We start from the raw sequence: 71,819 nt of genomic DNA, 5'->3' as shown, positions 1-71,819 counted from the left end.
CCGATGGGGATAGGGTTCACTCAGAAGAGAATGTGGGCAAATAGGCATGGGGAAATGACGTGGTTAGCATCACAGCCTATAGTGGTTTTCCCCTGAGCAACTTTAGACACTTAAAAAAAAAATTTTTTTTTTCATTTTGGGTGGACATAATACCTTTATTTTTGTTTTTATGGGGTGCTGAGGATTGAACCCAGGGCCTCACGCATACTAGGCAAGTGCAGTGCCACTGAGCCACAACCCCAGCCCAACTTTAGACACTTTTACAACATTTCTAGGGTACTAGGGTTTACCCTCCCAGGCAGTGAGAGGTAGAGGGTTTATGAGTTCAAGGCTGCCCAGCAAGCTGGTATAAGGAGCTGATATATATTCTGGTTTGGCTTCCAATCTCCCAGATTGCTTCCATCCTGAGGTCAATTCTTCTTTATCTTTAACTCTTCCTTTATTCTCTTTGCCCAGTCAGGTACCAACACCTGCCAATTCTCCCAGATGATTATTATTACCTGAGAGGCTGTTCACGGAAAGGTTTGACCAAGTTTTCTTCATTGGGATTGAAGGTAGGGACTATATAATTTTTGTGTTTGCAGCAACTAAACACATGTTTAAGTTGAACTTATAATAGTGATAATTTATTCAGAGCCTCCTGTGAACCAGTTACTTACTGATCAAGTTTAATCCTCCCCAAGCTGCTGCTTTTATCTGTATTTAACAGACTGGGAAAGGTGTGATTCAAATGGGGTCATAGGGCTAGGAAATGGCTAAATGACAAACTAGTAAGTAGTATGGACTTCTCTCTTGGACTCTAGACCTGATGTCCAACTGCCTGTTTGACTTTCTTTTTCCCCTTCAGTACTGGGGATTGAACCCAGGTGCTTTACCATCACTGAACTATCCCCCCCCACCCTTTTTGTTGTTTATTTTGAGACATGTTTACAAAGTCCAATTTATCTATTTTTTTCTGTTGTTTCTGCTTTGGGTGTCATATCAGAGAAACTATTGCCTAATCCAATGCAATGAAGATTTACCCCTATGTTTTCTTCTAAGAGTTTTATGGTTTGAAAGTTCTTACATTTAGGCCTAAAATACATTTTTGAATTGTGTATATGGTGTGAATAGGGGCCCGATTTCATTCTTTTGTTTGTGGGTATTCAATTATCTTTAATTCTTGTTGAAAATTAATTGAGTATAACCAGGCATGGTGGTGTGTGACTGTGATCTCAACAACTCAGGAGATTGAAGCAATAGAATTGCAAATTCCAGTTCAGCCTGGGCAATTTAGTGAGATGATGTCTCAAAATAAAAAGTTAAAAGGGGTTGGGGTTACAGTTCAGTGGTAGAGTGCTTCTGGGTTCAATCCCTAGTATTGCCAATATAAATAAATGGATTGATTTAATTGACCATAAATGTAAGGGTTTACTTCTAGACTCTCATTTCTATTTCATTAATCCATATGTTTATTTTTATGTCAGTACCACACTACCTTTATTACTTTATATAATAAGTTTTGAAATAGGGAAATGAATCCTAAAACTATTTTTTCAAGATTATTTCTGTTGTTCTGTGTCCTCTGCATTTGCATATGAATTTTAGATCAACCTGTTAATTTCTACAAAACAAAATCCAGCTGAATTTTTCCCCAGTCCTGGGAATCAAACCTGGAGCCTTATGCATGCTAAGTGGGCACTTTACTACTAAGCTACACCCCCAAACCCAGCTAGTTGAAATTTGTATAGGGGAGCTGGGGGTGTGGCTCAGTGGTAGAGTGCTTGCCTAGCATGTGTGAGGCACTGGGTTTGATTCTCGGCACCACATATAAATAATAAAAGTCCATCAACATCTAAAAAAATATTTAAGAAAAAAAATTTGTATAGGCATTGTGTGGAAAATGTAGATCAGTTTGGGGAGTCTTGCCATCTTACTCCCCAGAATGCCATCTGTTCATTCCTATTCATGAACATGGGATGTCTTCTCATTTATTTAGGTCTTGTTTCATTTTTTCAACAATGTTTTGTAGTTTTCAGTGTATAAGTCTTGTAATCCTATGGTAAATTCACTTACTATATTTTTCATCTTGATGTTATTGTCATAAAAGCATTTTCTCAATTTCATTTTCAGATGGTTCATTTTCAGTGTTTAGAAATTCAACTGATTTTTTTGGTATTGATATTGTATACTGAACCTTACTGAACTAACTTATTAGGTCAAATAGGCTTTTTTGTGAATTCCTTAGGGTTTTCTATATTCAAGATCATGTCATCTATAAATAGAGATAGTTTTGCTTCTTTCTCTCCAATCTGGATACTATAATCATCAGTTCTTCTCCTGTCTTTCATTTCTTCTCACACACAGTCTTTAGACTAATTTTCCTTTTGTTCTTCTTTCAGTTTTCTGAAATTTATGTTCAAGCTAACTTTGGTGATAATCCTTTCCTGTTTCTTCAGGTACAAAATTCTCTGAAGAAATGATACACTAAAATGAGACAGTAGGTTAGAGATGTAACTCAGAGTGCTTGCCTAGTATGCACAAGGCCCTGGGTTCAATCCCCAGTACTGCAAACAAATAAGTAAGTAAATAAATAAGTACATTTAACACTACAAGATGCTATATAGTGAAGGTAGGTCTGTGTGTGTGTGTGTGTGTGTGCGTGTGTACTGGGGATTGAACCCAGGGCACTTTACAACTGAGCTACATTCCCAGTACTTTTTATTTTTTATTTTGATACAGGTTCTTGCTAAGTTGCTGAGGATCTCGCTAAGTTGCTGAGGATCTCTCTAAGTTGCTGAGGATCTCTCTAAGTTGTTGAGGCTGGCCTCAAACTTGCAATCCTCCTGCCTTGGCTTTCTGAGTATGGGATCACAGGCCCCGTGCCACCATGCCTGGCAGAGACATTATTATTAGTTTCTGATATTTCCTTCCAATAAATTCTATGCATATTGAAATACATATATCTACAGTTACATAAATCCATATGTAAAAAATGCACTTAGTAGCTGTTATACATCTTGCTTTTTGTTTTATCTTAACAATGAGTTTTGGAGGTTATTCCACAGCAACACATCTGAGTCTACTTCATTTTCATTAGCAGTTGTGTATACTCTTCTATTTTAGTGAAACAATCTCCTATTGAGGGTTATTAAGGGTATTTCACCTTTTGCTGTTACTAACAATTCTGCAGCAAACATCCTTGTATGTTTATTTGTACATGTCAAGTTGCCTTGGGAAATACTCTGAAAAGTTAAAAGAGGCATATAAGGGCAAGAGTTTTTGTGATTAGAATGATTGCAGTTGTCTTCCTGCAACCCTGCTTTCTGCCATCTCCAGGTCCAGTCTTGACCATCAGTGCTCTCTAGCGGGCAGGAGAGCTCTCCATCATTCTACTCTAGCTGCTGGAAAAGGGCATCTTTTGGGAACCTCTAGCTTGGAATAGACAGCATTGGCCAGATGGGTTTGCAATCATTAGGCTCAGCCTGGCTAAGCCCGGGTCAATGGCCGGGTCAATCACCTACTGATGCTGGTGTGCAGCACACTGTCTGCGGGGCTAACCAGAAGTCAGCCTATGGGGATGACCTTGGCTGTCAGGATGCACTGAGCAAGCTGTTTAGCTAGATCCGGCGCTGACCTGTTCTGACCACGAGAGAGCAGTAGTGAGCTGCTTAGCATTTCTGCCAGGCTAGTTGAAGGCTCTTCCCTCTACAAGGAGCTCCTGTGTGGAGCAGCTTCCCAGAAGACAGGGCAGCCAGATAAATTATATTCCTGAAGAAGGGTGCATTAGAGCAAATCTAGTTGGAACATGATGTAAGGACACTATAGGAGAAAGAAAAATCAAAGTGGACCACCTCTCATGAAAATAGCTTTCATTATATATTTTTCCCATAAATATAGTACATGCACATTACAAAAACTTCTAATAACAAATAAAAGTACAAAAGAGAAAAGAAAGATCACCTGAAGGCTCATGGCCTGAGATGACCACTGTTCACTTTTTTTGGCAATGTTTTTTTAACCTGCCTTTTTTTTAGCCCAGAAAATGTGGTTATCTATCCTTGTCAATATCTTTAATGTTAGAGGCCTCAGGACTTGTACTTACGTAAATGCTTCATAAATTTTTCTTCCCTAGTAACCCCAAAGGCAGAGAAGATGAATGCTTTGCCAGGCAGGTAGTGTGGGAGACAGTGTGTGGAACTGGAATGTAACAGAACAAGAGAAACTTCTCTGAAATTTGGGCTTTTACCTTAAAAGTTCAGATGAATTTTGCATTATACCCCATAACATTTTGCATTCTCCTTCACGTTTGTTTTTCTTTAAATACTGTTCCTTTTCTCTTCACCTTTATAACATCTCATTGTTTGTATACACCATCATCTAATAAGCCAAACAGTGCTGGACATTTAAGTCATTTACAGTGTTTTTAAATAATATAAACACTATTGCAGTGAGCATCCTTTTGTCTAGTAGTTTCTCTTGTCTGATTATATCATTAGAATAGATTTCCAGAATGAACACTTTTTTAAAAAATGAAGATATTCCTTGCTCCTCAGTATTTTTTGAAAAATTTGGTACAAGTGAGATGAAAAGGTACTGATGGAGAGAAGGGCTGTTCCTTTATGCTTCTTGTTCAGGTCCTGGCTGGGACCTACCAGTAGACTGGCTCTAGGCTTTGACCCTGCCCTTTCTCTGCATTCACACACATGGTAACATGACTTCCCTGTGCCCAGCACTGTGCCAGGCTCTTATTTCCACCTTTTCTCATACAGTCTTCCTAATAACCCAGTAATATAGGCGTGATTATTCTCATTTTGCAGAGGAGGAAGCCAGTCCTGTGAATCCAGGTGTTTTGGCCAAGGTTATACAGAAAGTAGTTCGATGTCTGGGTATCTTGATTCAGGGATCCAGGGTCATTGTCAGTTTAGGGGAACAGGACAGATTAGCTGTAGACTTATTTCTAGGATAGCCACCTGAAAACCTTTGAATAACTAGGTGAGGTGGTACATAGCTATAATCCCAGCCACTCAGGAGGATGAGGCAGGAGGATCCCAAGTTCAAGGCCAGTCTCAGCAACTAGCCAAACCCTGTCTCAAAATAAAATAAAAATAACTAAAAGGGTTGGGGGTGTGGCTCAGTGGTAGCGCACTTCTCTATCATGCAAGAGACCCTGATCCCCAGCACCACAAAAAAACAAAACAGAACAAAAAAATCCCTTCAGTTACAAGTAAAAACAAAAACTAAAACAACACTAGAGCTATTTTAAGTTTTTTTTTTTTTTTTTAAAGGAGGAATAATCATGGGGGAGGGAATTGCAAGAACACAGAGAAGTCTCAAGGAGCTCAAGAGGAAAAGTAATTAGTCTCATGAGGAATGAGGAAGCACCGCTCTCTCTGTTTCTCTTTCTGTGGGAAATCATGGCCTCCAGCCTCTGCTTCTGTAAGTGCTTCTACCTCATTCTTCTTCAGCAGATCAGGTTCTCTGTCTTGCCATGAATTTGACCTTCTCCCAGCTTCCAATTTTACATCCGCTCAGTTTAGGCCTGCAGCCTAGACTGAGCTGGGATCTCTTATTCTAAACCCAAATCCCAGGAGAGAGAATCTGATCTGATTACCCTGTGACATGTGTTCACTTCTGGTCCAAACAGTGGTGGCCTTTGGGGGTAGGACTAGGTAGTATCACACATGGCTGTCAGCAGGGGGCAGTTCTTAAAGGACAGGAAATCATCACTGGCTGGCAGATTCTTATAAAGGGGTATGAATGTGTCTACTTTGTCTCCCTGTCTATATAAAACCCCAATATTAATCAGCCCTTTTTTGGACGTAAGTGATGGAAACCCAACTCAAGTTTACTTAAAATAAAAAGGGAACTTTTTTATCTCTAACAGAAAAGTCAAGGGCTTGGTTTCAGGCACAGCTGGATCCACTTGCTTAAAAACATTGCCAGGAACCATCCCTCTCTTTTCATCTCTCAGTTTGACCTTCTTCTGTGTGTACTTCATTCCCAGGGAAGCTTGTTCCTCATGGTGATAATATGGCCAGGAGCAGCTCTATCTCATGACTTAGTTTTCTCAGGGGGAAGCAAATTTCCCCTTTCCAATAGTTTCAGTTCTGATTGTCTTTGAGCCATAGCCTATTCTGAACCAGTCCCTGTGACCAGGAGACAGCTATCTCTGATTGGCTAGACCTGGGTTACATGACCATTCCAGAGCTGAGGTGGGACTGTTCCCCCAAAGAAAAATGGGATGTTATTAACAAAGATTTCAAGGCTAGGGTGCAGCTCAGTGGTAAAGCACATGCCTAGCATGCATGAGGCCCTGGGTTTGATCTCCAGCATCTCAAAAGAGGAAAAAAAAAAAAAAAAAAAAAGAGATTCTGGAACCTATTTTTAGAAACAGAGGATTGAGATTTGTATCAATAACATCCTAGGCTATGTTAAAAAATGCTGGAGGAGAGTAATGGAAATCCTTTCATTCTCTTACTTTGTGTTTATTATTATTATTATTTGCAGTACTGGGGATTGAACCCAAGGGCACTTTACCACTGAGCTACATCCCTAGTGCTTTTGGTTTTTAAAATTTATTTATTTAATAGTTGTAGATGGACACAATACTTTTATTTATTTACTTGTACGTAGTGCTGAGGATCGAACCCAGCACCTCACACATACTAGGCAAGTGCTCTACCACTGAGCCACAACCCCAGTGGTTTTTTAAATTTTGAGACAGGGTCTCACTAAGTTCCCCAGGATAGCCTCAAACTTGCCATCCTCCTGTATCAGCCTCCCAAGTCACCAGAATTACAGATGTTTGCCACTGTTCCCAGCCATTCTTTTATTAAATATACATTTATTGAAGGTTCTATATGTCTTCAGCTCTGTGATCAGGGGATATAAGAGTGAATCAGAGCCAACTGTGGTTGGTGGCTCATGCCTATAATCCCAGTGACTTCCAGGAGGCTGAGCATGCCAATCACAAGTTTGAAGCCAGCCTGGGCAACTTAGTGAGACTATCTCAAAAAAAAAAAAAAAAAAAGCGGGGGTGGGGGGGGACTGAAGGTATAGTTCAGGGGTTAAGTGCCCTGAGTTCAATCCCCAGTACCAAAAAAATTTAAAAATAAAATTAAAAAAGAGAGCTTGCTTTTTCTACTTTTCTATCTATATGGCAGGAAGTGGCCGTCTTCAGCTTTGGGTCCAGTGCCTAAACCTGACTCCTTGGCACTAATTGCAAAGTGACAGCCCTGTAGGACAAATGTGATGCAAAAATATGCTTAGCATTTAGAAGAATGAATTAGTGCCCAAAATTCAAAAATTAGGAAACTTCAAATAAAAATCTAGAAAATCAGAATATTTGACAACTCTGGGCTTGTATTCCCATGGCAACCATCTGCTAGAACAGAGTAGCAGCTGCTACCTGGAGCCCAGGCACACACTCTCCATTGCCTTGATTGCTGCCGTTCCCATTGTCCTTCGTTGGGTGTTTTACTCCTTTTCATTACTGTTGTGATCCTTGGGGGCATTTGAACTGGAGTCACTTTGTCCTGGTTTCAGAGTCCCTGGAGACAAAATTCAGTCCAGATTGGGTCAAATGTGGATCTCTGGTTCCAAGTAGTGTGGCCATAGCAGGGCAGCTGCCTCAGTGAGGTCAACATGGTACCCAGGGCACCTCTTCAGCAAGGCCTGTGGGCAATGATGGGTTCTCAGAAAAAGAACAAGTTAGGCAGACCCTCCAAGAGGAGCCTAGTACAAACGAGAGGAAGTTAAGGCCCAGTGCCCGCTTACTACACAAGACGTGCAATAAAGGCCTCTACTGAAACAGACATAGTGGACAGAGAGAGAAGGGAGATTAATCTATAAGATGTAAAGAACATGAAGCTGGCTCTCAGTGACTTGGGAGGCTGAGGCAGGAAGATCTCAAGTCAAAGTCAGCCTCAGCAACTTAGCGAGACCCTGTCTTAAAATAAAATATAAAAAGGGCTGTGAATTTAACTCAGGGCTAAGCACCCCTGAGTTCAATTCCCAGAGTCAAAAAAAAAAAAAAAAGGTGTGTTGGTGTTGTGGGCTGGGATGAGGCAAGCCCCTCTGACTTAGGTAACAGGGTAAAAGGTGGTGTCCTTCATCAAAATGAGAACACCAAGAGAAGGGTTGTGGGAAGATAAAGAGTTCCCTTTCAAAAAAAAAAAGAGTTCCTTTTCTGTTTTGTTGAGCTTGCTGTGCTGTGCCTGGGGTCATGCTGGTAGGGCTGCTTGGTAGCAGATGTCCTTTGGGGGAAGATGTGGATTTGAGACATGCACTTAGACACTGGCCAAGAGAGAGAAGGCAAAAAGACAGGGGCACAGGTGTGGGAGCAGGCCTGAGGGGTGGAAGGGCAGGGGGCTAACCAGCAGAACCATGAGGAGCACCGCCAAAAGCACAGGGAGCGGCCAGAAATGCTGGTTGCAGGAGGAGAATCAGGGGTGGTAGCCTCACAGAGGCCCAAGAGGTCTGTTCATTTAAAGAGAAGAGTGATCAGCAGCACCACACATTTAGAGGAAGTAAGGCCTGGAGACGACTTTTTGGATTTGGCAATGAAGAGTTCATCAATGAATGTGATGAGAGTGTCATGGAGTGGTTTCGCAGAAACCAGGAAACCCGGGCTGGGAAACGAGTGGGTAGTGAGGATGGGAGACCAGGTGGCCACTCTCGAGCACTGGGGTGTGGAGGGAAGGAGAGAGTTAGTCCAAAGGCAGAGTTTGTGTCCAACAAGACTCCAGGGGAAGGCCTGGCTGCTGGGTAGGGACCTAGGTGTAACCAATGCCCTCATCTGGGGATGGGAGGGCCTGAGAAGGACTTAGCTGCCAGGTGCCGTCTTGTTTGTGGAGGCCAAGAGAAAGCTCGTCAGAGAGGCCCGAAGAGGGAGCTGCCCTCAGAGGAGGCCTCGGCTTTGTGGCTGGGGTTTTCCCACTCTGCATCTAGTTTCCTTGATCCACTGATTATCTTGGGCCGGTTTTGCTGAATGACTCAGGAGCTTGAGCAAGCTTTGCCACTCAGTTTCACAGCTTGGGGGGAGGGGAAGCCCAATTCTTTTCTGATAACTGGGGACAGTCATTAGATAGTGGCAGAAGCAGGACAGTTAGACCCCAGCTTCAGAGAAAAGGCTCTCCAAGTTTTTATTCTTAATAAAATAACATCTAACAGTTGTTGAGAGCTCTTACCTTTGCTGAGCAATGTTCTGTGGGCCTCCAGGCTTATCTGTGAGGTGACTGATTATCCTCCTTTGCTGGGAGGAAGTTGAGAGTCAGGTGAAATGACTTGCCTGGAGCATCCAGCCAGGCACTGGAATTGCTGGGAATTGGAGGCCAAAAGCCCATGCCTTTAACCGTAATGGACTCTGCACTTCTGGTGATGTCTCCAGGTCACCCAGCAAGGTCTGTGGAACTGAGGAGGGGCCTCTCAAATGAGGGTCCTGGGCAAATGACTGGAAAACAAGGACCTTCTAAGAAGCTTCTCTTCAGGTAGGATTTCTGCTGTGAAGGAAAGGATGAGATCTTCTGAGCTTGTTCTGAGGCGCCCGTTACCTGAGACCCCTTTCTGCAGCCCCCACCCTTCAGCTTAGACAAAGGGCCTATTCATCAGCCGCCCTAGAGCTGGGTCTGGAAGCCTGGCAGAAGTTTGTCCTCAGCCATGTCTCCCTCCTCTGGCCTGCCTTCCTGTCTCTCCCTCTGGACTTGACACCTGGTATCTCTTTCCGGTGTTTGTGGGTGTTTGTGAGGTCCAGTGGGCACAGTATCACTTTCTTCCTAAACTGTCCCTGAAGCAGGAAGAATTTTGCATGCTGCCTGTCCCCTGTTGTCAATACACACTTCCAAAGGTTCCTGTGAAATTCATTCTCCAGTAAACACCCAAAGAGGAGGAAATGGGCCAAATAATGAGCCTGCAATTGCATCAGAATTGACGCACTCCATGCCTTTTCCCCCACCTCAGTCTCCAGAGGAGCCCAATGGGGCCAGGCCCTACCCTCTCCCCTCTCCCCTTCATTTGGCCTAGGAGAGAGGCTAAAGCTGGGGGGCAAAGGCTACGCTGGGAAGGGGACATAGACTCCAGCTATACCCTCCTTGATATGGAAGGGAACTTGTCCACACATCTGAAAACTAGAAAAAAATACAAAGATGGGGTGGCCTGAGGAAAGGGTCCAAAAGCATTGAGCATCATTTTGGCGTATCAGCCAGGTGTCTGGCTCTTTACACGTGAAACAATAATAACAGTAATGATATCTGACCCACAGGATACTTGATCTATGATCAAAAGTTGCTTCCATTTTCTTTTTTTTTGGTACTGGGGATTTAACCTAGGGGCACTTTACCTCTAAGCCATATCCCCAGCACTTTTTATTTTGAGAGAGTCTTACTAAGTTGCTTACGGTATCACTAAGTTGCTGAGGCTGGTCTCGAACTTGTGATTCTCCTGGCTCAGCCTCCAGAGTCGCTAGATTTATAGGCATGCTCCACTGTGCCTGGCAGCAGCTGCCATTCTATTGTACGATGACCCTATGTGGTTTACATGCATTATCCTATTGAATTCGAGCAACACCCTTACAAGTTAGCAAGATTACAATTATTCTTTTATGAGTGAAGAAAAGAGAGGGTTTAAAGTTCAGAATTATACCAGGTTACTCAGCTGGGCATTGGAGAGTCTGGGTTTGGAACCACGTCTGTCTGTTCTTTGCTTCATTCTATGTGTTAATTATGTGATTTTTCTCAAGAAAGTAAATTGTTATTATTGCTTTGGCTTACAGATGGGCAAACTGTGGTCTCAAGCAAGTTAATTCACTTTCCTGAGTAGAAGTCTCAGCACTTCTCACCCTTAATTTTATTGATGTCCTCATGCTGAACTCTGGTGGGCCCAAGAGTACTCCTGAGTATAGGAGTCCTCTGAAAGTCCCTCTCAACACAGTTTGGGTGGCTCCCCTCCCCAGAAGGTGATAGACCCAGCACCTGCTTAGGTGCTGATCACACTGGCTTTGATCATCTGCCTACTCAGCTTTGCCCCTGGACTGCCAGTTCTCTGTGGGCCCCTCTGGCCATTCTGTTAGCTCTGTGTATCTGGTAGGGCCTAGCCCAGAGGACAGGTTGTTTGAATTGGGGGGCAGAAAAGTGAATCCCTTGAGGAGCTGCGATTTGATCCTAGATCTGTTGGCTCCAAGAGTCATTTCTACTCCCTCCCTCTGCCATAGGCCCCCCTTGCCTGGTGAGGCTTAGGTACACAAGCTGAAGAGCAAGGAGTCAAGGCAGCAGGTCAGATGGTTTAGAATCTTTCCCTCCCTTCCCCTTTCCTTGTCCAGAAGCTGAGGAGAAATATGAAAATGAAACCGCCCTGTACCAGTCTCAGCCCCCAAGTTAAGAAATGTGAAAGGTGAGGAGTTGCTATGGCAACAGCAGTACCAGGTGTGTTGGTGAGAACTTAGCTTGTGCAGCATCACAGGAAGGCCTGCCCGGGGCCTGTCTGAGGGTTTATGTTTTCTGGCTGCAGGGCAGCAGCATTTCATTTGTTCTTCTTAATGGGACATTATGGGACACTTTTGCTTTCCATTGCCTCCATTTTCTTATAAGTGGAGGTAGAGGAAAAAATCATGTTTCTTCCCTTTCCAGCCACTTAGAAAAGTGCCAGAAAACACCAGTCTTCCCTTCAGAGGCTCTGCTGCTGCTGGTCATGAAACCCCATCATCACTTAAATCGCTCCATTTTAAAGGTTTGTGAAAACTGCACTAAATTGATTTTTCCCATATCACTTCTATCTGTTAGTCTGTGGTCTCTCGTTGGTGCTGCATTTTCTCAGAGCAGGGAAGCAAGTCTGTAAGGAAGGTCTTTCATAGTTTGGGAGCCAAAAAAATAGAGAAGATTTTAGAAAGTACCAAATTCTTGTCTTTCTTTTACTTACTCATGCACTTCTATATTTATTTTTACCCTGGGTCTGTTGAAAAGGATTTGGCTCACAGATTCTAAACTCAATTTAGCTTCAGGCCTTAATCACTGTGGAGCAGAGAATCCTATAATCACAGGGATGGAAAGAATCTTAGAAGTCATCTGGTTCAGAGGCCCTCTGACTTTTAGATATTATCAATAGTTAAAAGTTTAAAAAATAAGAAGGGAGACAGAGATACAGTTGCTAGCTCTTGGTCTGGAGAAACAAGAACATTAAAGAACTGCAACTATTTTGTTTCACATTTTATTTATTTATTTTAGCATTGAAGATTGAACCCAGGGGTGCTTAACCACTGAGCTACATCCCTAGCCCTTTTTATTTTTTATTTTGAGGCAGTATCTCCCTAAGTTGTTTAGGGCTTCACTAAGTATCTAAGGTTGGCCTCCAACTTGCAATCCTCCTGCCTCAGTCTCCCAAGTCCCTGGTATTAGAGGTGTGGGCCACCACACCCAGATTGTTTCACATTTTAATATCAAAAGGTAGGAAGGGTATATGCTTTCACAATACAATACTGTTCCTTAAACCACATAAATTTAGCGCATAAAAATTCACCTCTTAATCATATCCTTAGCGTACTTTTTCCGTGCACTAGTATCAGTCTGAGGGTGGACATTTGGGAAATACTGGTCTATTTTACTGTTCTTACCATTATTTCTTGGGGATGGTGTCTTGGTCTCTGCTTGGATACTTCTGGTAGCTAGGGTGCTAATTACTTTTCCTCTTTGATTGATTCAAGCTGTTATTTACTCGTGTGTGTATGTGGGGGGGGGGGTACCAGGGATGGAACCTAGGGTCTTGCACATGCTAGGCAAGCACTCTATCTCTGAGCTACAGCTTCACTGTTACTTACAACTCTTAGCCCTTCCCTTGTCTACCCTTCTTCAGGCAGTTAGGGTGTCCCTCAGCTGTCTTTCCTCATCTCTTCTGCAGTTACCACTTTTGTGTATTCATCTCAGGGCGTTGTAATTCCCAGCTGACACATCATCAACATCAGCTTCTTGAGGGCAAGGTCTATGGCTGTTTACTATTGAATACTGGGACCCATCACATGCAGCAGTTCATCAATGATTGTTTACCAAAGGAATGAATATTCATGTACTGGACTAATGATATCATGACCATGAAAATAACAAGCATTTGTTTCATGTGTACTGTATGCTAAGCATTTTATGTGATTTTGATCTGGAACAGGATTTTATGTCAGGGCATTTGGAATAAGATGAGGCATGTTTTAGTTTGATATTTCCACAATCATACTGTGCTGGGGACTTGAACCTGGGCCTCAAGCATGCGAGGCAGGCACTCAGTGTGATGGGCTATATCGCCAGCAGGAGGCATGTTTTAAAAGGAAGGTTCTCTGGGAATTTATCCTATAGAATGCCCTTCAAAGTGCTCTAAGATGTATGTGCAAAAATGTCTACTGCATTACTGCTTCTAATAGCAAAAAATTGGAAATAACCCAAATATTTATCAATAGGGAATTTGTTAAGTAAATTATAGTTCAGCCAGATCATGTAGGCAGCCTTTAATAGATCTAAATATACTGATATGAAAAGCTGCCCAAGAAATATCGTTAAGGAAAACAACCCTACTTCTGTTAAACACACTGTTATGGTTTAGATGTGGTGTCCCCCCAAAACTTACATGTGAGAAAATGCAGGAAGGTTCAAAGGAGAGATGATTGGGTTGTGAGAGTCTTAACCCAATCAGTGAACTAATCCCCTGATGGGATTAACTGAGTGGTAACCGAAGTGGTAGGGTGTGGCTGGAGGGCATGGGAATAAGGGGCGTGGCTTTGGAGTATGTTTGTATCTGATGAGTGGAGTCTCTCTCTCTGCTTCCTGATCACCAGGTAAGTTGCTTCCCTCTGCCACACTCTTCAGCCATGATGTTCTGCCTCACTTCCAGCCCTGAGGAATGGAGCCAGCCTTCTATGGACTAAGACCTCTGAAACCGTGAGCCTTCAAATAAACTTTTCCTCCTCTACAGTTGTACTGATAGGGTCTTTTAGTTGCAGCCGCAAAAAAGCTGACTAAAACACACCCCACCCCCAATATACAGAAAAAAATATGAATAAACAGAAAAAAAAATCTGGAGAGGAAATATAATCCAAATCATTAATAGTGGTTCTTTCTCTGTGTAGATTTGCAAGGACTCTTACTTTATTAACTATTCATTTCTAATTAAAAAATCATGTAGGTACGATGGTGCCTGCCTATAATCCCGGTGTTTTGGGAGGCTGAGGCAGGAGGATCGAAAGTTCAAAGTCAGCCTCATCAACTTAGCAAGGCCCTGAGCAACTTAGCAAGACCCTGTCTCAAAATAAATAAATAAAAAGGGCTGGGGATGTCAGTGGTTAAGCGTCGCTGGGTTCCATTACTGGTACCAATAAATAAATAAATTAAATAAATAAAAATAAAAAACATAATTATACTTAAAAAATAGCTTTATTAGAGTATAATTTACACACCATAAGATGCATATATCATTTTTCAGTGGCAGGGTGGGGAAGATTTTTTAAAAACATGAATAGAAGTCTTATGACACTGAGGTTAACCTAATCTCTTGTCTCTTTGCCCATCCTTCTGTTTCCCTCCCCACACTGGGGCCCTTCCCAGGCCCTTTGTATCTCACAGTGAGATAGAAAACACTTCTTCTTTACCTGGGCCTTTAAAAGGAGGTCTTACCTGGTTGACTCCTGAGGTTCTTTCAGATATGAATTCAGGTGAGTCGGCAGTACTGATCTTTATCCTGCAGAAATTTGTTTTTAGGGAGGAGAATCTGGTAATATTATTCTCAATACCCAAAAATGGCTAATGGAGCCCAGTTTATTTTTCTCTCTTGTGATGTTTGCATTTTAATAAAAGATGAACTGCCAGTTTAGCCTTAAACCAGGAAGGAAAAACTCCAATTGTGCATTTTCTACACACATAAACTTGAGGACAGAATAGGGAATGTGATTGGGGGAAGGCAGGGCAATCTTTTCAGCATTCTTGAAAATATAGCAGTAGTCAAATTAGGATCATTGATGTGGTTGGTGATGGGTCCTGGAAGTTACCACTAAATGAATGGGGAGCCATTGTTGGGAAGAAAGTCAAGCTTCTGACCATAGCACCTGACAGAATTAAGAAAGCTCTGCACCATGGGGGAAGGAGTCTTCTCAAATTCACAATGTGACCTTGATTGTCCCACTTAACCTGGTGCTTTGAGGTCTCAGTGTGTAGAAACATTATCTGGTCAGAGAGCATATATTAAACATTTATAAAGGCCCAGATAATAAGTCACTCAGAAAGAAGTTGCTATAATGAAGTTTACACTCTTAAACCAACATCTAGAACCCAAGCAGTTGGTAACCACATTCTCATTAGATGCCAACACACAGTGGTTGAGGGTATGCGGTCTTGGAAAAACTCTTTGGGTCTGAATTCTCCTGGAAAAATATCTGTTGACTTTAAATCCTCCTGGCTTTATCATATACTAGCTTGGTGACCTTGGTCATACGGATTTGCTGTTACTGTTTCCCTACAGAATAGGGATAACAGAATAAGAATAGGGATAATAATGTAAAACAGGGATAATATTACCTTCTGGAATTGTGAAAATTAGTTAATATAAAGTGATCAGAACAGTACCTGGTTCATAGTAAGTGCTTAATAAATGTTAACTGTAAGCATCAGTACTTCCTAATCCCTTGTTGTAAGGGAATTTGCTGCCTCACTTCCAACAGGTCCAGCTTCAGTTATCAATAAATTCTTTGATATTTTCCTGCCGCCAAATGGGGAAACTAAGTCAGTCGCAAGGTATCAGGAAATGCTGTGAACCAAACCAAAGAAGCAGAACAGTACCAAAGGTTCAGAGCCGGTCTGGATTGACTGTTGATTCTTGATTTCCAATTTTTTTTTTTTTTTTGGTACTGGGGATCATGCTTGCAAGGCAAGCACTTTACCGACTGAGCTATCTCCCCAGCTGACTGTCCATTCTTGATACTGCCTTGGGCAGATCCCCGCCCCCTCCGGCCTCAGTTGCCCCATCTGTAAGACAGAAGGAGGCTGAGCCGCGTTTCTCAACTTTTCCCTCTTCCAGTCCTTGCCAGTTCCTGAAGTTTTTTTTTTTTTTTCCTTTGGCCGCAATCCAGTTTCACCTGATGGTGGTGGAGATGGGGATCCTGATGGCTTGCCCATGGCCCCTGGGAAGGATCTAGAAGTTGGCCACAGCCTTCTAGTCCTCTCAGGCCCACGCCCTGCTTCAGCCGAAGCTTTCCAGTTCCAGCTGGCACCGGGGGAGGGCACGCTCCGCTGGCCCGGAGACCCCCGCCCGCCCCGAGCCTTCGCGTCTCCCGGAATTCACAGCTCCTTCACCTCCAGGCTGGGCTCCCGGAAACCGCGGCGCGCAGGGCAGTCTCGGGGGTCTGGGAGGCAGCTGAGAGCACGCTGCCCGCGGTCTGCGTCCGGCTCCCAGAGGCTTCCTGCGCAGGCTGATGGGCAGGGCGGGGAGTAGTGGGTGAGGAGGGCTCTGCAGCGGCTGGACCCGGCGCCCTGCCCCCTCTGCCCTGGTCCCTGTAGAAGAGGACTGTAAAATTCCGGAAGAGCAATTAGAGGCAGGGGATGGGTGGGGCGGTGAATCAGTACATTCCTTCTCCCCGCGCCCCTCCGCCTCGGTTATCACTCTTGGGAGGGTTGGGCCCTCTCATGGCCTCCTGACCGATGCATTGGCAGGGGCCAGATGAGCTAAGTAGTGGTAGGCGGGAGCCTCCCATGCTCAGCTGAACTTTGTAGAGCCTGGATCGTTTATTTTGCAGTGTATGACCCCATTTGGTTTTAGTTGTTGCTTCCAACTGAGGCTTTTTGTTTGTTTGCTTTTTGGTGTTTTGTTTTTGTTTTTGGTAGTACTGGGGATTGAACCCAGGGCCCTTCACCACTGAGCTCCAGCCTGTCAAAATTTAACCTTGAAGCTGGGCACCGTGGTGCATGCCTGTAATCACAGCTGTTTGAGAGGCTGAGGCAGAAGGATTACAATTCAATGTCAGCCTCACCAATGTAATGAGGCCTTAAACAAGTTAGCGATGACACCCTGTCTTCAAAATAAAAAATATAAAGGGCTGGGGACTTAGCTCAGTGGTAAAGCTCCCCTGTTTAACCCCAGTGCAAAATTTTTTGAGACGAGATTTTGCCAAGTTGCTGAGGCTGGCCTCAGATTTGCTAAACTCCTGCCTCAGACCCGCACGACCCACTGGGCCCAACTGAGTCCATTTCACAAGAGTACTTCCTAAGTGTATGTGTATTCCTTAGTAGCTCTGGCTTATTGGGCAGTTCCATACTATGAAGCAGAGTCAATTGCTCTTCTCTTCCTAAAAACTTTATTTAGTATTAGAGGCAAGGAATCAGAAAGCCCAGAGGGGATAGGTAAGTTTCCCAAGGTCACCAAGTGGCAGAGCCAGAAATAACCCCAGCTCTGTTGGTTGCACACATTTCCCACCACACCCTGTCATTTCCTTTACTTAGGTCATTGAAAGGCAAGACTTGTTTGTTAGGGGGTAGGGAAGTAACTTTTATGGACCACCTCCCACTGTGCCAACTACTCTAAATATACTTTTTTTTGAGGGGGGTGGTCTTGGGAATAGAACCCAGAAACACATTACCACTGAACTACCTCCCCATGTTGGTTTCCCTAAATTGTTAAAGCTGGTCTCAAACTTGAGATGAGGCTGGCCTCCAACTTTTGATCCTCTGGCTCAGCCTCCAGAGTTGCTGGGATTACAGGGCTGTACCACCATGCCTGGACCACACCCATATTTCTTTTCATCCCCCCCCGACCCCCCCCACGCCCCCCCACCCCCCAGTATTGGGGATTGCTTCTATCATTGAGCCACATTCCCAGCTCCCCTTTTAAAAATTATTGATCTATTTTGCAGTGCTGGGGATCAAACTCAGGGCCTCATGTGTGCCTGGCAAATGCTCTACCACTGAGCCACATCTCCAGCCCCTATTTTTTGGGACAGGGTCTCACTAATTTGTGAGGCTGGCTTGAACTTGCAATTGTCCTGCTTCAGCCTCTGGAGTATTGCGATTATAGGCATGTACCATCACGCCCAGCAATCTCTAATAGTCTTCACAGTGCTTGTCAGTTTACAAATAACTTTCAAGCTCATCATGTCAGAGCTATCATCCCATATCATAGAGGGGGACAGAGTTTTATTCATGAAGACATCTGTGCAAGTCACAAAACTAATAGTAAGTAGAGTCTATAGCTTTATTTACTTATGTATTTATTTATTTATAGAGATGAGGTCTTGCTATGTTTCTCAGGCTGGCCTTGAACTCCTGGGCTCAAGTGATCCTCCTACCTCAACCTCTTGAATAGCTGGGACTGCAGGCACAGGCCACTGTGAGCAGGCTAGAACCTGTAATTTTAAAATGAACTCAACCGAGTCAGTGATATCAAAGCTCATTCCATGTATTCACTCTCTACAGTGCCAAGTACCATTCTAGTAATTTTAATATTTAGCTAATATTTATTAACACTTAACATGTGTCCAGCACAGTGCTGCATGAATCTGTACTCAAAAAAAAATCCTTCAGTGCTCAAAAAAAATCGTACGAGGTAAGTAGCGTTAACATTTCCATTTTATAGATGGGGAAATTGAGACTCAGAGAGATGAATTAACATTCTAAGATTACACAGCAACTACATGGCAATGCAAGGATGTCAGATAAAACAGCATGGAGGCCCAAGGGGAACTAGGCACTTGGCTTGTGTCCCAACTTCAGGGCCTGGTTTTCTTTGCCATATCACCATTACTTCTTTCTCCAACCCCATGTGTGTGGCAGGCCCACACAGCTCCTGCTCTCAAGGAGCTAACACTCTATAATATAATCAGCCAAGAGTGCTGCCAGTTTCACCTCACAGGGGCACTGGGAGGATTAATAAGCAAATGGCACTTGGAATGCTTCAGCAAAAGCCCTGATAAACTCAGGGCACTTATGTATGAAACTCATTGCCAAGGGTGGTGCATGATTTAATAAGGTGTCCGCAGCTCAGTCCCTGAACTGTTTGAGGTGTGGAGGAAGTAAAGCCTTGTTACAGCCTTCTTTGGGAAACCATCTGTCAGAGGCTACGGCATCTTCTCAGCCCGACTGGGGATAAGGGAAGGTCGTAGTATCACCGTGGTGTCAGGCCTTTCATTCTTAGAGGTGTCTTTCCAACATCTCAAAAAGTTTCCAGCTTACTCTGATTATTGACATAAGTCATGAATTAACACCATGATTATTTGGGCTCCAGAAGCGGACAAACCTGGGCCGAATCCTGCTTCTGTTATTTCGTCTCTGAGTCTCCATTCCCTTTTAAAATGGTATAATAATACCTTCCTCATAGGGTTATTTTGAAGCATAAACTTGGTAATATACTTAAAAACACCTTGCTCAGGGCTTGGAATAGAGTGAATGCTTAATAAATGGCCATTATCATAGCCATTATTGTTATCGTTCTGTTATAGCATTTACTGATATTTTAGGGCCAGGCTAAGAGCCAGATGGAGGGAAGATTCATTCATTTGTTCAACTATCTAGTAGACTGCCCTAAGTAGATGAGTCTAAGCAGGGAAGAATCATGAAGATAGGCATTTACAATAGAATATTATAAATGCTATGGTGGGGGATTGCATAAGGTGTTTTGAGACTAAGAATCACTAACCAGGAGATACAGCAAAAGTTTTGGAGAGAAGGTAGTTCTCCATTTCCAGTCTTATTCCAGGAAGTGGAAAAGGCTGCCTGCTGGAGGCAGGTAGAATGCATGCACTAGCTGAGCCTCTGCTCCTTCACCACAGAGCCTTGCTTCTGATTGGTAGTCCATCTCGCTCCTCAAGGACTTTCAACTCCCACACAGCCCTACCGGCCAGCCTTGCCCTAGAATACCCCCTCCTGGGCCACCTGCTGGTGGTAAACATTCCAAGTTCTGATGCCACTGAGTCATAAGGCCTTTCCTTTTAGTCCTAAGCGTTAATGGAAGCCTTCTGGTTAGGAGCAATGCCATAGGTCCACCTCGTGGAGAAGAACTAATGATGACTGACCACTGCTTTTCCCCATAGGGCAGGATGAACAAGTGTGTGTTAGTAAGGTGGGAGAGAAGACAGCCCAAGGGACAACTTCACTTCCTTCTGGAAAGGTGCTAGTTCTGGGCAATTGAGATTTCCAGGGTGGATAGAACTTTCCCCCCCACAACTACCTTAGGGGAGTCTCCCCTCTTCCTCCCAAGCCAGCCTCCTGGGCCTTTCCTGGCTGCCAAGATGGCCCAAACCAGTCTCTCAACTCATTGGTGACCACATTTTCCACACCAAAACTCAGGACGCATGATCTGGCAAAGAATTTCTGGCCAGCTTCCAAATGCAAGAGGTTGAAAACTTTCCACTGGAGAATCTCTAGAGTAATCCACGTCATTAAATGGGGGCATTAGTTAGGTCGGAAACCTTGAAATTCCGGGTCTTTTCTTCATCGGGTACTTTTTTATACATTACGTTATTAATACGTGAAGAGCCCAGTGAGCTGGCTGATCATTATTTCCATGAGAACACTTAGGAAATCACTTGGCCAAGTTCCTTCATCCTGGAGTCTGAATTTTGTTCAGGAAGAGTTCTTCTGTCTGTGCAAGGGTCTTGCTGGAGAAGGTGGGGGCGGGGAGCGGCGCAGACTATCCTTCGAGAAGACGCGCACGCCATTTGAGGCCTCCAGGAAGGGCAGTCAAGAACTCAGCTGCCCCGGTTCCCACTTCTGAGTTGGAAATCCCCGAGTACAGGACTCGGTTGCCGCCCCGTCCCAACAACATCTGGCTCCAGGCTGAACGCCCGCGAGTGGAAATCAGCCTACGACCTTGCGGGACACCCGGCAGTCCTGGGCCCTTGACCCAGCCCAGGTGCGGATGGGCGGGCCGCAGGCTGGGCGGGCGACTCTCGGGTCACGTTCGGCCCCCCCTTCCCGGTCACATGGACGCGCCTTCCGTCGCCAGGAGTGCGGAGCGGAACGAACCACGAGGAGGAGGAGCGGGGGAGGCGCTGAGGGCAGTGGGTCAGCACCCCGCGGGGTAGGTGGGCGGGCCCAACCGCCCTGCGAGCCAGACGCCAGCCAGTCAGTAGCTCGGAGGGCGGGCCAGCGGCCGCGCGCGCCGCGCCCCGCAGCGCCCCCTGAGGGGCGGCGGCAGGAGCTGGTTCCGGCTGCGCGCGCAGCGGTGGTGGCGGCGGCGCGATCGGCCGGGCTGTAACCGTCGTCTGTCCGGGAGCGGCTGAAGCGGCAGCGGCGGTCGGGCACGGCGCGAGGCGACGCCACAGGGCAGCGGCGGCAGCGGCGGCAGCAGGAGACGCATCGGCGGCCGCAGCAGCAGCAGCAAGACGGACTCGTGGACACGCGCCGCCGCCGCCGCCGGGCCGGGCCGGGTGTCGCGCGCCGAGGCTGGGGGGGAGTCGTCGCCGCCGCCGCCACCGCTACCGCCGCCGCCGCCGCCGCCGAGGTGACTGAGGAGAGAGGCGCCTCCTCGCTCCCGCCCCCGCCGGACTTCAATGCCCAGTCCCCAGCTCGCCAGCGTGAGTGCGCCCCTCCCGGGCGGCCCCGCGCCGGGGCCTCGGGGAAGGGGAGGGCGGGAGGCGCCGCTGCCATTAGTACAGGCCCGAGACACGTCCCCGGAAGGAGGGCCGGCCCGGGGGCGGGGAGCGCGGCCGGCAGCGTGGAGCGCGAGGGTGGGTGAGCGAGCGGATCGTGTGTGTGGAAGAATGTGGGGCGTGTGTGCGCGCGGGGAGGGCGCGTGTAGGGCGAGTGTGAGTGTCCTTGTAGGAGCGCCGGGAGGGGAGAGTGGGTGGGGGGAGAAAGTACGGGGCGAGTGAGCGTGGGGGAGCCTAGGGAGGCTGGGGGACGAGGGGAGCGTGGGGGCACCGTGGGGGAGCGTGAGCGCGCCGTAGGGGAAAAGGTGAGTGGCAGATGGGGGAGTGTGTAAGGGTGTGCCTGCATTTGTCCAGCGTGTGAGCAGGCATCCTGGACGCCCTTTCCCTTGGTCTTTGTGTGTGGTGGTAGTGAACCTTGGTGTCTTGGGTTGGGGGCAGTTCTTTCCAGGAGCATCTTGTCCCAAGGTCCTTGAGTTCTAGTAAAGAGGATAGGGTTGGGGACTTCTCCCAGTGACGCTATGATTCTCTCTCTTTTTTTCTTCTTAGAAAGAATGTAGCCTTTTATTTTCTATCTATACTTTTTTCACCCATGTTTAGTGATATTAGCATACATTTCTGGATTTTCAAGGATGTGGTTGCCATTCCCTTCTTAGTCTGGGGGCTCAGACGTAGCCAACACAGACTTCACTCTTGCCCTAGAGCCTACACTCTTGTCTCTATTCAGAAACATGAACTTTTTTTTCTTCGTAAAGTTCTGATTTTTCAGGTGAAAGGTATTGTATTGTTAGGTAAATTGAAACAGTATCTTTTGGGTTGTGACTCCTGTTCTACTGGAGAAAAGTTCCTAAGAAATGACAGCAGTATAACATTGATGATGAAGAACTATAGGTTAGTTTATATTTCCTGTAAGTTGTCAAGATATGTAAAGTGACTAGTTATAGAATCACCGTAAGCATTCAGCATATGCTTGACAATTTAGAGTCACCAGCCCACAACTGCTACTGGATTAGTACTTAGCACTTACTTGTTGCCATGCTGTATGTATTATGGAGTAATTTCCGGCAGGAAGTGAATGAAGTTATGCCTTGTTAAGTGTGCAAAAGGAAAGGAAGGACACAGAAGGACACATTATCAGGGTTTCAGAATCACTTGGTGGCATACCACTATATTAGTGAAGATGCTAAGTTGTTTGCCAGGATTCTGATCTTGACGTTTTTGAAGTTGAATGTTGAATGGACTAAATCATTGTCGTGGACTTTTCCCATCTGGTGTTTTAGAAATAGGGATTAATAGGGATTCTGTTTTTGTTTTTTTGTTATTGGGGTTTGAATCCACTGGCATTTTACCACTAAGCTACATTCCCAGTCCTTTTTAAAAAAATTTTTAAAAATTTTGATATAGGGTTTTGCTAAGTTACTAAGGCTGGCCTCTAACTTGAGACTTTCCTGCCTCAGCCTCCTGAGGACTGCGTTTACAGGCATATACCACGACAACAGGCAAATATAGGAATTCTTTTTTTTTTTTTTTTTTAATTAATGAGGAGTGCCTTGATAGGGATTTCATACCTTGATGAAGCAGTCTTAGAAGATAATGCTATCTTTAGAAGTTGGCAGTCTCAGTATGACAAGCAGAGTAAGGTGGTTCTTTTGATAGTAGACATAATAGAATTATAGGTAAAATCACTGGTAACTAGAAGTTATAAATTTCATTAGTGTTCTTTTTCTCAATCACTAGCATTCTCTGCTTTCAGAAATGGTAATGTCATTCTTCAGGGATTAATTAGTATTAAGTGCCTACTATGCACAGGTGTTCTTTATGAGCTCTAATTTAATTCTCAGTCACAATAAAGGTGTTAGTTAACCTTCATTTGCATTCATTCAATGTATTTTGAGTTGCTCCTATTTGCCAAGCTCTAGGAATTTGGTGATGAACTCCCATAGATTTATAGTGATGAGATGAAGAGTACAGAGCCTTACAATGAAAAGTAATTTGTCCCAGGTCACACAGATCATAAGTATGGGAGCTGGTTTAAAAATTGAGATCTTGCAGTGCTGGCCGTATAGCTCCTCTCGTACAGTGCCTGACTCTCATGCTGGAGACCCAGGTTCGAGTCCCCGGCCCTCTCTGCTTGAGCAAATACGAAAAATTGAGATCTTTCTGACTCTAAAGCCCTGATATTTCTCTACACCATACTACCCTCTCAATAGATGGTCTCACTTTGAGATTCTCATTCACACAGTGACCTAGCAGCGTGTAAACATGAGAGCTATAGAAGTTAGTGGAGAAAAGGCTGGAGGCACAGGGGTGGTTTTGGGAGATGCTGACTTCAGGCTCTTTGGGGCCTAAGCTGAGCTTTTATGTGGGAGGCAAATTTGCCTAGAAACTGTTGGGGCCCCAGGGTGTGTGCTTTGAGACAGTTTTTATGAGGCACCTGGGATAAGTCTGGGAGAGGTAAGTGTGATTAAAGAAATGCAGCAGCCTTTTATGTTTTTTGGTTCTTTTGTGGGGGGTAGGTTTTGGGGGCTGAGTCAACTGGAAGTTGCCACTTTGTGAAAGTTTCTCTTTTGAGATGTGTGGGATACTTAAATCTGGATATTGTAAAGATCTTGTGAGAAAATACATGTGAAAGCACTTTGTTAATTATAAATTAAAATACAGATGCAAAATATTTCCACTAAGTCTTTACTAAGGCAAAAGTTTGTTACATTTAGTAGCTAGAAAAGGCTGGCATTTTGAACACCTTTACAAATGAAAAATAGTCTAGAACTGCTGAATCTGTTTTTTTCTGACTCAGAACAGGGAGTCAGACCACTCCTTCCATGAGTCAGTGAAGTAATATTTAATTTTGAATGAAACAAATTTATAGGCAGAAACTGTTTACAAAATCATTGAACTTTGGTGGCACTAAAGAATAAATGTTTGAATACTTTTGCTTATATAACATTTTTAAAAAATCTGGAAGTCCTCTCTATTAGTATATGTATGTACATATATATAGTTTAGTGGAAAAAAAATTGTGAACAAGTTAGGGTCTTGCTCTATCACTGAGCTACATCCCTGAACTCCTTTCTTAAACTTTTTATTTTGTCCTTTAAAGGTAGTATTTCCTTATGCAGTAATTATAGACTACTTTATAATTGAGACACAAAGTTGAAATTCAGTAGGGATTTAGTTTGCAGAGTTTGTACTTGTTCCTTTTTGTTGGAATGTGGGTTGGTAATCAGTGAAGCCTCTAGAAAAAGCATTTAAAAATAAGATTTAGAGGAACATAAGTTTTTAGCTGTCGCTCTTGGAAGAGTGAAACTTGTTAAAGGGAAATCTAAGGTTGTTTTTTTTTTCCTTCCTTCAGGTATTCCATTAGTTATAGAACTTGTTGAATAGAAGATTAGGATATTTGAAAATTTTGAGTAACTGGAAATCAGAATCCATAGTTTTAACATGATGTGGACTAAGTTATGTTTCATGAACAGGGTAGTAGTGGAGATCTGGTGGTCTTGGGATATTTGTAAAGTCCAACATTAAACTTTAGGGCTTTGGGTTTCAACATTTCCTTCTTGAGAATCTTTTTTTGTGGTATTCTTTCCATTTCACATGTTTAAGAAAATTGGTTTATAGATTGCTGAATCCCAAGTTTTGGAATCTAGGTTAAAGGCTATTTGTAAGTAGATGACAGCAGGTAAAAATATTTTTTCCTCTTGAAGCTTAAAGTACTTAAATTGCTGTAGTTAACCGTGGGTGCCACCAATTATAGTTGCTTTGAGAAATGGTAATTTGAATCTGTTAATCTGGAATATTAGAGTTTTGTCTTCATTTTTCAACTTCAGAACTGTTATGTATAGAAGTGTTTGATAACTTTCTCCAGTTAATTGTTTTTATCAATTGAAACACATTCTCTAGTTCAGTTGACTTCTTGGTCACTCTTTTGGGACTTGGTGTCTTATAGGAATGCTTGGTGTAGAGCTAAAGTGGATGTTGCCTGTAAATCTTTTATTTCTTGGAGTTACAGAAGTCTAGGCTGAACTAGAAAATGTCATCGTCCTGACATCTTCATGAAAGAAGCTACATAATACTCCAGGCTCTGTCCACTTTTCATAGGTCCCCATGGTGAAGTTACCAGGGCTCAGGTGAGAAAATGATCCTTCTGTATGTCCTAAGTTAGTTTCCCCTGTACTGTAGTTGGCAGATACACACACACACACACACATATTATGGAGGTATTAGGGATTGAACCTAGAGGCACTTTCTCTCTGAGCTATATCCCCAGTTCTTTTTTCTTTTTCTTTCCTTTTTTTTTTCCTTTGGGTACCAGGGATTGAACCCAGGGGTGATTAACCACTGAGCTACATCCACAGCCCTTTTTTGTATTTTATTTAGCAACAGGGTCTCACTTATTTGCTTAGGGCCTTGCTAAGTTTCTGAGGCTGACTTTGAACTTGTGATCCTCCTGCCTCAGCCTCCTAAGCTGCTAGAATTACAGGTGTGTGCCACTGTACCCATCCTCAGTCCTTTTCACTTTTTACTTTGAGATAGTCTCAATTGCTGAGGCTGGCCTGGAACCTGGAATCCTTCTGCCTCATCCTCTTGTCATTGGGATTATAGGTGTACACCACTATGCCGGGCTGCCTATATTTATTACGCAACTTGAATACCTGTGTTTTTTGTTTATATGCACTGATTTTTCTCATGGATACTCTCTGTTAACAGCATCTACTCCAATTTAAGTGGCCTAGAAACTAAATTTCATTATTTGAGTATAAATTTATGCTGTATTGTGCTAGCTTTTTAAACTATACAGAATTTCCAGATGAGGATTTTCTGTGATTCTTTGCTAGTTGAACTTGGTTTGAAAAAATATTTTGAGCATTAGAACAGTCTTTACCTTTAGAGAAGTGGTGTATTTAATTCCTTTCATAGTATTTTTGGGTTGAAATTTCATTCTTCTCAGAAAATGTTAATTCTTTTGGCATAAAATGCACACATGATATATTTGTTTTAGCAGATCACATAAATTACTTTATATTTTTATTTCTGCAGTGGTCAAAAATGTTGGCTCTTAGCTAATGTATCATTTGACATGAATTCAAACTCAATCAAGTCTGCTTTCTTTCATTATTCTGGAAAGTTAAGATCCGAGCATCTTTTTCCACTGTTTACTGGAAGCACTAGGGTGAACTACCACTGTATTTGTAAAGTGGGTGTATGTACATATTTGTTTTTAGTAGCAAAGCAAATTGATGTGTTTTCTACTTTCCATTATCGGTGAAAAGCCTATGGTGAGGGAAAAGAGTGCCTGGTTAGTACAGAAGGATATGAGTCATCAGTAGGATTTGTCAGCAAATTGAGAAGGATGTGATAGAGAAACAATATAGTGACATTTTTCATTCCAGATGTGTGGTCACAAACTTCCTTTTGGTTATTAGTTTGAATTATGTAAATATGAATCTTTCTTAGTGAAAAGCATGTCAAATATAAGTTTATAGACTATTCACCTTTGTTTTTCTACCAAGAGGTTATCAGCCAGTAGAATTTAGTTAAACTTACTCATCTGTTCATTAGGAAAAATAATGCACCTATCACATAGGATATATTAAGTTGAGAGAATGTTTTTGTTCTGCTTTTTGGTAATTATGGGGCATCTCAAATCCAAAGAGGCAATACTACTACAGCAATATTTCCTCTCTTTTTTCTTGACTGCTATTCTACTTTAAATTTTTTAGAGCTTTTAGAGCATTTTAATTGATATGAAATTCTTTGTATGGTCAAGTCTCCCCAAAATTATCTAACCAAAGGCCATACTCCTTTCTCAAGTCATACTACATTATGGCCTTTCACTGTTCTTACTGGTTTCTGTCAAAATTTTGCCTTTCCTCAGAAGACTTAATCCTGTTTCATTCTTTTTTGCTTGCTTTGTCTCTTCAAAGTATGTAGCATTAATGTGAGAACTGAAATTCTAACAAATATTTTTTTACTCACATTGACTTCTAGGAGTTTGATCCTGGGTAGTGTTTGTATGGTGTGTACATAGAACTGTGCAAATGCCTGTTCAAAGATCAGATCTGCTCCTGAGTGTGGTGGCATAGCCTTTAATTCCAGCTACTACTCGGAAGGCTGAGGCAGAAGACTTGCAAGTTCAAGGCCAGTCTGGGCAGCTTAGTGAGACCCTGTCTCAAAATTAAAAAATGAAAAGGGCAGGCTCAGTGGTAGAGTGCCCCTAACTTCATTCAGTCTTCAATATGCAAAATTAAAAAAAAAAAAAAATTTTTTTGGCTGCATTTTTGCATCTTTTCAAAATTTTGTATCTTTTTGCAGAAAAGAGGACAAGACATTGACTTTTGCATTATTTAGTTGGAAAGAGAAGGCAGGTGAACCCATGTTGAATTAAGCTAGTGAAAAAATAATAGTAACCTCTTGACATGATGGATGTATTTCACCATTTTTTTTTTTTTTTTTACTGAAATTCATGTATAACTTGCAGCATTTTCTTTGTGTGGTTTTTAGAGGTTGTGAATGTTAGTTACTATGTTTTGTGAAAATAAACATTGTGTAATTATCTATAGTTAGTGAATGGACAGTATATTTAAAAGGCCACCAGCAACATACACAGAAAGATAGCTGTGAAATATGTGAATCAAGCAAGCGTAGGAGAGGAAGTGAAATGTAATTAACTTGGTTTTAGGGGAAATTTAGATCAAAATGCCCTAACAAGCAGAAAAACGAGCTCAAACAAAAGAATTTATGCTGACAAGATGTAGTTGGAATGTTTTATCCTATATCCTGTACATGAAAGCTGAGCTTCCTTCTCCCCTGGACAAAATGTATTTTGTCAGTACATTGGACAATATGGGAAATGAGAGAGTTAAGCTAATCCATAAACTGCTAAATTCTGAAGCTTGGTGTTTTTAAAATAATGCTAACAATAGCATGGAAGTTTTTGCTTTGCATGCTGCTTCTGTGCTCTAGGTTATTTTGAAAGGTAATTCAAATAACCTTTCCCAAGTATCTATTTTGCAACCTCAGGGAACTTGCAGCTGTTATAGTCATTCTAACTGTCCTGATACAGCCCAGAAAACATTTCACAGTGTTGTTGATGGTGTCCTTTTTGATTTTTATTACTGAATTTGCTTTATTACAATTGAAATTCAAAATTTTAAATATGTTTCTTTAGTAATGAAATCAATTCAGTGAGTACTTCTTAGTTTAATGTATGTATAGAGATGTGGAAACAATGAAAATGATTAAGACTTAAAATGTTCTCCAGGAAAATTGCTAAGCCTTTTGATTAAACAGAGGATGGAGGGAAGAGGGAAAACAAGTGTTAGGATTTAATTTTGTGGGAAAGCAACTTAATTGGAGGTGTGGTTCTTATTGTATAAGAAGTATACCACATTTATTTAGAAAAAGAATGTGCTTAACTTTATAATAAAGAGACTTGGGAATCTTAAAATGCTTATTAAAGTTGTTTTAAACATAAAGTCCGTAGAAAAGATAACCACAATACCTTTGCCTACAAATGAAAAGTATGGATGAATAGAATCAATTTAATGTAATATTAAGAGAGTAACTGAAAAGTTAGATTAATGCCCAATTATGATTATGATGTTAGGATTTTAATGTTTTAACCAGTATAATTAAAAAAAAATTAGAAAAAGTGAAAATTGATAGTAGTGCCTTTAGTCCCTTTAAGTTTTATTTTTGAAAGGAAAAATGACATTTTTGGACAGGAGATTCATCTGGAGAATTGCTAATCTTTAGAGGAAAAATGAAGTACAAAATTGAAAAGTAAATATTTTCAAATGTGGCATAAAATACTTAATATTTTTATTTTATAGTTATTGAGATAGAAATTGCTAGAAAAGGACAGCTGCTAATCATCAGGGTACATGCACATTTGAAAACCACTCCCTCTTCATTTGGGTGGGAACAAAGCCACACAGGACTTCAGTAAATAACTGTCACTGTTTTCAGAAGCAGGTGTGATTGTTGGTTAATTGCTTTTCTTTCCCAGTGGCCGGACGTATATCTTCTGCTGATACTGAAATATTGAGATATTTTCCTACCATCAAGGTCAAATTTCTTTTTATGGAACTGATTATTGATTTCTGTACTGGAACTTGATTCTCAAGTTCCCTTCTTCAATGAGGAAGTAGAAAAGTGGGAATAACCAAGAGAGTAACTATGAAACTTTTTTTCTTTTTTAGCAGTAAAAAAAGCATCATGTTATTTTTAGCTTATTTACAGATACTTTCAGTCCTAAATTGTATAGAATTTGATGGATACCTTTTCATCAACTCCCTAGGTCTGTAGTTGGTGGGCTTAGGAAAACATTAATTTGAATCTTCCAAGTTTCTGGAAGCCAGATATATTCATTTTGCTTTGATAAATGCAATAGTAAAGGTTTGAACAAAGGTAACACAAAGCAGTTGTTTTTGTTAGGACCCTGATGAGTTGGGAGTAAGTCATGAAAGGAGAAAATTTTCATGTTGAGACTAATTAACCAGAAGATAAGTGCTTAATTAGTAAATGTGAGTTCTCCTTAGTTTCCAAGTCTTAATAAACTTTCTCAGATGGTCAAAATGCAGAATAGTACTTCACTAAAAAAATTCCTTACTTTTTTTTTTTTTTTTTTGTACCAAGGATTGAACCCAGGAATTCTTAACCACTGAGCCATAGCTCCCCTAGCTCTTTCCTTTTTTTGAGACAGGGTCTCATTAAGTTGCTTAGAACCTCACTAAGTTGCTGAGGCTGGCTTTGATCTGAAGATCCTCCTGCCTCAGCCTCCTAAATTGCTGGGATTACAGGCATGCGCCTCTGAGCCTGGCAAGAATTTCCTTACTTTGATGGTTGAGAAGATTTTATGGTTTATTGTTTGACGAGTTTCTGAGTATTAAGATAAGCTTCTCTGAATGTTTACAGTTATTCAGTTACTTGACATTTTCCTGCAAACTCCATGTCCAAGTTGTGGACAAATCCTTTTGGGTTCTACCTCAGAGTGTATCATGAAATTTACCCCTTCTCATCCCCCTTAGTACTGCAATTTAGATCCAGGGTACCCTTATCTCTCCTGGGTTATAGCAATAGGCTCCTAATCCATCTCTCTGCTTCCATCCTTACCACCCATATAATGCTTTACAAATAGCAGTTACATATTTTTAAAACTTTTTTTTTTCTTTTTTTAGTACTGTGAATTGAATCCAGGGACACTTTGCCACTGAACTTTTTATTTTTTATTTTGAAACCGGGTCTAAGTTGCTGAGCTTGACCTTGAATTTGTAATCTTCCTGTTTCAGCCTACCTAGTCATTGGAATTATAGGTGTGTGCCACCATGCCTGGCAAATTGTTCTTGAATGAAAGACTTTACTGAATTCTGAATAAAAGTCTTTCTTATAGCTCCTATAAGATTCATTTACTTCTCTGACCCTGTTTATTCCTTTGTCCTCTCTGTTCCAGTAGCACTGGCCCCCTCTGTTCCTAGAATAAACCAAGCATGAAGCATGTCTCTACCCCATAATCTTTGCTACAGCTAATCTCTTTGCTTGAAATGCTCTTCAAGTATCTATTTGGCTCACACCCCCAGGTCTTAGATAAAATGTTACTCTTTTCAGCAAGACTTACTGGATAGGCTTATTTACAATTGGAATCCCCTACTCCTTTTGTCTGCTAATTCCTGCTTTGCACTTTTCTCCATAGCAGTGATATCCTCCCCTAAATTAGAAGATCCATTCTGGTAGAACTTTTTGTTTACTGTTCTTGCTTCCCCTGTAAGAGTATGTGGCACATAGTATCTGTCCAATAAATATTTGAACTAACAAATTATGAATTAATAAATTATTTTGTTCCTGGGGATTGAATCCAGCGACACTTGACTACTGAGCCACATCCCAACCCTATTTTGTATTTTATTTAGAGACAGGGTCTCACTGAGTTGCTTAACACCTCACTTTTGCTGAGGCTGGCTTTGAACTTCCGATCCTCCTGCCTCTGCCTCCCAAGCAGCTGGGATCATAGGCAAGCGCCACTGTGCCCAGCCCTTTTTATTTTGACACACGGTCTCACTAAATTGCTGTGGGCCTTGCTGAGTTGCTGATGCTGGCCTCAACTTGTGGTGCTCTTGTCTCAGCCTCCCAAGTTGCTGGGGTTATAGGTGTATGCCACCACGCTGGCAGTTAATTAAAAAAAATTTTTTTTGTACCAGAAATTGAACCTAGGGTCGCTTAACTGAGCCACATCCCAGCCCTTTTAAATATTTCATTTAAAGATGGGGCCTCGCTGAATTGCTGAGTTTGGCTTTGAACTCGATCTTCCTGCCTCGGCCTCCCTAGCTGCTGGGATTACAGGCGTGTGCCACTGTGCCTAGCTCATAAATTCTTAAGTAGACATTTGCAAAGAAAACACATAGCTTTTCATTTGGTGCTTTTTTGGCAGTTCTGGAGGTTAAACCCATGGCCTCTTGCCTGGTAGGCCAGCCCTCTAGCTCTTCTTTGGGGTAAATTCTTTACTACTGAAAGAGTAGATTTTTTTGTACTTATTTTAATGGGAAGTGCAGGGTTTTTTTTTGTTTTTTGATATGAGATGAATTTGTTTTAGGAAAACATTGCAGGCATATAAGTCTTTTTTTTTTTTGGTACTAGGAATTGATCTTAGGTACACTTTGCCGCTGAACTATATCACTAGTCCTCCCTAAGTTTGAGGAGATCCCTAAATTGCTAAAACTGGCCTTGAACTTGCAATCCTCCTGCCTCAGCCTCCCTGGTTGCCTGGGTTACAGGCGTTGGCCACAGTGCCCAGCTTGTTTGTATTGTGCTTGATTATAGAAACTAAGCTGACTCAAATTTGCATGACTTCCTGTAGAATTTCTGGTAAGAAAGGTAGCATAGTAAACATCCTTGCTTATTCTTCAGATCTTTGCCTTTAGGTTTTATTTCCACTTACTTAGGTTTTTTTTTTTTTTTTTGCACAGTTATATTATAATGTGCTCTTTTAATTTAGTGAGTACTGGCATAGGCCATCAAATCAGAGGATTTAATTTATCATTTACTTTGGAGCTACAAGGTTGTGTGTGTGTGTGTGTGTGTGTGTGTGTGTGTGTGTGTGTAAAGCTAGGGTGGGAATGGATTGATAGAATTTTTAAAAGAATGCACAGTAAAATTTGGTTAAATGGGGCTGCTTTTATAAAATTCCTTCTTTGAATTTGTTATATTTATATTTGAACTTAGAATTGTAGTTGGTAGGCAGGACATGAATTTTGCTTATTTATTGTTTTTAACAAGAAAAATGCCTTCCCAGAGTTGTGTAGTTTACAGGCCTGCCTGGGCCAGAGGGACTAGCCCTTTGGAGACTTTTTCTAATCCTATGATTATAGCACTGTTAAGAACATAGTTACAAATCATTATGGGGTTCTTTATCCTAGAATTCTTAAAAAATGTATATACATGGAAAAAATGAAAACGGTTCAAATGGTATATGTTAAGATAAATTATGGTCCTGACCTCCAACCTCTAGTCCTGCCCTCCCCAGCCTCAGGAAGCCACTGTTTTACCCTCTTATCTTTGTAACCTTTCAAATAGTCCTTGGGTATGAAAGCATACGCAGTACTCAAGGAAAATTTCTAAACATACTGTTAATTCTGTCATGCACCTTGGTCTTTTTACTTAGTCTTTTAGCTGTCTTTCCTTAACATTTCATTATAGATCTTTTATTTTTAACTTCTGTGTAGTTTTCTAAGAATGTGCTTTTAGATGGTGAATATTGTATTTCCTGCAGTTTGGTTTTAATTCTCATCTAGGTAAATATTAACAGTATACTATTGACCTTGGACATTTAAACTCTAACACACTTTTCTTCAAAGTTTTAAGTCATCTCTTTTATGCCTATGGCAGTGCACTGTCTCAGCTTATGACTCTGCTTGTTCCTCTACCAGCTCCCTTTCCTCATTCTTTTCTTTATCCCTTCCCTCAGTCATTCCTCTTAATTTGAAATGATTTCTGTCACAGAACATCCTTTTTAGCCTTTCCAGTGAAGTTATGTTCTTTTGTTGAAGATTGAAATATTGCCTAGGAAGTAGAAGTGTCTCAAATTAATATTTTGAAAGTAAGACTCTTTAAAAGATAAAAGGTGGAGATAATCTTTGGGTGCATATTTGAATTTAACTGCTGTTATTTGTCAAGCTTAGCATGTAACATCACCTGGTAAAACAATCAATTTTGGGGGTGGGAGAGTGGCATTGGCGATCTAACCCATTGCTTTGGGTGTACCAACTGAGCTACATTCCCGATCCAGTAACCAATTTTTACTTAGGTAGAGCAGACTTAATGCCAGAGAGAGAACTTTAGAAGAAAGTTTTCCTGCATGGCATGCAGGTGCAGAATTTATGCTAAAATACAGGGTGCTGCAACTTCTGAGTACTTTACAGCTGTGATAGATTATTTTTAAAGGCTGTTTTCTTTGCATTCTTGTGTGTCACCAGAGTTAACATTAGTTTAGCCGAATTAACAGGTGCAAAATTTTTACTGTTGATGTGTATGTAGTTGAACTTTTGGAGAGGGAGGGAATAGAAACTTGCTCTTATTGTGTATTTCTTTCTTTCTTTTTTTTGGGGGGGGGGGGGGTACTGGGAATTGAACCCAGGAGTGCTTAACCACACATTCCAACCCTTTTATTTCTTTTATTTTGAGACAGGTACTCACTAAGTTTGCTGCAGCTGGTCTCGAACTTTGATCCTCCTGCTTCAGCCTCCCAAGTTACTGGAATTACAGGCGTTAGCCACCACTCCCAGCTTTATCATGTATTAACATTGATAGAACACACTTGTTACTTTTGGCAGCAGTTCTTGTGTTGGGACTTCCTATGTATTTTATTTCATTAGGCAAAGCTCTACCACTAAACTATATCATAGTTCATACATAGGAGCTCTTAGTATTAAGAATCGAAAATCTAATGATGAATTATCATTATCCTTGGAGGTGGTTCTTCCAAACTGAGTTTGGAGGGATAAAATGGGATAAAGCTTGTTCTGTTTGCTGAGCAAACACTGAAGACTAGGTAGAAAACTTAATGCTAAGAGCTATAACCTTTTAAGCCTAGCTGCCACTACAATGCTGGTCTTTCAGTTCTTTGCTCAGCTGACACACGTTTACTGTGATAACATTGAATCAAAAGGATTTCAGAGGTTAGAATTTCATGTGTTTTGCTCTGTATTGCATGCAAACCATTGTTCTTTGAGTAGTGCTTTAATTATCTTCCCTTCTTATAGGGTCACAGTTGCAGATACTTGAAGAAAAGTTACACTTGCTTGAAAAAGATTGTAACTTGAAAAATATGTGGGTACCTTCAAAATTGAAGGAAAAAATAATTAGGAAGTTAGGAGATCTGGGTTTTTGTCCTTGATTTGGTACTAATTAGCAGTGTGGTTTTAGTTGTCATTTTAACCTCTTTTGAACCTTAAACATCTTTAGTTTTCAAAATGTCAGAATACATCTGTTTCCCCAGCTCTAAAATTCCTTGGCTATACAAGGAGTACTCAAAATGTTTTTGTGTGTAATCTAAGGAGGTTGTGTTTTGGGTTTACAGTTGGAATTATGAATTAGAGTGGTGGAATGTTTTGTTTTTTTCTTAGATATTTGTTTGTGGTTTTTGTAGTTTGAACCCAAGGCCTCTAGCTTGCTAGGCAAGCGTTCTACTGAGCTACACATCTCTAGGGTATCACTAAGTTGTCCAGTCTGGTCTTGAACTTATGATCCTTGCATCTCCAGCCTCCAGAGTAGCTGGGACTGCAGGTGCGTTCCTCCATGTCTGGCAGGTTGTAATGTTTTTACAGTAGTGGCTAACTCATTCTGCTGAGTTCTTACTAAATTTCTTAGAATGCCTTTTTGAATATCGTATGTATCTTTCATATTTTAGGTATATTTTAGTTTTATGTTTGTGTCCATGATGATATAATCATAAATTTGCAACTTACAAAGTACGATTACTGTTAAATATACCCATAAGATTATCATTTCAAAAGACTTTAGAAGAATTAAGTTTGAAAGTTTGTAGGCCTAGGTTCTTACCTATATTTCAGTTTTTTCCTGAGATGCTCTACAGCCAGTATCTTCCATATCTTTTTATATAGTCACTTTTTTTTTTTTTTTTTTGATGGAACCTGGAGTTTCTCTCTTACTAGACAATTACTCCGTCACTGATCTTCACCTCCAGTGCAAACATTATTTTTAAATTTTTTAATTTTATGGTGTCAGGAATTGAACCAAGAGCCTGATGAATGCTAGGCAAGCACCACCACTGAGCTATATATCCTCACCTGGAGACTTCTAAAGTAAGCATTTATTGGTGGTTTAGGGAAGAGGCAAGTGAAAGAAATTAGACCTTGTCTCTGTTTCCAAAGGAGTTTGATTATGTCACTTTCTCTGAGTCAGCTATATAGATTACTGTCTTAAAGCAGAAGGCCTATACTAATATTAAAAATTCTGCCACTTCTCTTTCTTGCCTTTTATTTGGTAGGGATTAATATTTAGGGTGGAGAATGCTATGTGAAGCATTGACCTTTAGATGACTTTGAGGCAGTGATGTGAAAAATTTCAAAAAGGTACTCTGGACTAGAAATGAGAAGGTGAAATTTATACATTATTTGAGTCATTAAGCATTGGTGATAGGTTGGAAAAAAAACACATGGCCAATAGACGACTTTGGTCTGAATTTGGGCTTGATTAATTCATTGTATGATCTTAGAAAAGTCATTTCACTTCTGATCCTCTTCAAGTATGGAGTAACAGCTACCCAGTTGTGAGGAAAAGGAAGTAATTTTTGAAAGTGCTTCATGAGCTGTTATTAAAATTGGGGCTCAGTGCATACATTTAAAAAAATTTTTTTTTTTGTTTTCAGTGGATGTTTATTTTATTTATATGTGGTGAGCTACAACCCCAGTCCCCAATGCTTACATTTTTAATAGAAAGAATTAAATTTGCAAAGTGAAACATCCTCCACTTATTTACAGATGTACTTTGTATTAACCAATGAATACATGTTAAAGACCTAACCGTCAAAGCAGAAAAATAAGGGTGTGTGAGGTTTTATAAAAAGAGTCCATGGAGGAAAGTTTTGAGTACCTCTAATCATTTAAAAATGATTTTAATGAATTTAAAAATATAGTTGTTTTAAAATGAGTTGAAACCGGGTGTGGTGGTACACTTCTATAATCCCAGTGATTTGGGAGGCTTAGACAAGAGGATGGAAAATTTGAATCCAGCTGCAATAATTTAGTAAAGTTCTAAATTGGCTTTAAGCAACTTAGATCCTGTGTCAAAAAAAAAAAAAAAATTAAGAGGTGGGGATATAAATCAGTGGTATACCACCCCTGGGTTAAAAATCCCCAGTACATAACACCCTCCCCCCCAAAAAAAAGACTAAAAATAACTTACTGGCAAAGAAGCATCATTGAACCCAATTTTAAAAAAACAAAGATATACTTTAAAATCTCTCAATTTTTAAAACTCTTGTTATATCCTTAATCCTGTTCTTCATAGGTGGCAATAATTTAGAATTGGTGGCATTTTACATTTGTGGCTGTTAAAGAATGTATTTTTGACTTAAGTCATCATATTTACTATGCTGTCAACCTTATTTCATTTTACTTATGTTTTTCTCCCCCAGGTTTTTCGTTGGAATATACGTTGCACATTTATGGCGATTCTGAGTGTGAGGGCAGACTTCTGCCAGGCTCAGCACAGCGTTTTCGCTGACAAGTGAGCTTGGGGGTTCTATGTGCCATAATTAACATTGCCTTGAAGACTCTGGACACCGAGACTGGCCTCAGAAATAGTTGACTTTTTTTTTTTTTTTTTTTTTAATTGCAAGCATATTTCTTTTAATGACTCCAGTAAATTAAGCATCAAGTAAACAAAAGTGGAAAACGACCTACACTTTTAATGTGTCTCACTAGTGCCTAAATGTAGTAAAGGCTGCTTATGTTTTGTATGTAGTTGGATTTTTTTGGACACCGAAGGAATCCATCTGCAGACATTGAGGCCCAAGTTGAATTTGGATTGGAGTGGATTCTAAATACTTCTGCTTATCTTGAAGACAAAAGCTTCATAAAGAACAAACAAGTTGAATAGAGAAAATACTGATTGATAATAGGCATTTTAGTGGTCTTTTTAATGTTTTCTGCTGTGAAACATTTCAAGATTTATTGATTTCCCCCCCACACATTTTCCCCATCATACTCACACACACGCACGCTCACACTTTTTATTTGCCATAATGAACCGTCCAGCCCCTGTGGAGATCTCCTATGAGAACATGCGTTTTCTGATAACTCATAACCCTACCAATGCAACTCTGAACAAGTTCACAGAGGTAAGATTGTATGTAGTACAGTCTACTTTTTGGATTGATTTATAGGTAAAATCCCATTAAAGATTGACCTTATTTTTTTAAAAAGAAAATCCTTATAATTTTTGGATGATTGATCTGCCAGTACTGAATTGAATTGGGTTGAAATAGTTATAATAGATTTTTGAAAAAATACTGATGGGATTTGGGAATGCCATAGAGATTATCTAGTATTACATTTATTCTTGTGTCTTTTCTATATTTGTATAGCTTTTTGTCATACTTTAGTCAACATTACAATAAGCCATTTTATTATGCAACAAGCCATGTTTGTGTTTAAGGTCACAGATAGAAAAACTCTGTGAGGTGTGGATACCACTATTTCCCTTTAACCAATGACAAAATTAAGGTTCAGAGCCATTTAGTAACTTGCCTAATGACACATTATCTGTAGCAAAACTGGCATTTAACCAGGTCTGTCATACTAAAACCCTTGTTATACCTTAAATGTTCTAACCATCCTTGATGAAAAGCCACTGCAACACTACTTAGTAACAGCAGCCATTATATACAGGTACAGAAACTTGGAGGAAAGTTATATCAGAGCCTTGATATCCACCCGCTTTGGTACCAGGGATTGAACCCAGGGGTGCTCAATGACTAGGCCACATCCCCAGCCCGATTTAATTTTTTATATTTTTATGTAGAGAAAAGGTCTCACTAAGTTTCTTAGGGCCTGCCTCCCTAAGTTGCTGAGACTGGCTTTGATCCTCCTGCATGAGCTTCCCAGGCAACTGGGATTTCAGGTGTTCTCTACCATACCTAACTCATAAACATTCAATGCATAACAGCGATTGAAGGGATCTGTCTACTGCCCCCCCCCAGTTTTTGTTGTTGTTTTTGTTTTTGTTTTGTTTTGTTTTGTGATAGTGGGAATGGAACCTAGCGGTGCACTCTACCACAAAGCAAACATCCCCCTAGCCCTTTTTATTTTTGAGATGGGGCCTTGCTAAATTGTTAGACTGACTTCAGCTTGGGATCCTCCTTCCTTAGCCTCCTGAGTAACTGGGATTATGGACTGTGCCACTGCATCTGGCTGGAGTTCATTTTAGTGGGATTTTATTTGTATTTTTGAAACCAATTTTTAAAACACATTGTTACAATATTTATAACTTTTCAGAGTCAGACCTTGAACAATTAAAATAACTTTATTCTTGATAATTGAACAATGGATACTTTTTATAGGATATTACTGTCTAAATTTTTTTGTAGTTGTAGATAGATAGCATGCCTTTATTTATTTATTTATTTATTTTATTTTATTTTATTTTATTTTACATGGCACTAAGGATCGAACCCGGTGCCTCACACATGCTAGGCAAGTGCTCTGATACCAAGCCCAGCCCCAGGATATTACTGTTGATACTTATTTTATACTTACACTTCTTTGAGGTTCTTAAATTCACATGCAGTGTGCAAATTGATTCCAAGATCTTTGTGTCCTCAGGTTATTCAGTCACCTTTAAGTCTGGCTGAATTATGTGCTACTATTTTTAGCCTATGGAGTCCTTGGCTATGAACTCCAAAAGTGGCATTGGCCACTATCCTACAACTATAAAAAGATGGTGGTCCCTTGAAGATAGGTAGTCGTTGGTTCAGGCATTCACCACACAAAGGTTTTTATGGGAGAGAACCAAGGTGTCTGGCTATAGTTGTGTGTTGGCTTTTTTTTAAAAAAAAAAATATATATCACTTTTTCTTAATTTCGAAGTTGCTTTATTATTTTAAAAAAGCAGTACGTGCTTATTACCAAAAAAAAAAAAAAAAAAAATCTTTATACAAAGAAAATAAGACTGTTTCAGGGGGATTGAACTGGGGTATTTGGGATTGAACTCAGGGGTGCTTTACCACTGAGCTACATCCCCAGCCCTCTTTATTTTTTTAGAGACAGGGTCTCAAAGTTGCCAAGACTAGTGGCTAACTTGGGATCTTCCTGCCTCAGACTCCCAAGTAGCTGCGATTATATGTGTGCACCTGGCATTATTTTTAAATTGGAGTTTTGCTAGGTTGCCTAATCTTCCTCTTTTAGAGACCAGCTGGGGTTACTGGTCTGTGTTTCTACACCCCATAACTTAATTGTTAATATCTGGCTTCTAGATGTTTCTTCTGCATATGTATATTTGTAGATATACATATTGATAGGATCATGATATATATTTTTAAATTTATTTATTTGGATACTGAAAATTAAACCCAGGTAAACTTTACCACTGAGCTACATCCCAGCCCTTTTTATGTTTTTAATTTGAGAGGGTCTCACTCAGATGCTTTGGGCCTTGCTAAGTTGCTGAGGCTGGCCTTGAACTTGAAATCCTCCTTCCTCAGCTTCCCAAGCTGTTGGGGTTATAGGTGTTGCCACCATGCCTGGCTATTTTAAAATATTGTCCCCTACCTCTTTAGTATTATTTTCATAGTTATCTTAGCATTCAGTGTATTGGTATGCCTTGTCTCCTTTAGCCATTCCTTTGTTTTGGGACCATTAATATTATTTCCAGTTTTTCACTATTCCAAATAGTCTGTTATGAACATGTTGCTGCCTGTATCTTTGTATATATCCTTGCTTATTTTCTTGTATACATTCCCAGAAGTAGAATCTCTAGGACAAAGTGTATGCGAACTTCTAAGGGTTTTGTGCTATGCCACCAAATAGCCCTTTAAGAGATGAGTCTTATTTGTCCCTATGTGTTATTACAATGAGAATGATTTTGATTTTTTTTTAAAGAAAGATATCTTACCGTTTTAATTTATGACAGTACATTTCTAAAGCTTTGAATGCAGATTCCAAAAGCAAGTTCTCTTTAATTGTTTCTTTTTTAAAGGAACTTAAGAAGTATGGAGTGACAACTTTGGTTCGAGTTTGTGATGCTACATATGATAAAGCTCCAGTTGAAAAAGAAGGAATCTACGTTCTAGTGAGTGTGTAGTGTTATAGTTTTATTTTGAGACAAATAAATCGTACTTTCTAATACAGATATTTATAAAACTTGATGCTTGGTAGTTTTGCTTTTTAAGGTTATAATAGTAAACACAGTATTGATAACAATCTTTAAAATTTCTTTGGATCAACTGAGTGTGGTGGCACATGCCTGTAATCCCAGTGATTTGGGAGGCTGAGCAGGAGGATGGCAAGTTCAAAGCCAATTTCAGCAATTTAGCCAGGCCCTAAGCAATTAAGCAAGACTGTGTCTCAAAATAAAAAGGGTTGGGGATGAAAATAAAATTCCTTTTGATTAATTGGCAGTTTTGTTCAGTTGTGGTCTTAGTCTATAAATGCAAAGCATTTTCTACAAATGCATAGTTTCTGATGCTTTGGTAGATTTCTGAGGAGATTTTGTGGGATTAATTTCTTTAATAGTTCAATTTGAACACAAAGTGGTTGAAATTATTTTAAATTAAATTCCTCTGTAATATTTATGCTGTTTCCTTATAGAAAACAGCCTCAGATTAAAATTTTTTACCTTATTTCCTAAATAGTTGTCTGAATCACAGGAGTGGTTTTTGGGAGCATGTTAGGAAATGACAGTATGGTTAGATGTAATAGAACTATTAGATTTAATTGTAGGAAGGCAAGGTAAGAGGAGAACGAGAAGTTCTGTAAATAGGAAGAAAGTAATGAGGAAGATATTAGTCGAAGGTTATGTTTTTACTTCTTATTGAGAGGTAGTTCTATCATCTTTTTTATTACATTGGTCAGTGGTTAGAAAGGCAGTTAATGCAAAGAATAAATTTCCTGTTAGTAAGATAACTATTGTTCTGTAACGCAGGGGTGCTTTACCACTGAGCTACATCCCCAGCGCCCCATCTTCTTAGACAGGGTCTCACCAGTGTTGCTTAGAGCCTTGCTAGGTTGCTGAGGTTGGCCTTGAATTTGTGATTTTCCTGCCTCATTACAGGTGTGCCTCACCACCCCCCTGCCTGCTGCTTTTTTCTAACAGTATGGCATGATAATAGTATGCTTGTGTTCCCATATCTAATTTATGGTCCATGGGTTGGAAATCACTGAGGATAAGTGGAAACATGTAAAATGCTGCCTTGTGTTTTTTTTTTTTTTTTTTTTTAATAAAAACATTTTTAAATTCTGAAATTAAGTCAAATACAAGTTGATTTCCCTGTATTTGTGAGTATATTCTCCAGTGGATAGATGAGAAAACTTGTTTTGATGTGTGGCATCTAAGTGACTTTGGATTGACCGTAGTCAGTTGAATCAGTAATGTTAGTAAACATTTTCATGAAATAGAAATGAACTAAAGAACCTGAACTAGTTTGTTGAATATAATGTTAGGTCTAGGACTAATTCCAGGCCTTTAACTTTAGCTTTTTGTTTTGTTTTAAATAGCTATTATCAGATAAAATTAAAGGTTTAATTTAAACTTGAAAAAACAAGGCTATTTAGTGTTAAAGTTGGAATTTCCTTTTTTCACAGAGATTTAAGATGGAGTTAATTTACATTTGCCAGGTGAAGAGGGTTTGGAACATTTAACTGTAAGAGGATCTCCCTCAAATAAGACCTTTTAATCCTTTGAATGTGCTTGCAAATCAAAGGCCACTAGAAGAGATTAATGTTAGTTTCAGCTCTGTCAATTTGAGGTTCAGATATTTCTAAATGAAGAATTCTTTTTAGCCGGGCATGGTGGCACATGCTTGTAATCCCAGTGGTTTGGGAGACTGAGGCAGGAGGATTGAAAGTTCAAAGCCAGACTCAGCAAAAGCAAGGTACTAAGCAACTCAATGAGACTCTATCACTAAATAAAATACAAAAATAGGGCTGGGGATATGGCTCAGTGGTCAAGTGCCCCTGAGTTCAATCCCTGGTATCAAAAGTTAAAAAAAAAAAAAAAAAAAAAAAAAAAAAGCTTTTATTTTTTTCTTTTTGTGGTATGGGGGTTGAACTGAGGCCTCCAACATGTTAGGCATGCACTTTTATCTCTGGATTATACCCTTAGCGTGTGTGCGTGCGTGTGTGCATGCGTGTGTGTTTTAAAGAAATATGAGAAATATGAGTAAGGGAAAGTTTTCTTAAGAGGTGCATTTTAAGGGCATATTATAGGAAGTAAGCTCTTGACTAAGGTGCTTTTGATTTTACTGTTGTTTATAGTTAAATTCTGTAGTGACATTTATAATAACACTGACAGCCTTTTAATTATGGGGTGTAGTTGACAATCCAAACATAATGTGCTGTTGTGGCTAATGGACTACACGAAGTGTTCTAGTGGTGCCAATAATGAGTGCAGAATCAATTTAGTGCTCTGTTGCTTTTTTCTTTCTCTAGTATCTTAAAGTGTTCTTAGTCTCGTTAGAATAGCCTTGTTCTTAAAAAAAATTTCCCAATGGTGTTTTGCATTTCAGTCTTTGAGAGGAGAGAGAGGTGTAAAATGTAAATTCTAGGCATTTTTGTAGGTTTCTTAGGATCTCTTGCTAGGTAGCAAGGAAGAACTCATACAGCCCAAGTTGATGAGCACAAAAAGAGAAAGGAATATTTTGTGGTATTGTCTTTATTAAATAGCATATGTATAACTTAGGTGGAGATTTAACATTTTGCTACTTTTTTTTTTTTTTTCCTTTGTACTGGGGATTGAACTCAGAGGCACTCAACCACTGAGCCACATCCCCAGGTCTATTTTGTATTTCGAGACAGGGTCTCACTGAGTTGCTCAGTGCCTTGATGTTGCTGAGGCTGGCTTTGAACTTGAGATCCTCCTGCCTTGGCCTCCTTAGCTGCTGTGATTACAGGCGTCCTTTTAAAATATTTTGGATAAGATAAAGATGGTAGTGTGTTTGGTAGGTTCACTAATTATTGAGTTTATCCTTTCTCTAAGAAAAGATATAGTCATCTGGAAGATAATTCTGAAAAATACTTGTAGACACCATTGAGACTCATTTGGTATACTTTGCCAGAGTGGACTTTTAAATCATGTTGACATGTGTTTATTCTCTTACATGGTCTTGGCTTTAATTGTAGTTTTCCCATTATGTCTACGACTTGATAAAATATTTGGGAAAACATTAGCTATTATGACTGATAAAGAGATTTCTGTAGGATAAATTTAGATGGTTGTGACACTTTGCATTTCTTTGAGAAGACTAATTTATTTGGCAAATTAAATTTTAGTCTTAGGTACTTTTTTAGCAATGATCAGAATTGTTTTAAGAACAGGTATATATGGCATAGTTCAAGTAGGCCTGCCTTGTCTATTCTGTGTAGCTCTTGTACATTAGGATGTTAGTCCTGGAGAAAATATCAATTTAATGTAAGAGGTCATTTCTTTTTAGGATTGGCCATTTGATGATGGAGCTCCACCCCCTAATCAGATAGTAGATGATTGGCTGAACCTGTTAAAAACCAAATTCCGTGAAGAGCCAGGTTGCTGTGTTGCAGTGCATTGTGTTGCAGGATTGGGAAGGTAAATTCCTGCCTTTTTCTCTTTTTAGTCTGAATTCATTATCATGCCTGAGTAAGCCCATTGAATATTTCCCTTTGGTAGAAATTTGCATGTATTATTCTAAATAACATGAAATTGTTGGAAAAGAAAATGAGAGCAAAAGTTAGTATCATGATTTCTGATTGTCTGATTGATTCTGATAGCATAGTGCACTTAGATTTTTTTATTTTTTTCCCATTTCAAGTAATCAAAGATTTTAGATCATTGAAATGGGCAACAAAATTAAAATCATTTTAGAGATTGAGGATTCTAACTTGGTTAATTTTGAATTGAGACAAATGGAAAGTTAATAGGTGGAAACCAGATGGCTGAACTTTAAACTCTTAAAAGGAGATGTATAGACAATAGGAATTGACTAATTTCCTTTTTTCTGAGTGTTGCTTTGGCTGAAGTTGCAACACTCTCATCAACAGCACATTAAATGCCAATTTATGATATACACTTTGACTCAAAACATTAGTGCAAGCTGCCATTGCCTCAAGGTGGTGGTGACTCAGGCTGTTAGCTCTGCTTAGCCCTTTTTTTTTTGTGTGGTCTTTTTTTTTTAGAAGGTTCAGTTTCACTCAGTATCCTGAAGGCTGATGATAGTATTATAACTTAGGGCAATTTCATTTTTTTATTTTAAAATTTTTTGGTACTGGAGATTGAACCCAAAGGTGCTTTGCCACTAATCCACATTTCCGGCCCTTTTTATTTTTTATTTTGAGACAGGGTCTCACTAAGTTGTTGAGGCTGGCTTTGAACTTGCAGTCCTCCTGTCACAGCTTCTCAAATTGCTGGCATTATAGTCATGTGCCACTGTGCTTGGCTAGGGCAATTTTATTACTAGTAGTTATACTAGTTAGGTAGTTCACCTTTGATGCCCTATAATGGGCTTTTTTAAAACATTATTTTTTTAGATTTTAAAAAAATATAGTATATAATGATGAAAAAATTTGGAGTTATGTGATGATTTTAAAAAGCAAACATATCTCACTATGAGTTTAGAATTTAGTGCTTTACTAAAAATAGATAGTATCATAGATGCTATTATAGAAATATTTTTACTGTATTGGAAAATACCAGATAATTTAGTAGATGGAAAAAGTTAAAGTTCAGGCTTTGTTTTATTTCAGTAATATATAATCCTGCATTTTAAAAAATCCTTTAATTCCAAAAAGACTTTTGGATATTTACGAATAGGTTTTTCTTTGCAGGGCACCTGTGCTGGTTGCACTTGCTTTGATTGAATGTGGAATGAAGTATGAAGATGCAGTTCAGTTTATAAGACAGTGAGTATGAAATTTTTATGTTCAGAAACACATAAGCACATGCTTGATGAAGGAATTATATGAAAAAGTACTTCTAGTATGGAATAAATTGCTGACTTTGCCTTAAAGTAATTGTTTGAAGGTATACAAAATCTCAAACAAGTGATAAAGGGACTCAGTATTACTGGCTCCTAGGTTTAAAGGTTTTCAGATTTGGGTGTTAAATTTGAACATTGTAGACTGTATCCAGTATGTAATTTGAATATGTAGGAATCTTGAAAATGGATAATTAGGTAGTGTCTCATTGATCTAGTGCCCCTTTTAATAGATTCCAAAATAATGTCCATATGCAACTTTGTGTTACCAAGAGGCAAGGAGAATGTATAGAGGAGCAGATTAATCACCCTGGACTCTTAAGTGATGTGTTCAGGCACAAAATTAGGATGGCTGTACTCAGAATGTTGGTCGGCATTGATCTGAAATAACAGGCCATGGCATTTTGTTGTCTAGAATTCTTTGTCAGTTATTGTCTTGCCCTTCAACCTTTTCTCTTTTTTTCTTCTTATTTTGGTACCAGGGATTGAACCCAGGTGCTATTAACCACTGAGCCACATCCCCAGCCCCCCCCCCCCTTTTTTTTTTTAATTTTGAGACAGGATCTCACTGTCTTAGGGCCTTGCTAATAAATAAGTTGCCAAGGTGGACTTTGAATTCATGATCCTCCTGCCTCAGCCTCCCAAGTTGCCATGGTCCCTGGCTCAACTCTTTCCTTAAAAAAAAGAAGAAAGACTGTGACAGAGGGCATGAAATATATGGTAGTAGCTCTAAGACAGTAACCTATTATTATTGAATGCTATCTGCCATCTGTGTATGTCTTGAACCTGCTGCTTCATCTTAATCTGTTTTTTTTTTTTTTTTTTTCCCCCAAAGCATCCTAAATACTTTGTATTTATACTGGAGATTGAACCCAGGGCTTTGATTTACTAGACAAGTGCTCTACCCCTGAGCTGCATCCCCAGATTTTTTAAGTTTTGAGATCAGGATCTTTATAAATTGACTGGCCTCCTGAGTAGCTGGGATTTCAGGCATATGTCACTGTGTGCAGCTCATTCTCATCTTTATTTAAATATATTGCAATGAGGGCTCGGGATGTAGCTCAGTTGATAGAGTGCTTGCCTTGCATGCACAAAGCCCTGGGTTCAATCCTCAGCACCACACACATGCACACATACACACGCGCGCACGCACACACACATACACACACACAAAATAATATATATATATTGTAATGATAGTCATCAAAGGAAAAATTTCTGTTCTGGGAAGGCTCAGAAAGTTCATGTTGCAACTTAGATCTTTAAAAAGGGATGCGTTGTGGGACATTGGTTTTCAGTAGGGTGTAGTTAGTTAGAAAGACTTTAAAGCCATAAATAATGCATCTCAAGTGAATCAGAAAGCTCTTTTATTACATGGTAAAAATCTGTCATTCTTGTATTTTCAGAAAAAGAAGGGGAGCATTCAATTCCAAACAGCTGCTTTACTTGGAGAAATACCGACCTAAGATGCGATTACGCTTCAGAGATACCAATGGGCATTGCTGTGTTCAGTAGAAAAAAATACAAACGAAGGCTTATGCGATTGTGGCATTTAGAGGGAACTCTTGGTACCTGGAAATGTGAATCTGGATTTACCTGTGTCATCGAAGTAGTGATGGATTCAGTACTCCTCAACCACTCTTCTTAATGATTAGGAAAAAGTAAACAAATAAGAAATCCCTCTACAACATGAATAAAATGTTTAAGAAAAGAAAAAAATGAAAGAAAAAAGGGATTAATTCAGTGAAGGATGATTTTTCTCCTAGTTTTGGAGTTTTACTTTCTGTCAGGATTGAATTATTTTAATATCTCCTGTCCTTTTTTTTTTAACTTTTTTTCAAAATAGGTCTCTAAGGAAAACCAGCAGAATATTAGCCTGTGCAGAACCACCTGTTTGGGGAGCACGTTCTTTCATTATGCTTGGCACATAGATATCCCTGTGGTGGGATTTTTAGGGGGAGGAAAGGGGTGCATTTTTCCCCTCTTTGCTTTCTCTTGTCCCCTCTTTTCCTCTGATACACATTGTAGATGGAATAGGAGAAGCCCTTATTGCTGTAGATTTGCGTGCAGTCTGGCAGCCTTAAGCCCACCTGGGCACTTTTAGAGGAAAAACAAACAAACAAAAAACCACCCCCCCAAAAAAAAAGTGGCATGCAGGTGGTTTTAGTCTTTACTGAAGGAGTGTTCATGTTAGTTTCTTTTCCTCAAAGCCCTGATCTAACATTAGGCAAAGTAGCCAAGAGCCTTTCGTTTTGGTAAATTAGTGGGGAAATAGCTTTTGAAGAGGAGTCTTCTCAAAAAACTTAGCTGAGAGTAGAATTCTTCTCTTTCCCAACCAATGAAGCTTAGTGGGTATCCCAGAAACTTGTTTTCTGAGAGGACAAGCTGTAGTCCATTACTAAAAATATGTCCAGGCAGAGAATTAGCACACTTTACAAAAGGTAGAATTGTGGACTATAGCACTGCTCTGATTTTCTGTCTAATGTCAGGGAATGCTGGTAGCTTAAAAGTTTTACTTTAGGACTTATTTGTACTCTGAATTTTCAGAAATGGCCGGAGGAGCAACAACAAATTCACAATATTTAGGTCTTGAGAAATGCCTGTGGTGGTCATTTTCTGAACTACTCCCAATATGAATAGTTCAGTTGAACCACTGAATGCCTTGTTATTTTCTTTCTAGATTCTTTTTGAGATTAAAAAAAAAAAAAAAAAAAAAAAAAAAATCACTGGTTCAGAGCCAGCAACGCCGTAACAGGGTAGAAGACACCAAGCAACCCAATGAGTAGCAAAGGGACTGTGTTGCTTATGAAGTGGTATAGTAACATTTTTGCAAATTCTCTGCTGGGTTCAATGTGCCGATTTAGAAAGAAAAATCTGTTTTTCTCCTCATTTACAGAAGGCAGTTATGACCAGGCTGTATTGACAAAGCAAGTAGAAGGGCACCATCAGGGGGTCTTGCACTCTTTTCACCTAAATATTACAAAGCAGTGCCCTGCTTCTAAGGCTCTGAATACAGGCTTAGAGTCATCTTGTCTTGCTGGAGTTTGCTGTGCAGAGCCATAAGCTTCCTGTTTTGTTAGTGTCAGCTAGGCCAGTAGGAATGGCATGGGACCTCGTCTCTCTGATGATACCTCAGACGTTGGCCGGCTATGTGAACTGCCTAATTCCTATTGCCGGAGTTGTGACTTTTAACTAAATACAAATCTGTAGATTCTGTCCTCCCTCGTCCCAGAAGACAAAGCAAAATAATGCTTTTTGACATTGTTTCTAGAATTTTAAAGTAAAAAAAATGGTGGTACTATCCAAAATTCTTTTTATTTCTGAACATGACAATAGATTAACACAGACTCAAGATCAAAATATCGTACCCTCTGAGTTCAGATAGATTTTCAACTCTTGGATCAATACCATCAGAAACCTTTTACATTTGACATACTCTGAATTTTGTTTGGGCGGGGAGAGTAGGTGTGGGTGCCCGCGTGTACCCGTGTGTGTGCGTACATGCAGTCTCTATCAGTACCAATATGCCTGCCCAAGTTGAGAACTGCATTACTGGTTCTATGTGAGGAGAAGGGTATATAAAAACATGAAACATTAGCCCTTATTTTATTTTAAATTACAGACTAATGTTAATTGTTCTCAGAACTGGATTTTTTTTCCCCTCAAAACATTTTTTTCTTTGGATTTAATGAAGTATTGCTAGCTGAAGCCAGTTTGACATGGTGAGAGATGTCAGACTGATCAAAGGTGTGCAGCCTGATTTAAAACCAAACCCTGAACCCTTTTAAAGAACAATAAAACATATTTTACACGTTCTTTGTGCATTTTTTCCCTCTCCCTCCAAATTGAGTTTCATTTGTCTGCTCCCCTTCTCTCTTGCTATTCTGAAGATCTGTTTTGGGCCTGCTAGGTTACTGCAAGGAGGTTAAATTTGAGGTTGGGAAGTACAAAGATTTTGTATTAGCCAGGTGTTCAATAAGGGAAAACTCAACTATAGTTCAGGTAGAACTGGTACATTATTTTAGTTCTTCTATACAACAGTGGGAATTCAGCATCTTAACTCATTTGAAAGGGTTTATTTACACCATAAATTTGGATGAAGCATTGCAAGGTTTTAAACCCTTGAAGAGCAATGAGAAAAATGGCAAGTTTATCATAGAGTTTGTGGGTAGGGAATTTACCTTTAACCATGAGTTTGCATTTATACATCTGGATAACTTTATGTGCTAAGCTATTAAGAGTTAAAAGGTAAGACACGGATCCTACTTTTGGAGGATCTCAGACTAGAGAGGGGATTTAGATGTAGGCATATGCATAGGCATAGATATAGGCAACAGTTAAAAATGGATGGTTGTACCACTTACCTATAATTCTTTGATCTTGTTGCCTATCCAATTTTCATCTTACTGTATCCTTATTACCCAGTTTAGATTTTGTGATAGTCATTCTTGGCTGTATAAAATTGGCTTGCCTTGTCCCATTATACTGTCAGACTCCACTTTTGGTTAAGTGTCCTCCCTTCTTTACATTTGTGCAACTGAATGCATTGGTTTGGTCTCTGTTTAGTCATGACTTCTTGTAGACTTTAGTACCATCTCATAGCCCTACTACATTATTTCCATTTCTACTCTCCTTGAACACTGAAATTTTTAATGCCTTTCCCATTCTCACTCAGTTTCCAACCTCTTGGTCTTAGAAAATAGAAACAAAACTTCCACAGGTTTCTACCCACCCACCTGCATCTGCACTACACTTTAGTTGCAGAGTTTTCTTCATTTCTTTCATCCAATAGTGGAAATTGAACCCAGGCCTGACACATTGCTAGGCAAAGCACTCTACCACCTTCCCTGCCTTTTTAGGTCAAGCTCTTCCTCTCATGATTCCATCCCTTACCTGTTTGAAGGGCTCAAATTTAGACATTCCCTCTCCTATTCATTACCTTTTCTTTCTGCTAAATCATTCCCATCAGCTTTCAAACATGCCCGCCCTTCTTAAATTTTAAAAACCTTGCTTAACCCCTTCAGCTACCATTCTGTTTTTCATAACAAAATTCAGAATTGTACTTTCTGCTTTTCTCTTTTGAGCCCATTTTAAATGAAGGTTTTGACACCATGGGAACTTCCTATGTAAATACTAACAGAACATCTGTGGAACTTAATTCAATGGCCAATTATCATACAACTCCCTCCCCATCCCAATACTGGGAATTGAACCCAGGGGCACTCTATCACTGAATGACATCCCCAACCCTTTTTGGGATGGGTCTTACTAAATTGCTGAGACTGGCCTTCAACTTGAAATCCTCTTGCCTTAGCCTCCTGAGTTGCTGGGATTACCAATGATTGCCATTGTGCCTTTTTTTTTTTTTTTTTTTTTTTTTTTTTAATGGTACCAGATGTGGCCACTGAGCCACATCCCCAGCCCTATTTTGTATTTAGAGACAGGGTCTCGCTAAGTTGCTTAGCACCAGACTTTGCTGAGGATGGCTTTGAACTTGCAATTCTCCTACTTCAGTCTCAGGCCACTGGGATTACAGGTGGGCTACTATGCCCAGCTCTGATAATGTTTTTCACCTGTTAATATGATAGTTGATTATTCCTTTTTGAAATGTTTTGCTATTCATTTGCAGAACGATGCACCTCCCTGTCCATGCCCCTACACACCATATCCTAAGTCCCTGGAACCTGTGAATATTATTTTACGTGGCAAAAGGAATTTAGTAGATGTGTTTAAGAGTTTTGAGATGGGAAGTGTGTCCTGAGTAAACTGGGAGAACCTGATCCAATAGTATGGGTTCTTCAAAGTGGAGAACCTTTCATGGCTGAAATTAGAGATAAAATGTTGCCGACTTTGAAGATGGAGGAAGGGATTAAGGGCAGCCTCTGGAACATGTAAGAGGCAAGGAAGTGCTCGCTTCGGCAGCGCATATACTACAATTGGATCGATACAGAGAAGATTAGCATGGCCCCTGCGCAAGGATGACACGCAAATTCGTGAAGTGTTTCATATTTTTGTTTTAAATCTCAGGTCAAATGACTGCTCACATCAATAGGCTTTCTGATTAGTTCCTCTTAAAGCGCATTCATGATAAATATAACAAAATCTTGACAAAACTTCATTACTCCTGGCACTCTTCTGTTTTTATTGGTACTATTTTGCACTTGTCTCTTAGAATCATTTGAAACGAAGTTGCAACGTTGCTTTGATGGAGCATTATTGGCAGTTGAGCTCAGAGTGTGTGGCTTCCATGGTCACTCAAGATGCATGGCACGTCATTCAGGTCCCTTTGATGTGTGGTGGGGTACAGTTAGCATTGTAAAGACTAATGTGTTTATGAGATCACAAAATTCTATGTTGTATACAAAATGAACAGCTAAAAATTCACCCTTGACAAGATTAAAGCAAAAATAAACACATTAAAGTTATTAAATTAAAAAAAAAAAAAAGAGGCAAGGAAACAAGGAACCCAGCCTGCCAACATCTTCACTTTAGTCCTATGTGGGCCTTCTGTAGAACTATAATTAATCTGTTGTTTGTGGTAGTTTGTTAAAGCAACAATAGAAAATGGATACAGATACAGATACTTGCCTTCCAGGACACCAACCAGTTTATTGGTCACTTCATGAGTTTCTGGTTCTTCATTAGTTCCTTCATTTCTCTATCTGCTTGAGCTCTATTCTCTGGACCCTTAGACTCATGTCCTAATACCTCCTTTATATCTCTCATGAATGTCTTGCATTAAAACTTCCAATTCCTGCTCAAGTTTCAGTTAGGCTTTTTGTGAGCACCCGATTTTAAATCGTCTCCACCACCCCACTGGCATGCTGTTGTTCTGCTCTGCTCCAGTGTTCTCTATGGCATGCATCCCTATCCCAAACTCGTTATTTGCCTCCCCACCAGAATATAAGGTGCAAAGGGGATGGATGTTTTGTGTCTGTTTCGTTCACCATATCTTCAGCATGTAGAATGGTGCTTGGCACATATTAGATGCTCAATAGGCATTGAATGAAAGGGCATTAGTGGAGGCATAGATGAACCATGGTACTATAGTATTAGGGGTCTATTACAGCTGTCCTGGAGCACATGTCATATATGAGCTGGGTTTTATTTTTTTATTTTTTGTGGTACTGAGACCAATGGCACACTACCACTGAGCTTTTTTACTTTTACTTTTTACCTCCAGCCCTTTTTATTTTTGAGACAGGGTCTCGATAAGTTACTGAAGCTGGCCTTGAACTTGAGATCCTTCTGCCTCAGCCTCCCTGGTCACTGGGATTACAGGTGTGCACCTCCCTGCCTGGCTTGAGCTGGGTTTCAAAGTATGAGAAGAGTTTGATGCACAATGAGATAGCTCATCATATCCTCTAGAGTGGGTATGATAAAAAAGATGGACAATCACTCAACATGAGTGGAGAAATTGGAATTGCTGTACATTGCTGGCTATAATGTTAATTGACAGTGTGGCCACTTTTGAAAATGATTTGGCTTTTCTGAGTTGCTGTACAACCCAGCAATTCCAATATTGTTGGTATTTGTTTCTAGGTATATTTCCAAGAAAATTGGAAGCATTAGTGGTTGCCTGGGTTGGAGATGGAAAAGACTGCTAATGGATATGGAGTTTTTTTTTTTTTTTTTTTTTTATTATGAAAACATTCTGGAATTAGTAAAAACAGTTGTACAGCTGTGTGAGTGTACTAAAAGCTACTGAATTGTTTACTTAAAGATTGGGCCGAGAGCCACGCATGGTGGCACACACCTGTAATCCCACCTCTTGGGAGACTGAGGCAGGAGGATTGCAAGTTAAAAGCCAGCCTCAGCAACTTAGCAAGACTCTAAGCAACTTAGTGAGACCCTCAAAATTAAAAATAAAAAATAAAAGGGCTGGGGATGTGGCTCAGTGGTTAAGTGCCCCTGGGTCCAATCCCTGGTACCAAAAAAAAAAAAAAAGAAGAAAGAAAAGAAAATTGGGCCAGGGTGTAGCTTAATTTTAGAATATGTACTTAACATGTGTGAGGCCCTACAGAGTTCAATCTCCAGCATGTGTGTGTGCATCTACACACACATGCTGGATACTCAGTACCACAGGATATAGTAGGAAGCAAGGCAAATTCTGCTCTGATAGGGTTTAACTTCTAGTAGAGAAGATAGAGAATAAACACCTAATACATTTTCTGGTAGTGACCAGTGGTCTGAGGACAGGGAGCAAATAAAGCACCGAAGGGGATAGGGATGGTCAGGGAGCATCTCTAGAAAAGGGGAAGGGGCTACTTGATGCACATGCTCCGTGATGATGGAGCCAGCATTTCCTGAGCACTGTAACTATGTGTTTAAGCTTCAAAAAGTAGGCTTGGTGTACTCAGAAACAGTATGTAGTAGTATGGTTAGAGAATAGGAAGGAAGGAAGGCAAAATTTAGGAAGAGACTACATTGTGTTGATTTAGTGAGTCTGGGTAGAAGATTGGGATCATATTGCAGAGTATTAAGTGTCAGAGAAATTAGAAAGTTAATCATTTCTGAATCTGGAGGAGGCATTAAATTAAACTCTAATTTATCCAAAATATCCATGTTCAGGTACCACTCAAATCATTCTGAATCAGAATTTCTCACTGTGAATCTGCTTTGGGCAATGGGAGCCTTGAAGGTTGCTAAGCCCAGCAGTTATATAGTCAGATCTATGTTCAAATATTTTATTCGATAATCTCCGAAGGGCCATACTTGTAAACTCTGCCTGATTTGTACTATGGGTGCAATGATGTTAGTTGCATGAATGAGAATGAATTGGAGAGGGTAGAAGCTGAGAGATCCTTTAGGGATGGTGGTTGATGATGGGCTGCAGTGGTTCAGGACAGAGGTGCTGGGGCCTCAAGTAAGGAAGCAGCAGAGAAACAGGGTAGAAGGCTTCTCTTTTTAACCACCAGAGACCAGATCTACATGAAAGAAGTTGACCAGTATATCTACATTCACATTTCAATATCCAACTGGGATATCTGGCCTTGGAAAAGACTTGTAACTCCTCACCCTCCATCTGCCTCTGATTTTCTCCAGATCACACATGCAAATGAAAGCAGTTAAAACACTTCACTGCTTGTAAACTTGCCAACCACCCAGGAAGAGGTTATTGACAAATGTGACAATGTGGTATTAGCCATACCATTTGTGTCGCCTTTGCTGTTTTAGGGTCAGAGAGTTGAAAAGATAGAGGAAAGAGGGAATGATCCTAGCCAACAGCTGTCTAGTACTACTGTGCTCGGAATTTCACATCCATGATTAGATTTAAAATTCATAAGTTTCCATATAGGCCTCATTGCTAATCCCACTTTACAGATGAGGAAACTGAGAAGTGAAGTAATAATAAGCAGGTGGTAGTGCCAGTATTGTAATTTGAGACCGTCTGACTAGAATTGTACTTTACTCCTCAGCTGCGCTGCTTCAGTAGTGTTGTTGGAGAGTCTTAATGCTCAGGATGTTGTTGTGGGGTTTTGTCTTCAATAAGAGTTCCTTTTAATTGAGCTGAATCTTGACATTAAGTGCAGGGGCAGGTAAGGGTTGGCATGCTCCTGTGCATGCATAGGTATGTCATTCTGACTTGTTAACTGGTGCAAACTGTGTGTAATGGGCCCTGCCAGTAGCAAACCAGGACATTTGAGCAGAGTGGTTTATAGTTTATAATTGGCTTCCTATTACTGTTGGCTGCTTCTCTTGCACATAGAGTATTAGTCCAGGATTGGTATTTGATTTAAGAAATTTTCAAATTGATTTTATCTTCAGTGCATTAATGCGTGGCCTAAATTCCTGCAGAGGCATTAGATAACCAGCCAGGACATGCTTTAGGGATCATAACTGGATCTCAGTTGCCAGTGGTACAGCTTTTTATTCAGCAGAGATAAATCACTTTTCTAAAAACACTTTCTGCCTAAGCCCTGTGACTTATATTTTAGGGTATCTCTTAGGTTCCTTGAAATTGGAATGAATTCACAAATCATGCTGAAACATACAAATGGGAATTTGTCAACATGAGTAGATTTGATCACTATCTTCCTTTTGGATTCAAACACATAAATATTTAAAGAATGGTGTGAAAATCAGCCTCATTTTCAAGAGGGCACAATTGTGATGCCTTTTAAAATCAGGAAATATGAAACATAACCCCAGTAATCAAAATGCTATAAATATGGCTGAGTACATGGAAAACTGGAGGATGTTCTGCAATTTCATGAGGATTAGCAGAGGTAAATGTTTTTAGTTAAATTTTTTTTTCAGCTCTAGAAGTACAGAATAAATCACAGCTGCATGAAAATACCAATTAATCATCTAATGCTTTTATGTAAATTATTATATTTGACTTTCATTTAGAGTTGCCATTAACACCTGGAACCCTAAGATTGATAACAGGTAAAAATTTAATGAGTGCATAAATTAAGGATTTGAATCATGTTTAGATTAATTTATATCCCCTTTATTCATTACTATAAGTCCCCTTGGAATTTAAAAATCATGGATAACACAGAAAATGGAGAAGAGGAGACAGCCTTTGAACTTACCCAGTTTTTAGTGGTGAAAAGGATCACCTAGAAGAGCTGAACTCTTTTTTTTTTTTTTCAGTGCTGGGGATTGAACCCAGGGCCTTGTGCCAAGCACTCTACACTCTACACTGAGCTATATCCCCAGCAGAGCTGAACTCTTAAGTATTTTTTCTACCTGTCAAAATAATTTGTCCACGTGTCAGGCCTGTGTGTACTACAGAAGACTAATTGTTTCATGTTCTTAGACAACATTGACTGTTTTTATTTTTTAAATGATTTCCCTTTACATATTTTCTTTATTTTAAAAGATTATTTTCAGAATGAAAATTTACATGGATTTATTGTAGAAGTTTTAAAAAATGAAATGAACAATCCTCATTGTCCTGCCATCCAGAGACAACCATTTTTAACATTTTTTTTGGCGGTGCTGGGGATTGAACCCAGGGCTCTGTGCTTGTAAGGCAAGCACTTTACCAATTGAGCTATCTCCCTAGCCCCCAATTTTTAACATTTTAATGTATACTTTTCACCTCCCACTATGTATAGTTGTAATTGTATAATTATGTATCTTGTTTTTCACATACATATTTATAATTTTATTGGAAGTTCATCATGTGGCAGGCACTATGCTCAGTGTTTTAAGTATGTTATCTTTTGAGTGGCAGGTGGCATTTTTTTTCCATTTTACACACTAGGCCATGAAAGCTCAGAGAGGGTGAGTAGCTTGCCCAGTATCACATGTCTTAGTAAATGGCAGAGCCAGAATTCTAATCTGAATTGTCTAACTTAGAAACTCTGATCATATTACTGCATTGTGCTCCCCTTATATTCAATAAATGGAAGCTATGATTATTAACTGAAACCAGATTGGCCCCAGAAGACACTTCTTTCTCTGTGATCTCAAAAATGGAAGCTAGTCATTCAACCATGTCCTGTATACTACAGGGCAGTGGGAACTGAGGGTTCAGCTCTCTATGGTTAAGTCCAAACCATTGCTTTTTATCCTTGGGCAATCCTGTTTTGAGATGGTGATTGTCAGGCCGGTATAGCTACTATCCCCATTATTGCTGTCCTCTGCTACCCTTCCCATCATTCGCTGCATGAAGTTCCTTGGGCCTTGAAGATCCACCCTCAGTCATTTTTTTATCCTCTGAATTCAGTGCCTCTTCTAGCCCTCTCAGCCTGGTCTTTAACTGCAATGACCTATTTCCGTAGGAGTGGGACTGCTCTGCTTCTCATGTAGTCAGGAGGTTGACCATTGTCTAAGAAAGAACAGCTGTGTGTGTGTTTATGCATGTGTTTATATATACACACATATACATATGCAAGTTAGTTTGCTATAGATTTTACTGATATAAAAAAGATGTAACAGTTAAAAATAATAAATGTTTTGGTTGATTTCTGCCAAACTCTTATATTCTGGCCAACCTATGGTTGCATTTGACAAACCCAACATAAATATTATTTTCCTTTATGTTAAAGACTCAGAAATAAAACAATGAAGATCAGTGATGTCAGAATTTCACTTACTCATCAGAGATATGAGAAACTTCTCTGTGGAACTGCATAATGGTCTTTGAATACTGGAAGACTATTTCCTCAATTTTGGGTGCAAATTTTTGTGCCTTTAAATGTAATGATTACATGTCTGTACATGATGTGCTTTCAAGTTCAGGCTGCATCTAACATTTCCTCCACTACCTTCTTAAGTCTAGACAATCAACAAAATGTTTTAATAACTCAAGCTCTGATTTGTAACAGTTGCCAGTTTTCATGGTACAAAGTCTTGCTTTGGTCAATTTCAAGCGACTGGTTGATGTCATTGAACATAGAGTTGGGGGAATGAGCACAATAGCACAGCATTGTAGTGTTTCCACCATACAGATATAGAAAATAGAAAAGCATAGGTAATAGTAAAATAATTAGGAAGTTATGAGTTTTAAGAAGTTTTTAGTTTTTTTGTTAATTTCTCTGGAATATGATATTTAATATTGACTGTATTTAACTAACTTGCAAAATTCCTGAAATTTAATGGTGAACTCACTTGGTGTGAGCTGGCTTCAGCATACCCTGTGTTTGGTCATCTCTGCACCTACTCTGACCACAGCTCATTGATCCACCTCTCTCACTTTCTCATCTGTAGCATCACACTTACCTTTTGATTAACTTTCTGTTCTCTCCTCAACCCACCATAACATGGCTTTTGTCCTTCCCATGACAACTGCAAGAAAATAAAGACGACTCTTCTTCCATTTACCTACTGAGTTCCAGTGTTTCTCAGGATTCTTTTAGGATGGTCTGTTTTTCTCTTCCTACACTTCTTCAGTGATCCCATCCAAACCCGTGCCACTAAGTGTACTAATGGCTCCCAAATCTATAATTCTGACCCACACCTTTAATGCTCCAGACTCACTTATCCAACATCTCACTCACTGGTCTTATGGCATTCACACTCAGCATTTCAAGAATATATTCGTGGCTATGTCATCTAAACAGACTCCAGAGAGTCACCCTTAGTTCCTCTTTGCTTCACTGCCCTCATTTTTTTTAACCTGGCTCCAAACCAGATCAACACAGCCATTCATTTATCTAGCCATCAAAATTTCCAGTAAATATTTACTAGAACAACTGCATAATACATTGTATTGGGTGAGAGCAGTAGGCTTGGAGTCAACCGGCCACGCATAAATCCTGGCTCTGTTTAATTCGCTTTGTAATCTTGAGAAATTTGCTTGGCCACTGTGTGTTGCAGTTTTCTTAAATATGAAGTGGGAATGATTCTAGAATATTCTTTATGGGAAACTGCTAGGAGAAATAGGTTGTTCTGAATAAAACACTTGAAACAGCCTAACACAGAGTAAGCATTCAAGAAATGTTATTTGTATTTTTGGAGCTAAGTATTTTTGTCAGGATAGTATCATAAGTTAAGTGGCAGTATAGTCTTTTCCTAAGGCTACCATAACAAAGTACCATAAACTAGGTGGTATAAAACAACAAAAATTTATTTTCTTACAATTCTTGCGGCTAGAGGTCAGAAATCAAGTTGTCAATGGGGCCATGCTCCCACTAACCCCTGTAGGGAACCCTCCTGGCCTCTTCCTAGCTTCTGGTGGTTTACTGGCTATCTTGGGCATTATTTGGTTAGTTGGGCATAATTCCAGTCTCTGCCTTTGTAGTAACATGGTGTTCTCCCTGTATGTCTCTATCTTCACATGACTAGCTTCTTAAAAGGACAGCAGTAATTTTGGATCAGGATCTGCTCTACTCCGGCAGGACCTCATCTCAGTTAATTCATCTGTCACAATCCTATTTCCAAGTAAGGTCACATTCTGAGGTGCTGGGGTTTAGAACTTAAGTATATTTGTTTTCTGGAGTAACACAATCTGCTATAATTTAAATGTTTGTGTCTTTCTAAAATTCATCTGTTGAAATCTTAACCCCTGAGGTAATGGTATTAGGAGGTGGGGCCTTTGGGAGATGCTTAAGAAAGGGATTAGTGCCCTTATAAAAGAGACTCCAGAGAACTAGCTCAGCTCTTTTACTAGGACACAGTGAGAAGGTACTACCCATAAAACAGGAAGAGGGCCCTCACCGACACAATCTGTCATCATATTGATCTTCGACTTCCCAGCCTCAGAACTATGTGCAATGAATTTCTGTTGTTTATAAGCTACCTAGTTTATGACATGGCCTATGACACAATCTAACCCATAATGGACTGGAACTTTATAATACGGGGGTCATATGTGGTTGCTGACCTGGTGTGGTTTACAGTCCAGCAACGCTACAGGTCTTAATATCTTACCTCCTGTCTTCCTGTAGCCACTGTCTTACCTCATTCTCTCTTACAACAGTCTCCTCATGACCTCACTGGGCCCACCATAGCCCATGCTCTGTACACCTGTCAGAGTAATCTTTCCAAAATATTAAGTTAATATACCACATCCATTTGAAGCTCCCTGGGCTTTCAGGTACAGGTTTAGCGTAATAGGTCCTTCTTGCTCCGTGTCCTGCCTTTCTCTCTACACTGAACCTTATACCACAGCCCAAAAAACTGTCGTTCCCCAATGCTAGTGTTCTTCACCACTCTTGATGAGTGCCTTTCTGCCTTGCACACACCGGTCCTCATGTTTCCTCAACAGTTTGGGGAAGCCCCTGACACCCTTCCCTCCTCGGAGCTGCTTTGGTACCCTGTGCACATTGGGAACATGGAATTTACTGGATTTATTTTTGTTGTGCCTTCTCAATAAGATGGAGTGCCCTTTGAGGCTGGAACTATCTGTGTGTGCCCTTGTGTCAGACATTAGTATGATTTTCAATCTTTTCACTAATGTAAATAATACTGTGATGAATTTATGCTCAAATAATTTTTCAAATTTAAAGTTATTTCCTTAGGCACAACTCAATAACAGACTAGCAATCCAATTGAAAATTGGGCGGAAGACTTGAACAGATAGTTCTCCAAAGAAGATTTAAATGACCAAAAGCACATGAAAAGATGCTCAGTGTTATTAGTCACTAGGGAAATGCAAATAAAACCACAATATCACTTCATAGCCACTAGGATAGTTTTAATAAAAAAATAATAAGTACTGGTAAGGATGTGGAGATGAAGAAATTGGAACTTTTCCGGGGGAAATGTACAATGGTGCAGCTGCTGTGGAAAGTAGTTTGGACTTTCTTCAAATAGTTATACACAGAATTGCCCCAGCAATTCCATCCTAGGTATATATTAAAACAGATGTAGAAACAAAAAATTTGTGCATGAATGTCCATAGCAGCACTAGTCAGCACTATAAACAAAAAGGTAGAAATTATTGTCAGTAGGTGAATGGATAAACAAAATGTGGTATATTATCCATGCAATGAAATACTAGTCATAAAAAGATACAATATTGGTAACATACTACACATGGATGAACCCCAGAACTTCATGTTAAGTGAAAGAAGCCAGACACACAGGCCACATTGTGTTCAATTCCATTTATATGAAATATTCAGAATCCATAGAGTTAGAGAGTAGGCTGGGGTTGCCAGGGACTAAGGGGAGGGAAAGAGGGAAACTAACTGCTCCGTGGATACAGGATTTTATTTTGGGGTGATGAAAATGTTTTGGAAATAGAGTGGTAGCCACACAACATTGTGAATGTACTAAATCTTATTGAATTGTACATTTTAAAATGTTTGATTTCATGTTACACGAATTTTACCTCAATAAAAAATTAAAACAAATTTAAAAAAAAGAATGAAGTACTAATGCATGCTACAACGTGGATGAACCTTGAAAACATTATGCCAAGTTGGAAGAAGCCAGCCAGGGGTTACACACTGTAGGATCTCATTTATATGGAAATGTCCAGAACAGACAAACTCAGAGACAGAAAGCAGGTTAGTGGTTGTCCAGGCTGGGGGTGCAGTGGTGGGGAATGGGAATGATCATTTAATGGCTGCAGAGTTTCCTTTTGGGCCGATGAAATAATCTGAAACTAGACAGTGGTAACAATTGCATAGTACCATGAAGGTGCTAGGTGCACGAGCTGCACGCTTTTAAATGGTTAAAATGGTAAAGCTTGTGTTATGTGTATTTTGTCACAATAAGATTATTTATTTTTTTTAGTTGCTGATGGACCTTTATTTTATTCATTTATTTATATGTGGTGCTGAGAATTGAACCCAGTGCCTCACACATGCTAGACAAGTGCTCTACCACTGAGCGGTAACCCCAGCCCAAGATTATTTTCTTAAGAAAGATTTTCTAAAATAAAGTCAGAGCCAAAGCATATATACATCTTCAAGCTCTTGGGATATGTTGCCAAGGGATCATTCCCTGCCCTCCTGCCAGCAGTGACTGAGAGCCTGAATTGCATCTCACCAGACTTGGGTATTATAGCTAAAGACAAAACAAAACAAACATCTTATTTAATGTCGTTCCTCTTCAGGGAAGGTTTTATGCTTCCAGGTTGATTTGAGTGAGGGACCTGGGTCAGTCCTCAGTACCAAAAAAAAAAAAAAAAAAAAAAAAAGTTGATTTGAGTGACAAAAGTTATTTAGAAATGTAGCTCCAGAAAAAGAATGTCAGAGCTAGGAGAGACCAAGAGAACACCCAGACCATGGAGTCTCGTCCTTACAAGACCCATAAACCACCTTATTACCCTGAGTAAGAGTCAACGATAAGATAACCAGCAAGTCTATATGATGCAGTTAGTGCTTTACACAATATGAATGTTGAATGTTGGCATAAGCTCCTGAGTTCAGCTCAGTACATGTGATCTTGGGCACTACTCTGTATCAGTTTCATCTATAAAATGGGGTCTATGACAATGTCTACCTCCTGGGATTGTTTTGAGGATTAGATGAATATATGTATGTATAATATGTTTAGGATTACAATTTTCTAATTGTAAAAAAAGGAGAAATGAAAGGAAAGTAATTGTAATGAAGTGAATTTTAAACGTATAAAGATATAGGCAAGGTTACCCTAGAAGAGATGGAGGTGATGTTTGCACCTGTATGTAGAATCACCCTGGATGCCGCCCCTGTAAAGGTAAAGTGATTCAGGTGTGTTGAGCATTGTGTTGATGAGATGCTATTCCAAAATCAATTCTTTTTCTTTTTTCTCTTCCAGTGCTGGGGATTGAATTCAGATCTTCTTCCATGCTACATAAGCACTTTACCACCAAGCTCCATCCCCTACTCCCAAATCATTTTTTTTTTTTTTTTTTTTTTTTTGGGTACCAGGGATTGAACCCAGGGACACTTAACCACTCAGCCACATCCCCAGCCCTTTTTTATATTTTATTTAGAGACAGGGTCTCGCTGAGTTGCTGAGGCTGGCTTTGAACTCCTGCTTCAGCCTCCTGAGCTGCTGGGATTACAGGCGAGTGTCATCACACCCAGTTCAAATCTCTTTTGATTCTTTTGATTCTCTTGCCTCAGCCTCTTGAGTAGCTAGGATCACAGACGTGCACCACTGCATGAGGCTGGTGCCTGTTGTCTTGACTGCTTGCTCACCCCATCCCCACCTTCAGCCTTGTGATAGCAGTTGGGGATGCCTGATTATAAAGGGACTTTGCCCCAGCCAAATTTATCCCATTCATTCCAATCTTTAATGGTCTTCTTCCTTGTTTCTCGTCCTCCTTCCTCTCCAACATCCAATTTATCAGTAAGTCCCATTGACTCTCCCTTCCACATATGTGACATTAGTAGCCTCCTTCCTCTCTGCTTCCACTCTTCTCCCACTACCCTTTATTCTCCTAACAGCAGGAGGAACCTTTAATAAATACATCACAACCAGTAAGTTCTCTGCCTAGCTGCTCCAAGGGCCTTCCAAAGACATTGGCAATAAAATGCTAATTCTTCTCTCTGCTCTAGAAGGCCACATGGCCTGGTCTCAAGTCCTCTGTTCTCCTTTTCCCTGTGTTCCAGCCACACTAGCTTATACCACCCACGTTCCTGTCTCAGGGTCTTCAACTTGCTGACTTCTGGTTCTAATTTCTTAAGTCAGCTCATCGGAGAACTGTTCCCTTATCTTAGTGTCTGATCCACCTTAGGGACCATCCCTGACTACCACATCTAAAAAACACAATGTTCCCAATTGCTCTCTATTCCCTTACTTTTTTTTTTTTTTTTCTTTAAAGCACTCTTCACAATTTGAAGTGGGAGTGTTACTTGTTTGGGTGTTTGTTATCTCATTAGACTATAAGCCATGCTGGGTCAGAGATTTCATTAGTCTCACTCTCTGAGGTGTCCCAGGGTCAGCACAATGCTTGAAAGTGCTGCTCAATATCTTTTGAATAAATAAATAAAGGTCTAACACATAGCCCCAGCAGACTCATCAGAGTCCTTTACCATGAAGCTGCAACTGCACAAAGACGGATGTTCCCTTCTTCTTTGGGTACCTGGGTCTTAAGACATATGGTTCAGAGAGTATCAGCTGCCAAACCTTCTGCCTTTTAAAGCAGAGAACTGGAAAAGAATCAATCACTGGGGAAGATTAGAGAGAGAGAGAATGACGTAGTCATTTAGAGAACAGAGAAGAAGACAGACAGACAAACAGACAGACGAGAGATGGAGGGGGCATCTTCACAGCATGGCAGGTGGGCAATATATGATGCTCTGGGCTGCCTAATCTGCTTTCCACGTATGTGTCCTCTTAAATGACAAGTTTCATTGAAGCATACCTTATATTCAATCAAAATCACCTATCTCTTTTTTGTGTGTGTGGGGGGGTACTGGGGATTGAACTCGGGGTCCCTCAGCCACTGAGCCACAACCCCAGCCCTTTTTTGTATTTTACTTAGAGACAGGGTCTCACTGAGTTGCCTAGCGCCTCAACTTTGCTGAGGCTAACTTTGAACTCGCAATCTTCCTGTCTTGGCTTCCTGAGCCGCTGGGATTACAGGTATGGCCACTGTGCCCAGCAAAATCACTGATTTTGAACATATAATTCTAAGAGTTTTAACAAATGCATACAGTTGTGTGACTACTGCCACAATTAAGATATAAAACATTTTCTTCAATCCAAAAAGCATAACTTGTCTCTTAGGTTCCACACAATACCTTAACATTCTTAAAAAAATCAAAAGTCTTGTTGAGGTGTACGTGACACCCAGGATAATAAACACTGTCCTCACCACCTCTCAGTTTCCTCCTGCCCTTGGTGATCCTTCTCTCCCAACCCTCTTTTCTCTTCATCCTTGAGCAACCACTAATCTGTTTTCTATAGATTAGCTGACATTTCCTAGAGTTTTATATAAACGGCATCAGATGATATGCACACTTTTTTGTCTTTTTTCATTCTGCATAATTGTTTTTAGAATCATCCATGCCATTGAGTGTATCAGTAAGCCCCCCCACACCGCCATAGGATTATTCCATTGCATGGATATGTGATGATTTGTCTGTTCACTCATTTATTGATGGATAGTTCAGTTCTTTCAGTTTAGGGTTGTTACTAATAAAGCTGCTATGAACTTTCATGTACAAGTCTTTATGTGGACATATCACATGTATTTTCTCTTGGGTAGAAACCTGTGAGTGGAAGAACTGGACCATGTGTTACCTTTACCTTTTTTTTTTTTGGCCCTGGGGATTGAACCCAGGGGTGCTTTACCACATCCACAGTCTTTTTTTACTTTTTTATTTTGAGGCAGGATCTCATTAAGTTGCTGAGGCTGGCTTTGAACTTGGGATCCTCCTGTCTCAGCCTCCCTGGTCTCTGGGAGTACAGGCATGCACCATTGCACCTGGCCTTTATGTTATTCTTAAAAATAGGTCTCTCTTTTTTGCTTAAGTCCATTAGTTTAGGATTGGTCAATGTCCCCAGCAGGACTGGGCCTCAGTTCCTTCTCTGTTGACTTCCTCCAAGCTGACTCTGGTCCCTTGCAAGTCAAGCTGCTGCAGACTGAGTGCTAGGCTGTGCATGTACCTTACCTTCCTGAGCACGTAGCCTTTGAGAATCAATGTTGACTTACGTAAGCGCACTGACCTCTTGCTTCTCACCAAAGTTTCAAATCATGAAATCTTTTGCAAGTGTGCTCTTGCTGCCTCTGGACCAGAATGTTAAGTGCAGGAGGAGTTGTCTGGCTTAACAGTCCGATCAAAATATGCCTGTGGCTAGACAAGGTCAGTGACTGACTCATGGAAGGAGAGCTTTAGAAGAAAAGGCAGTCGGGAGAACCATAGGGATGCCGGAGAACCAGGCCCACGCATTCAGAGCAGCTCCAAGACAGCACACGTGGGCAGCATTTTACATTTAATTTATTTTTGAAAAAGGAATGCACTCAGATAGTTTAAAATTCAAAAACTGGAGTGGTTTACAGCATTGTGAAGTCTTTCTCTTACCCATGTCCCCACTCACCCCATGTTCCCAGGGGTAACCGCAACCCTGCCCACCCCCCAGTTTCTTGCATATTCTTTTGGAGATTTGCATATATAAATATAAATGTGTATATGTTGTGTGTGTGGGATTCTTTTTTATACAAGCATGAGTAGACTAAACACATTGTTGTACACTTTTTTTCCCTTTACATATTTTAAGAGCTGAGTCCATAGTACAATGGAAAAAGTCTCCTCATTCTTTTTCCATATTCACATAGTATTCCATTATACTTAGCCAGCTGAGGCAGCATCTGACCGTTGGTATGGGTAAGAAGAAGGAATGAGACATTTTGGTTGGCATAGTAAATAATGACAAAGTCACAGGTGGATTCACTTAGTCTACTGAACTGTAATATAATCTCAGTGACAGTAGACCAAAGGGAAGGTAATGTTTCTGAGCACTTGGTAGACCACTGGATTCATGAAGTAGTGGCTCTTAAGCTTGGTGTCCTTAGGAATTACCTGGGGAGCTAATTAAAAGAGAGGCCAAGCAGGCTCCCCCCAACTTCTCAGTTGCCCCAGAAATTCTCATTCAGTGGAGATGAAGGTGGGGAAGCAGAGGATTCTATGCCAGATGGTCTTCAAACAGTTTCTGGGAAAAGCTGGGCTCCACAGGAGAAAGGAGCTTTTCACCGAAGGAGTAACTGAATGGTTCATTAATTCAAATTATTAAAATAATTTTATTCCCATATATTTTTTCCCCCGAGGTGCTGGGGATTCAAACTTATTTCCATATTTTTAAGCCTGAAAAGAAATGCATGAACAAGTCAATTTTTTTTTTTTTTTTCAAACTCTTAGGAAGGATATGTCCTCTCCTCAACCTGTGCCTCCCAGTTCCCTCTCTCCAAGAGTTTCTTGCCAGTCACTGTCTTTGAAGACACATGAGGTCACTGCCACATTGCAGACAGCACAACTGTGACTGAGAATTCGGCCTTGTCTCTAGTTGCAGGCAGAGCTGTGGACTGGAAGGAGGATTTGGGAGTCCTGCTTTGTTAACTGTCTGTGACTCACCATGTGCCAGGCGCTGACCTTGGGATTTTACAGGCATTATCCCAATTAATCTATAAGGACCCACTTTACAGAGAGGAAAACTGAGGGTGAGAGGTCTAGTGATTTGTCTGGAGTGGGTGGTGGGTCGCACAGCCAGATGATGTGAATTCTTGGGTTCTTGGGCCTCTTTAACACTTTATGGAAGTCCCTTGTTCACTGTACTTCGCCACCCTGTAAGCTCTGTAGGGATGTGTCTGGGCCTTTTCCAACATACAGCATCTTGGCAAACAATGGGTACCTCACAAACTGAACACCTGCAATGGGTTTGGGGGAGAAAAATCCAGAAGAGGTTAATTCTGATGAGTATCACAACTCTTTAGCTTACTGGTTTTTATTAGAATACTTTAATTAAAAATTATTTTTTTTAGTTGTCAATGGATCTTTTATTTATTTATATATGGTGCTGGGTATCGAGCCCAGGGCCTCACATATGCCAGGCAAGCACTCTACCACTGAGGCACAACTCCAACTCAGATTATTTTAATTTTCAATAAATATTTCCTGATTTTACACTGCTAGATGCTCAGTGCAGATCAGAAAATCATTTTTAAAAATCAAAATATCCAGAGTATATTTTATCTGGTAGAGAATGTGCTTAGCATGTGCAGGGCCCTGGGTTCAATTCCCAGGACCAAACCAAACCAACCAACCAACCAACAAAAATCTAAATATCCATAATTGCATCATCCAGGAAACAAAACAACAAAAACAACAAAAAACCAACCTTGACCTTTCTCTAACTATAGCTACCTGTGTGTGGGTTGGGGTTCCTCTGCCTGCCATCCTTCCTCTGTTCAACGGGCCTAATGATCCCTACTCAGCAGGGGCTCCAGGAAGGTTCCCAAGGGAATGGTGCGTGCACAGTGGAGGCTGTTTCTAGGTGCAAAGGGGAGGATGGTGGCATTTCAGTAAATTAGGTGGGGCCTAGGCCTGGTGCATGCCCTATAGAACCCAGTCTCAAGACCTGACCTCAGCTTGGCAGTATGGATAGCAGAGGTCACCAAGCTGCCTCCTGGTGAAAGCAGAGCACCTAAGGGCCCCTTCTAGGAAGGTCACTGTGTTGTGAAAGGACCCCCATGGCCTTTCTTTCTTTTAAAATAAGTTTTATTTAATTTTAATAATAATTGTATCCGTTTATGGGATGGAATGCAGGGTTTCTGTTCGCGTCCTCATTGTGGAGTGAACAAAGAAGGCTAATGAATATAAACTCAATACTGTTTCTTTGTGTGAGAACATTTAAAATCCATTCTTTTAGCTATTTCAAAATATACAGTGCATTATCAGTAGTCACAGTCACCATGCCATGTCATGATCTCTAGGACATAGTCCTCCTGTCTGGCTGAAACTTTGCACCCTCTGACTAGCCTCCCCAACCAGCCTCTGGTAACCACCACTCTCTACTTCTAAGGCTTCCATATTTTGAGATTCCATATACATGGAAGTGAGAGAAGGCAGTATTTTTCTGTGTCTAGGCATTTCACTTTGTATTGTGTCCTTCGGGTCCACCTATGTTGTAGCAAATGACAGAATTTCCTGCTTTGTGAAGTAGTACTCCACTCTGAGAATTCGCCACATTTTAAATATCTAGTCATCCACTCGTGAACACTCAGACTGTTTCCATATCATGGCTGTCATGATTCATTCTGCAGCGAACACAGGAGTGCAGACATCTCTTCAACATGCCGACGTCAGTTCCCTCGGGCATATACCCAGAAGTGGAATTGCTTGATCATATGGTAATTCTACTTTTAGTTTTTCCCACTCTCTAATTCTATTGGCCTCCTCTTCTCCTTAGTCTCCTTGGAGTTGGGTTAATGTGGGTCAGGGCTCTGAGGAGGACATGCTTCTGTCTTCAGCTCTCATAAACTTGGGTTTCTACTTTTGCAAAGTGGAAGCCTAGCCCCGTGATCCAGCCTGAACACCTGTCAGATTCCCCTGTAGCTCAGCTGTCACCCTTCTTAGCTCCAGAGCATTCCCAACTGGGAATAGGGGTAGACTACAATTCTTTTCCAACTATTGACTGGCCCTACTGGGGAAGGGTTCAGTATCCCTGCTCGCTTGACCTCTGGAGAGGGTATGACTAGACTGGACAGATGAAATGTGGCTGTAAACACCTGGATCACTGCTAAGCAGAGTTAAGAGCTCCCTGCGCTCTGCCTCTTTTTCTTGTTTACCATGAGTACAGCTGAGTCCCAGAAAGGGGCTGTCCTGCCAGCCAGGCGTGGAGATGATGTGGAATACAGCCAGGTTTCCCTATGATGACAAGTGACATGAATGAGAAATAAATATTTGCTGGGAGAAAAATGGTCTCTGAGATTTTGGGGTCATCTGTTACCATGACATAACCTCATCCATCCTGCTCATGTGGCACCGTGTCCTTGGACGTGATCTCTCTGAGTCTGAGTATCCTCGTCTGTAAAGCAGGGATTATAGCGCTTACCTCACTTAGCGGGCTGTTTCCATATTTACACCATGTGTATGGATGTAAATCTTCCCTTAACCAATTCTCTATTAATGGAATTTACGTCGTTCCATTTTTTTGTTTTGCTATTATAAGCAAGCTGTGGCAAACACAATAATAATAATAATAGTACCATTTACTGATTATTTCCTATATCGCAGAGACTATACTAAGTTGTTTACATGCACTATTTAATTTAATCCTCACAATGATACTGTACAGCCATACAATTATGATCTCTGTTTTATAGGCGGGGAACCTGCCATTCAGAGAGGTTGAGTCACTTGTCTACATCATCCAGCTACTGAGTGGCCATGTTGGGATTTGAATGGGGCTCTTCCTGATCCTACGGCTTTCACCATCCATGTAGGATGGCTGGAGGATCCATACAGGATCCTCGTTCCTCTGAAATGTGGGTGTCCCCCCGACTTGAAATAGGTTTCCCTAATTCCCTTGACTGTAGTCACAGAATGTGGAGAATTTGTGAGCAAGGAGACTAGAAAGTCCTCTATCTAGTTATTTTGAAAACAAAATGGAGCCACCTGTCCTGGACCCATTTCACCTTAGGAAGGTTCATGGTCTTGCCAACAAAGCTATCAAGTCTTCCCTGGGATGGACCAGAAGGTCTCAGTTCTGGTCATCAGTGCCAGGGAGCAGGCCCAGGACGGCATGAGGCCCCCTGACCTGGAGTTACTGTTTTGCCACCTGTCCTTACAGCCATAAAAGAAGCACATTGGGGCCTTCAATTTTTCTTGCCAGCTGCGGGTGAGAGCCTGGCCAGCCCAACCCTGAGTCCTGTGCTTCCCTGTCAGAGGAGGTTCCCCCAGGGGCCCGGGGCCGTGGCCTCTGTAACCACACACCCACTTGAGGCGCAGTCACTCAGGAAGGCTCTCGTGACCAGCAGTCTCTTGGGCAACTGCCTCTTTTTAACAAAGGCCTGGGAAATGGCACAGGAGACACTGCTTTCCCCAGAAACAGACCCTGAGATGTGGATCTAAGTGCACAGTTACTCCGGAGGGGCAGGAAACACCAGCAGGGGATACGGCCAAGACAGGGAAGGGAAGGTTGCCAGAAAGAGGTGGACCACATTAGTGACCTTGAGCTAGAATCCAGGGGCAACTGGGCAATGCCTCAGGCTTATCTCACTGAAGAGTGAGGGAGCTGCCATCCTGCTCACTATCATGGCAGAAAGGTCTCTTGCAGATTTGAAAAAAGCCTTCAAGGTGGGCTGGGGACTGCAGCTTATGGTAGAGCACTTGCCCGGTATGCACAAGTCCCTGGGTTCAACCCCAACCCCATTAAAAATAAATAAATAAAAGCCTTCAGGAAAAGAGATGCAGAAACTGGAAGGTGGAAATCAACAGCAGCAGGTGGGGTGCGGTGGTGCAGCCTGTAAACCCAGTGGCTCGGGAGGCTGAGGCAGGAGGATCACAAGTTCAAAGCCAGCCTCAGCAAAAGCGAGGCACTAAGCAACTCAGTGAGACCCTGTCTCTTAAATAAAATACAAAATAGATCTGGGGATGTGGCTCAGTGGTTGAGTGCCCCTGAGTTCAATCCCAGGGTCCCCCACCCCCCAAAAAAAGAAATTGAAAGAAGCACACTGAAGGTATGAGGGATCTGGATGGCATCCCCACCATCTAGTACAGATATTCCCAGGCCCCTTATCCCACTAAGAACTAGATCTTCATGTGCAGTCCCTAGCTATAGGCTGGAAGCAGCATTTTATTTTACTTTTTGGGGTACCAGGGATTGAACTCAGGGGGGCACTTGACCACATCCCCAGCCTTATTTTGCATTTTATTTAGAGACAGGGTCTCACTGAGCTACTTAACAAGCTATTTTATTTAATTAATTAATTTTTTTTGGCAGTGCTGGGGATTGAACCCAGGGCCTTATGCTTGTGAGCCAAGCGCTCCACCAACTGAGCTATACCCCAGCCCAGTGCCTCAGTTTTGCTGAGGCTGGCTTTGAATCCTCAATCCTCCTTCCTCAGCCACCCCCCCATCCCTCCACCCCCATTTGCTGGAATTACAAGTGTTCACTACTGTGCCTGGCTAGGAAGCAGCATTTTAGACATTCATGTGGAAGTTGACATATATTTAAATCTTAGAGCTCCTTATTTACATTTTTGCCTTCTCTCTACCATGAGGGAGA

The 71,819-nt window shown here is 40.6% G+C and overlaps 1 protein-coding gene and 2 long non-coding RNA genes across 6 annotated transcripts; all 3 read left to right on the top strand.

The window, feature by feature from the left end:
• Positions 1-5,279: 5,279 nt before the first annotated feature.
• On the top strand, positions 5,280-14,020 carry LOC306637607. The gene is made up of 5 exons (XR_013757234.1): positions 5,280-5,418; positions 11,297-11,399; positions 11,612-11,703; positions 12,823-12,946; positions 13,795-14,020. It is a non-coding gene; the product is annotated as an uncharacterized lncRNA (long non-coding RNA).
• Positions 14,021-21,362: 7,342 nt separating this feature from the next.
• Positions 21,363-48,475, top strand: PTP4A2 (protein tyrosine phosphatase 4A2). 4 transcript variants are annotated; one of them, XM_079109061.1, is made up of 7 exons: positions 21,365-21,505; positions 25,587-25,704; positions 37,227-37,931; positions 40,787-40,879; positions 44,238-44,368; positions 45,604-45,678; positions 47,159-48,475. In XM_079109061.1, exons 3-7 carry the CDS (start codon positions 37,836-37,838, stop codon positions 47,265-47,267), a joined length of 504 nt encoding a protein of 167 aa, XP_078965187.1. In that variant the 5' UTR covers positions 21,365-21,505; positions 25,587-25,704; positions 37,227-37,835; the 3' UTR covers positions 47,268-48,475. The 4 variants fall into 4 exon arrangements, with proteins under 4 accessions (XP_078965186.1, XP_078965189.1, XP_078965187.1 ...); XM_079109060.1 differs by lacking the exon at positions 25,587-25,704 and having other exon boundaries at positions 21,363-21,505; XM_079109062.1 differs by lacking the exons at positions 21,365-21,505; positions 25,587-25,704 and adding an exon at positions 21,530-21,658.
• A 2,691-nt stretch (positions 48,476-51,166) lies between these two features.
• Positions 51,167-52,509, top strand: LOC306643180. The gene is made up of 2 exons (XR_013758839.1): positions 51,167-51,650; positions 52,202-52,509. It is a non-coding gene; the product is annotated as an uncharacterized lncRNA (long non-coding RNA).
• The last annotated feature ends 19,310 nt before the right edge of the window (positions 52,510-71,819 follow it).

The sequence above is a fragment of the Sciurus vulgaris genome, assembly GCF_902686455.1.
Source record: "Sciurus vulgaris genome assembly, chromosome: 1".
Taxonomy (NCBI): domain Eukaryota; kingdom Metazoa; phylum Chordata; class Mammalia; order Rodentia; family Sciuridae; genus Sciurus; species Sciurus vulgaris.
Note: the sequence above shows the minus strand (reverse complement) of the source record. Positions and strands in the feature narration are given on the sequence as shown.

Coding starts and splice junctions, on each gene's coding strand:
- PTP4A2 (XM_079109060.1), top strand. CDS start 37,836: ATGAACCGTCCAGCCCCTGTGGAGATCTCCTATGAGAACATGCGTTTT. Junction 44,369..45,603: donor TGTGTTGCAGGATTGGGAAG/GTAAATTCCTGC, acceptor TTTTCTTTGCAG/GGCACCTGTGCTGGTTGCAC. Junction 45,679..47,158: donor GCAGTTCAGTTTATAAGACA/GTGAGTATGAAA, acceptor TTGTATTTTCAG/AAAAAGAAGGGGAGCATTCA.